The sequence below is a fragment of the Aegilops tauschii genome, chromosome 3, assembly GCF_002575655.3.
Source record: "Aegilops tauschii subsp. strangulata cultivar AL8/78 chromosome 3, Aet v6.0, whole genome shotgun sequence".
NCBI classification, from domain to species: domain Eukaryota; kingdom Viridiplantae; phylum Streptophyta; class Magnoliopsida; order Poales; family Poaceae; genus Aegilops; species Aegilops tauschii.
The window spans coordinates 243,388,421-243,460,509 of NC_053037.3; the positions used below are offsets into that span (position 1 = coordinate 243,388,421).

At 46.7% G+C, this 72,089-nt stretch overlaps 3 long non-coding RNA genes across 52 annotated transcripts; 2 read left to right on the forward strand and 1 right to left on the reverse strand.

Annotated features, from left to right (window-relative positions):
* The first annotated feature begins 36,514 nt into the window (after positions 1–36,514).
* Positions 36,515–48,605, forward strand: LOC109738757 (uncharacterized). 50 transcript variants are annotated; one of them, XR_006672082.2, is made up of 16 exons: positions 36,515–37,031; positions 37,161–37,265; positions 37,339–37,385; positions 37,517–37,638; positions 37,957–38,033; positions 38,135–38,289; positions 38,379–38,469; positions 39,102–39,252; positions 39,377–39,488; positions 45,256–45,322; positions 45,395–45,444; positions 45,522–45,582; positions 46,376–46,534; positions 46,618–46,759; positions 47,382–47,466; positions 48,250–48,605. It is a non-coding gene; the product is annotated as an uncharacterized lncRNA (long non-coding RNA). The 50 variants fall into 50 exon arrangements; XR_012204843.1 differs by having other exon boundaries at positions 36,516–37,031; positions 39,096–39,252; XR_012204832.1 differs by having other exon boundaries at positions 36,516–37,031; positions 38,135–38,213; positions 39,357–39,488; positions 45,253–45,322.
* Positions 39,811–42,564, reverse strand: LOC109738759 (uncharacterized). The gene is made up of 5 exons (XR_012204847.1): positions 41,746–42,564; positions 41,535–41,654; positions 40,972–41,088; positions 40,333–40,605; positions 39,811–40,189 (listed from the first exon to the last, which is right to left on the reverse strand). It is a non-coding gene; the product is annotated as an uncharacterized lncRNA (long non-coding RNA).
* A 1,118-nt stretch (positions 48,606–49,723) lies between the features above and the next one.
* LOC141020974 (uncharacterized) lies at positions 49,724–52,340 on the forward strand. The gene is made up of 2 exons (XR_012180969.1): positions 49,724–50,602; positions 52,024–52,340. It is a non-coding gene; the product is annotated as an uncharacterized lncRNA (long non-coding RNA).
* Positions 52,341–72,089: the final 19,749 nt, after the last annotated feature.

A 72,089-nucleotide genomic window follows, 5' to 3' on the forward strand; every position in this document is an offset into this window, starting at 1 on the left:
CCGGTTCTGTAACCGGCACTAAAGGGTGGGGACTAAAGGTCCCCCCTTTAGTACCGGTTAAGCACGAACCGCCACTAAAGGGCCACCACGTGGCACGAGCCAGCGCCGGGGGCGGGGAGACCTTTATTACCGGTTGGTAACACCAACCGGTACTAAAAGGTTGGGGGTTTTGGGTTCATGATTTATTTTTCCTTTAATTTTGTGTTTTCCATTTAATTCTTTTTCATTTGCTAGTATTTTACGATACTACATATTGTACACGTTATGCATATATATAAATAGAATTTCTCGTAGAACCGATCATATTAATATATACATATATATATATCAATCATCGAATGTCTCGCACCACCATTGACACATACACATGTATATATATATATACAATTTGGTATATACAATTTCTCCTACATGAAGGCATTACTGTGGTAGCGGGTGATGGTATTCTCCTTTGGGATCTATGACCTGGTCGAGCAAAAATCCAGCTATTTCCTCTTGAATTGCTCGTACGCGATCCGTTGGTAGAAGCTTATCCCGCACCTCATTGAACTTTTAAGAAGGAGATCAATATGCATGTATTAGTCGTTGTGTGATTAGATATCGATAATGATGTAAAAATTGTGAATAGTGTTCTAGCAAACGTACCCATAGCTCTCTAGCATCTTTGGTCCTTTCGGATGCCATCATGCGAATGTTCTCGCAAACGTAGTATGCACATAAATCTGTCCCCGGCGCCTGCTTCATGGCCTTTATGAGAATAGAATTCAATCAGATAATAATTAATCAAGCATGATAATTAATGGTATCAAAACTATAATTAAAGAGATGGTAGCTAGCCAGTACTACTTAATTACTTACCCTGTGTCAAAACCAATACAGATTTTGTTTCCATTCGCCTGAAACCGTTTTGATGAACTTTTGCCAAGCCCTGCCCGCCGGCAAAGAAAATGAATAAAGGAGTTATTAATTAGTTGATATCAGGAAATGACGAACTAAAAAGAGGCCGACATATAGTTCAATAATGATTGAAATTACCTGTTGACTCTCCCCTTCCGGATTGAGTAGTCAGTAGGTTCTTTTAGTGAGTCCAGTACTTCAACTGTTGCTTCTTCAACTTGAATGACTAACAAGATCCAGTGGTACCTGCATGTGCATATGTTTGCATGTATAAATTAAGCGGGCATGTGCATAACACTCATCAACTACCTTAAACCCTATACACTTATTAACATCTAGCTAGTAAGCAAAAACAAAATTTGTAGTACAAGACAGTGTGACTCACTGGAAGTTGTAAGGAAGTAGTATATCTCAATTTCTATTGAGGCGCTTCAGGAACTTTAGCATGCTTTTCTCTACTTCTTGTCGATACCATTGATATGTCCATGTCTCTTCATTAATGGTATTTGGGTCAATGAACCCAATGCCATAGCGTTCAGCTTTTTTCATTTCATACATCTTCATCCTGCATAATACCATAGGAAAGAATATAGTGAGGATAATTACATGTAATGATCAACGAGAGCACTATAGCTAGCTTGAGACTTAAATTACAGAAAGAAATCACTTACAGACAATAGCAACTTACGATAGATTTGTCGAGTGCGTCTTGATTGAATAACTGAAACAGTTCTGTATACTCAACACACAGAGCTGTCTCATGGAAGTAATGCTCTTGCTTGACTTTCACCATGAGGGACTCTCGATTGGTAGTCTTGGTAATTTCCATGTACCATTGATGCAATTCATACATTCTCGTTGAGAGCTTCTTGACCTCCTCAGGCTTGACCAAAGGTTCGCCGCGACATATTTCCGTTTTATGTCCTCCTCTCTAATCGTATCCATGGGCTCGCGCTCTAGGAGTTGACCAACAGTGATACCGAGCTCTTCAGCCTGCCTTCTATGCTCGTCGGTTATTACCAGCTGATCGGCGCCGGTACTCGCATGTGTTGGTACAATGAGCGGGGGGATCGATTGCACCACCTGTTCTCCCAGCTGGGGAACGGTTTTCCCGCTTTTTCGGCAGCTGCTTGGCTCGAGCTCGAGCTCGACTCCTTTTGTTGTTGTGCTCGATGTTCTTTTTTGATTTGGCGCTCATAGTCTGAGTCATCAGGCTTGGGAGCTGGTTTTTTAGCCATACGAATAAAGTGGTCAACGATATCCTCAAGCACTTTCTCCTTTGGCGGCGGTGGCGGTTTCGGTCCAAAATGGGCATCCAATTGGGCCTTCACTGCGGCTTCGTTTTGCTCGTCGGTCATGTCGTAAGGCCTCATCAGAAGAGGCGCGAGGCTTGGACCATATTGAAATCGCTTGCCTCCGCATGTACCTCCTATACCTCGACTTGTACCGCTACGCACCATAGCTGCAGCGGCTCTCTTCAACGTTGCTGAGGCGGCGGAGACGGCTGACGTGGCTGACTTGGAGGAGGAGGAGTGGGCTGACGTGGTGCCGGACTTGGAGCAGGAGGAGTGGCCTAACGCGGTGCCGGACTTGGAGAAGGAGGAGTGGCCTGACGCGTTGGCGGACTTGAAGGAGCAGGACTCTGCTGAGGCGGTGGCTGATGACTTGGAGGAGCGCGAGTCTGCTGACTTCAACGAGGAGTCGGCTCACGCGGTGTCGGTGGCCTTCGAAAGATGATGCAATCCTTTCTCCATAGGATGATACGATGTATGGCCTCTCCTAGTGTGTGCTCCTCGTCACCTCCAGGAATGTCAAGCTCTAGCCCCGAATATTGGTACACCACTTCATCAACCACGACACGAGCAAAGCCAGCTGGTCGGGTTGCAATGGAAGGTTGCTTCGGGGGGATTTGTATAAGCAACGGCGTCCGCCACCTTCATGGATATGTTCTTCATTTTGAAGTGTAGCTCACAATTAGTGCTCTCCATGATGTCATCCACAGGGTATCTATCCAGCAATGCCTCGCCCGGGGCGGAACCCACGCTGCTTCTCGGCATGGATGGGACGGTGCTATCCAATGTTGGATCATCCGCTAGCCGCTGCCGCTGCTGAGACCCCCTTTCTTGGCTAAGTGAGTCGATCTGCTGTTGCTGCCTCTCCAATTGGAGTGCCAACTCCACGTGCGCTGATTCTAGGCTTTTAAGGTGTTCTGCTTCGTGCTTCCTCTGCTCCTCCTCTAGCTTCCTCTTCTTCTCCTCCTCCATCTTCCTTCTCGCACGGCTTCTGTAGTCGGCGTTCCAGTCTACAAACCCCCTCATACCACGGAACAACGCCTTTGCCTCGTGTTCTTCCTGGGTGTTCATGATTTCCCAGGGCACGCGTAAGCTCGTCGTTCTCTCTGTTGGGCGTGAACACCCCCGTTCGAGCCTCTTCTATTGCAACAAGTAACTTCTCTTCGGCTCCTTTAAGACTTGCCTTCTTCGAAACCTTACCTGTCTTCGGGTCCAACGCCGCCCCCCATGCGCATAGAACCAAGTCCTGCACCTGGGGGGCCAGCTCAATGTAACTGGAATGACCGCTGCATCCACCATCTCTTGCTCAGACTTATCCCACTTAGGCATTGCCACCGCGTAGCCACCTGGCCCCAGCTTATGGAACTGCTCCTTTTTTGCGGCATTGGCCTTATTTATTCTCGACCATTCCTTAGATAATTCCCATTCCTTGAATTTCACGAAAGCGGGGCAGTGATCTCTTTGCTTCTCCAGTGTTCCCGTGAATTCTGGAGTCTTCTTTCCTCCTGCGACGTACTTGTTCCATATAGTTTTCTTGTGGTTGTTGAATGCAATTGCCATCTTCCTAAGAGCAGCGGCCTTCACTTTCTACACATCTGCATCTGTGAAATGATCTGGTAGGGTGAAATGTTCCACGAGAGATTCCCAAAGCAAATCTTTTGCTCTGTCGTCGACCCAAGTAAGATCTGGATGTTCCTTTGCTGACTTTTTCCATTCTTGCGTGGAGATCGGGAGTTGGTCCTTCACAAGAACTCCGCACTGAAGAACGAACTTGTTCGCATTCTTCTTAGCCGTGATTGGTTCGCCATCAGTTTTGATGGCATCGATGTTGTACTTTACGCCCTCCTTCAACTTTTTGGTCGGGCCTCGCACTATCCTGCTGCCTGTAGAAGATTTGCTCGATCCAGAGGGCTGAAAGAAGAAAGATCGATTCGTTAATATATCTTCAAATCATTTAAAACATTTGATGATCACCAGATGCCTGCTTATATAAATATACCTCGCCGGTCTCTGTTATTTCAAGATCAACATTTTCTTCGTCATCATAATCATAGTTCTGGACTTCATCAATTCATTCGTCACGATCGAATATCATATCACCCTCCCCGGTATTGTTCAGATATTGGGAGCCATCATCTTCTTCATTCTGATCATCTAGCCGGCGAGGGAGCGTATGATCTCGAACAGGGCCTCTTCTCCTTCTCTGCTGGTATTGTCCGCCATAGCTTTTATTTAACTAATCCAGAAGAAATATAAAACAATTAAGTATTCAAATTACAATGCATGCATGCAATCAATAAGGAAAAACTGAATCATAGTACATAATATGCATCATCGAATATAATCTCGAATACATCATCCCGAATATTATCGAATAATACATATAATCTCGAATACATCGTCTCGAATAATATATATAATCTCAAATACATCGTCTCGAATATTATATATCGAATACATCACTAGCTAGCTAGCTAATAAAGATCGAATACTACAGAATAATCTAGTTCACTCGCGGTTCCTGAGGCGCGAGCGGTGGATACCCAAAGAGAAGGAACCATCACAGGATCATAGCGCGAGTGAGATCCCTAAAGAGCCTGCCAGGTATTGGAGAACCTGACGTCCATGGCAGCCATGTAGCGACGGACATGCTCGTCCTCCTCCCTGACACGGCGACGTACCACCTCCGACGGGGCCGACTCCCTACGCACCGAAAGTGGCCCATGCGAACGCCACCAAAGGAGCTCAGGGTCGACAACGGGACCCGGGGCCGGGTTCTTCACCAAGCGGCGCGCCCCTGAAGGTAGCACCTCCCAGTGCCAGCCCGACGGAGCCAGTCCCGGACATGGGTCCTCTGAAGCAGGACGTCATCGCGAACGGGTCGACGGCGAGGATGCGAGCCGGGCATCATCGAGAACAAATACTATATGCAAACGTAACATTTTTTATATGATTGGATTGTGATTTCTTATATACAAATTTAAAAAATGGTATCGTTGCATATGTCAAAATTCTATATGCAAATATAACATTTTGACAAAAGTATAAAAAACTAATTCATCTAACATTAATTAATATATCTAATTCATCGAGCTAAAAGTATAAAAAAATAATTCATCTAACATTAATATATCTAGCTAATTCATCTAACATTTGACATTAATCTAATTAATTAATTCATCTAAAACCTTTGACATTTGACATTAATCTAATCTAATTAATTAATTCATCTAAACCTTTGTATAAAAAACAGAAAAAACAGAAAAACTAAAAACAGAAAAAACATCTAAGTGCGTGTGTGTGCGGGCTTGGGGGCGGCCGGCCATGGCGGCTTGGGTTCTCACAGTGGGGCGACGGGCCGGGGCGTGGCGATGGGGGTGGCGACGGCGACGGGGCGGCGGCGAGACGGCGACGAGGGCCGGGGCGTCGATGGGGACGGGGGCGGCGGCAGCGGCGACGGAGACGACGATGGGCAACAGCGCGGGACGGGGCGGCGGCGATGGCGCGCGGCAGGGGTGGCGACGGGGACGGCGACGGGCAACAGCGCGGGACGGGGCGGCGGCGATGTCAAAGCAGAGAGGAGAAGTGTGATGAAACTGCAAATTTTCGTAAGTGCTATATATATAGGATGGGCCTTTAGTACCGGTTGGAGCCACCAACCGGTACTAAAGGTCAAATTTGGCCAGGACAAGCGGCGGGAAGCGACCCCCTTTAGTACCGGGTCGTGGCTGCAACCGGTACTAAAGGCCCCCCCTTTAGTACCAGTTGGAGCCACGACCCGGTACTAAAGGTGTGCGCTGGCGCTGGTGTGGTGCGGCAAGTTTAGTCCCACCTCGCTAGTTGAGGAGCGCCAAGACCAGTTTATAAGCCCCGGCGCGGGCACTGCATTGAGCTCCTCTCGAATGCAGGCCTTCTGGGCCTACCTCTCCTACTCTGCCCTGTGGGGCCTACTGGGCTTGCGGGCCTGCATCCTGGCCCAACTACAGGTTGTGCTTCTAGTCGTATGCAGGCCGCTGTGGCCCAGTAGGCGGGCTTTTTTTTTAGTTTTTCTCTTCTTTGCTTTATTTAATTTCTTTTATTTATTTCTGAGTTGTTTTTTGCTGTATTTAGAGTTTCTTTATGAATATTTTTGCTTTAGGTACAATAAATTACACACTTTTTGTTAGTGCCGGTAGTTTTCAAATTTGAATAGTTTAAATTTGAATTATTTGAAATTTGTGTGAATCACTAGTTTGTGAATAACTTAACTTTAAAAATAGATTTTTCAGTGATTCTTTTTTCTTATGTTTAATATTAGTGTGTTTTATCATTATATTCAATTTGGTAATACTTAGGTTATTTAAAAAATGAAATGCCTTTGTAACAGATGAGTTTTCATCCGAAACCCTGATACTTCGAAAGATATCGTCCATTTCGTACACGAAGTGCATACAGTTTTTGCCGTAACCCTCTCTACTTTTTTGCACATGCTATGTGGGTGAAATGATGATACCATGCCAACTTTCAACCTTTTCAGAGTTCATTAGTGGTGTTTTTCAATTTCAGGGTCATTTAGCTCAAAAAATCAGTAAATGCATGAAAAATAGCAAATGATGTCAGAAAGGGTTGAAAATTGATGACGTGGCTTTGAATGGTGCATACTGAACGCACAAAAAGTCTGGAGTTGAAATAAGTTCAAAAAAATGAAATGCCTTTGTAAGAGATGAGTTTTCGTCCGAAACCCTGATACTTCGAAAGAGATTTTCCATTTTGTACACGAAGTGCATCCAGTTTTTGCCGTAATCCTCTCTACTTTTTTGCACATGCTATGTGGTGAAATGATGATACCATGCCAACTTTCAACCTTTTCAGAGTTCATTTGTAGTGCTTTTAAATTTCAGGGTCATTTAGCTCAAAAAATTCAGTAAATGCATGAAAAATAGCAAATGATGTCCGAAAGGGTTGAAAATTGATGACGTGGCTTTGAATGGTGCATACTGAAAAATAAGTTTAAAAAATGAAATGCCTTTGTAACAGATGAGTTTTCGTCTGAAACCCTGATACTTCGAAAGAGATTGTCCATTTTGTACACGAAGTGCATCCATTTTGTACAAGTTTGTCCGAAGCACAAAATTACACGTTTCAAGTGCCAAAACACATAAGCACCCTAACTATTACAAACATATACAAGTCCGAAAACTCACTAGAGAAGAAAGTGATGACAGTGAAGCCGATCACATCCCAGAGTGGGATCTTTGGGTGTGAAACTTTTTCTTCGCGTGTGTCCCTTTGCGCCATAACCATGGACAATCTTCATCATTTAACTGGATGCTCGGGTCAATATTCATTCTGATTGGAGCAATTTCATCAAACTTTTCATAATCTTCTGATATGCCTGTCTTGTCATCCACTCCCACAATGTTTCTTTTCCCTGAAAGAACTATGTGGCGCTTTGGCTCATCATATGATGTATTCGCTTCCTTATCTTTTCTTTTTCTCGTCTTGGTAGACATGTCCTTCACATAGAAAACCTGCGCCACATCATTGGCTAGGACGAATGGTTCGTCTGCGTACGCAAGATTGTTGAGATCCACTGTTGTCATTCCGTAATGCGGGTCTTCCGTTACCCCGCCTCGTGTCATATTGACCCATTTGCACCGAAACAAAGGGACCTTCAAACCACGTCCATAGACAAGTTCCCATATGTCCTCTATGTAACCATAATATGTGTCATTTCCCGTCTTGGTTGCTGCATCAAAGCGGACACCACTGTTTTGGTTGGTGCTCTTCTTATCTTGGGCGATCGTGTAAAATGTATTCCCATTTATCTCGTACCATTTGAAAGTCATTATATTGGAAGATGGTAACTTGGACAGCAAGTACAGGTCCTCTTCAATAGCGGCGTCATGCATGGCACGTGTCTGCAACCAACCGGCGAAAGTCCCCGTTTGTTCACGTGTAATCCAGTTGTCAGACTGCTCCGGGTGTTTGGAGCATAGAACATTCTTGTGTTCCTCCATATACGGAGCCACCAAGGTGGAATTCTGTAGAACTGTGTAGTGTGCTTGAGTGAGAGAATGCCCGTCCATACATATTATTTGATCCGCTCCTAGCGTGCCTTTTCCACCTAGTGTGCCCTTATGCCGCGATTCAGGAACACCAATCGGCTTAAGGTCAGGAATAAAGTCAATACAAAACTCAATGACCTCCTCATTTTCATGGCCCTTGGAGATGCTTCCTTCTGGCCTAGCACGGTTATGAACATATTTCTTTAAGACTCCCATGAACCTCTCAAAGGGGAACATATTGTGTAGAAATACAGGACCCAAAACGTTAATCTCTTCGCATAGGTGAACTAGGGCATGCGTCGTGATGTTGAAGAAGGATGGTGGGAACACCAACTTGAAACTGACAATACATTGCACCAAATCATTCTCTAACCTTGGTATGATTTCTGGATCGATTAAGTTCTGAGAGATTGCATTGAGGAATGCACATAGCTTCACAATGGCTAATCGAACATTTTCCGGTAGAAGCCCCCTCAATGCAACCGGAAGCAGTTGCGTCATAATCAGTCATGAGACTTTAGGTTCTGGAACTTTTTCTCTGCCATATTTATTATTCCCTTTATATTCGACGAGAAGCCAGATGGTACCTTCATACTGAGCAGGCATTCAAAGAAGATTTCCTTCTCTTCTTTGGTAAGAGCGTAGCTAGCATGACCCTGATGTATGCCGTCTTTTCCGTGCATACGTTGCTAGTCCTCCCGTGCCTTCGGTGTATCTTTTGTCTTCCCATACACACCCAAGAAGCCAAGCAGGGTCACGCAAAGATTCTTCATCACGTCCATCACGTCGATTGCAGAGCGGACCTCTAGGTCTTTCCAATAGGGCAGGTCCCAAAAATATAGATTTCTTCTTCCACATGGGTGCGCGTCCGTCAGCGTCATTCGGAACAGGTTGTCCGCTAAGACCCTTTCCAAAGATTACCTTCAAATCCTTGACCATATCATGTACATCAGCACCAGTACGGTGGCGAGGCTTCGTCCGGTGAATCGCCTCACCTTTGAAATGCTTGCCTTTCTTTCTTACGGGATGCCTGCTCCGAAGAAATCGACGATGTCCCAGGTACACATTTGTGATGCCCGGGTAATTAAGCTACAGTAATCCCCTCCTAATGTTGCCATGTCATCGCACTTAATTTGCTAAACCTCACTTTGATCCAAACCCAATTCAAATTCAAAGTTCAAATAAAGTCAAATTATTATTTCTTCAAACGGTAAAACAAAAATGTTCGGGCGGTTGCAAATATTCACTAGGTAATTAACATGTAGGAACCAACATTAAATGGATTTTTTTAATTTCCCCTAGAAATAATTAAAGTGGTCAAGCAGCACCTATTATGCCCTTTAAAATATGAACTTATTTTCCAACAATTCCAAATAAACCCAAACCTTTTGGACAACACCCAAAATATCAATATTTAATTATATGAGGAGTTTCAATGTTAACTAAAATCGTTTAGTACCTAAACTAAGTATAGAACAGTAGCTACATAAATAAACCAGTAAAATTAATGGAAAAGTACGAGTAAAAAAAGAAACCTAATCTACCGGGCCCCTTGGCCCATCTAGCAAAACGGCCCAGGCTAACCCCCACTTGCCTCCAACCTCTCGCTACAGGAGACGGAGGGGGGGCCGTGGCAGCCATCCATGGCGCCTTGGCCGCGGTGGCGGCCATCGGCGACCCCTGCCCCGCCTACAAGGCCCCACCGACGCCCCCGAAACCCTAGCCCCCTCGCAATCCTTCCCCCGTTCCCCCCTCGCGCCCCTCGCTTTCTCTTCCCCGCCCACCCGAGCTCATCGTCGTTGCCGCCCCGTCACCGCCGCGACCACCGAGCTCCGCGCCCCCCGGCGAACATTACCACTGGCTCCGCTGCGTTCCTCCACGTCGTCTCCATCGACCACGAACACGGGTTCGTTTGGAGATGCACCAGACCACCGGATTTGTCGTCGTCTTCCCCGTCTGCCGCCGCACAACCTCGTCATCGATTCGTCGTCCCCAAGGCATCCCCGAGCCCACTGACTTGCCCTACAGCCCCGATGCGAGCTCCTCTCTTGATCCCCGCCTTTTCCCCGCGCTCGTACTCGTCGCTAGCCCCGATTTCGTTCGCTAGCCGCTGCCCTCTGTTGCCACCGCCGTGCCCGAGCTCGTCCATGGCCGCGCCATGATGCGCACGTCCTGCTCACGGCCGCGAGCCCGTCGTCCCGGTGTTGAGCTGCGCCCCGCGCACGCGTTGCCGCGCCATGTGCCTCACGCCATGCTCGCGCTAGTACGACCGCACTCACCTCCCGCCTCTGTTCTTTCCCCTGCGTACGTCCTGCCACTTCCGCCGTCGCCCGCCTCTGCTTGCTAGTCGCCACGGCCGTGGCCCACCCTCCCCGCGCGCCGCTTCCTAGCCGCACCCAGGTGCGCGACCGCTGCCTGCCCTGCGCCAACGCCGCTCACGGCCGCGTCTCCGTGCGCGCTCGCGTGCGCATGGCCTCGCCCGAGCCGTTGTTACTCCCTGCATCTATTTGCTGCTGCTCCTCTTACCTGCTGCCGCTCCGGCTTGCCGTCGCTGGCTGCGTGCTGCTCCTGCTGCTTGCCGCGTACTGCTCCTGCGCTACTCCTACTACTTGCTGCTCGCGAGCCGCGGCTGCTCCTCACTACTATTGCAATTAGCTGCTGCTCAATTACCGTTGACTGCTGCTGCTACTAAACATGGCGATGGCCATGACTGAATGTGTTGTATGCGTGTGTGCTTGTGGCCGGCTGGGCACTATCCAATACGGCCGGCCCTTGTTTAATTAGACTATATTAGTTAGTGCTAATTTAGTTTAATGCGGTAGAAAATAACATGTGATCCACCCTGGTTAATTATCTCAAATTCATTTGACTTAATAAAATAGAGTCCATGACAACTAGGCCCCCACTAGCACTGTTCACGAGTTGACCAGTCAAGTATTGACTGGGTCAACTCAGACCCTAGCCCCACCTGTAAGCCTTTGGGTCTAGCTGTCCATGGTTACAAAATCTATTTGTTGCATTTTATTCTCGAAATTGATAATAAATAAAAAATGTCTAAAACTTAGGAAATTCATATAAAATAATCCATAACTCGGATGAAATTAATTTATACTATATGAAAGTTGCTCAGAAAGACGAGACAAATCCTAATACGCAGTCTGTTCGTTCGCCACACGTCCCTAGCATAGCGAACATGCAACTTTCCCCCTCCGGTCCGTCTGCCGAAAACGCGGAACACCGAGAATACTTTCCCGGATGTTTCCCCCCCTTCATCGGTAACACCTCCTACTGCATTTGGTCACCTCTAGCACCGCGTATTGCCATGTTACGCTTTGTGATGCTTTGATTGCTCTATTATTTATTGTGTTCCCCTCCGTTACTTCTTTCCGGTAGACCCCGAGGCTGCCGGCGACCCCCAGTTCGACTACAGTGTTGACGACCCGTCCTTCTTGCCAGAGCAGCAAGGCAAGCCCCCCCTTGATCACCAGATATCGCCTATTCCTTCTCTCTATTGCTTGCATTAGAGTAGTGTAGCATGTTACTGCTTGGGTTAATCCTATTCTGCTGCATAGGCTATCATTGTTGCTACAATTGTTACCCTTACCTGCAATCCTAAATGCTTAGTATAGGATGCTAGTATTCCATCAGTGGCCCTACATTCTTGTCCGTCTGCCATGCTATACTATCGGGTCGTGATCACTCGGGAGGTGATCACGGGTATATACTTACATACATACTATATATGATACATGCTGGTGACTAAAGTTGGGTCGGCTCGTAGAGTACCCGCAAGTGATTCCGGTGTGGGGGCTGAAAGGACAGGTGGCTCCATCCCGGTAGAGGTGGGCTTGGTTCCCGACAGCCCCCGTCTGTTACTTTGTGGCGGAGCGGCAGGGCAGGTTGAGACCACCTAGGTGAGAGGTGGGCCTGGCCCTGGTCGGCGTCCGCGGTTACTTTAAAATAACATGCTTAACGAGATCTTGGTATTTGATCCGAGTCTGGCCACTGGCCTATACGCACTAACCAACTACGCGGGAACAGTTATGGGCACTCAACGTCGTGGTATCAGCCGAAGCCTTTTTGACGTCAGTGACTGAGCGGCGCGCGCCGGATTGGGCCGTAAGCCTATGCTTGTATTAAGGGGGCTAGGTCTGCTTTCGGCCGCGTTCGCAACATGCAGGTGAGCAACGGGCGGTGGGCCGAGACCCTTGCGCGCATAGGATTTAGACCGGCGTGCTGACCTCTCTATTGTGCCTAGGTGGGGCTGCGACGTGTTGATCTTCCGAGGCCGGGCATGACCAGGAAAGTGTGTCCGGCTAGAGGGATCGAGCGTGTTGGGTAATGTGGTGCACCCCTGCAGGGAAGTTTATCTATTCGAATAGCCGTGTCCCTCGGTAAAAGGATGACCCGGAGTTGTACCTTGACCTTATGACAACTAGAACCGGATACTTAATAGAACACAGCCTTCCAAGTGCCAGATATAACCTGGTGATCGCTCTCACACGGGGCGACGAGGGGAGGATCGCCGGGTAGGATTATGCTATGCGATGATACTTGGTGAACTTACCATCTACTCTCTTCTACATGCTACAAGATGGAGGCTGCCAAAAGCGTAGTCTTCGTCAGGACTAGCTATCCCCCTCTTATTCTGGCATTCTGCAGTTCAGTCCACCGATATTGCCCCTTTACACTGATACCCATGCATATGTAGTTTAGATCCTTGCTTGCGAGTACTTTGGATGAGTACTCACGGTTGCTTTTCTCCCTCTTTCCCCCCTTTCCATTCTTCTCGGTTGTCACGACCAGATGCTGGAGCCCTGGAGCCAGACGCCACCGTCGACGACGACTCCTACTACATCGGAGGTGCCTACTACTACGTGCAGGCCGCTGGCGACGACCAGGAGTAGTTTAGGAGGATCCCAGGCAGGAGGCCTGCGGCTCTTTCGATCTGTATCCCAGTTTGTGCTAGCCATCTTATGGCACCTTGTTTAACTTATGTCTGTACTCAGATATTATTGCTTCCGCTGACTTGTCTATGATCGAGCACTCGTATTTGAGCCCTCAAGGCCCCTGGCTTGTATTATGATGCTTGTATGACTTATTTTATTTTTAGAGTTGTGTTGTGATATCTTCCTGTGAGTCCCTGATCTTGATCATACACGTTTGCATGTATGATTAGTGTACGATTGAATCGGGGGCGTCACAAGTTGGTATCAGAGACGACTGCCTGTAGGAATCCCCCTTCCAAACTCCTTGGCCGAAGTTGAGTCTAGTCATTGAAAAAGTTTTTACTAACATGGCCGTGCGGCTTACGGGCCCACGTCGCCATTGGGTGGTATTAGGCTCTTTTATTCCTCGACCTATACTTTGGAATTCTGATCTCTCTTCTATTCGGGTTAAATGATTTTACTAGCTCTGCCTCTAGGTTCTCGTAACTACCTTCTCCCGGAGAGCCCCTCACTCCAGATGATTACTTGGTGCACTAGAAGATTCCAAAGATACTCTCCGATGTTCTCTCAAGACTTTGTGCCCGCTGCTTTTGCTATTCCGACTACCGATAAATCCTGATGGATAACTACTTACGCTTGTCAATCATACCTTAGCTCCCAATTGTCCATTTTATTACTTGATACCCTGAAAAATTCTCCGATATGCCGAGAATCCTTTGAGCCTACTGCTTTGCAGCTCTTTTCCACATTAATAGCCACACGAAAAATTCCCCGCACTTACCGGGGATCCGTCCATCCCCAGTTGTTCAGGTGTTTCACAAAATTCTTTGAAGTACTATCCGATCTTTCGAGAATTCTCTGGAGCCTATGGCTCTTGAAATTCTTGTCTGCCTGCATTATGGTTAATTGCAAATGCCTAGCAATATTCATTGACGTTCTTTTCCTTTATCATCTTGGGTCCCTTGATTCAATATGTTGCAAATGTTTGCAATCCTTAATCAGATCCTGGAGTTCATCCTTTCGGCTCATATGTCATTTTAAACATGAGCTGGATCTCGACCAATCAAATTTCCATCGATTGTACCCCTAAGTCTATTCAACTTATCCACCCGTAATCAGAGCGTTTGCTTCTGATCCCTTGAATCGGAAATCATAATTCCGTTACATTTGAGAGTGGAATTAGTCAGTTGTTTCTATAATCCAGTGCCTTTACATTGTTTCTTCCTCCGGTTGTGTGCCGATGCTCACATCAGCTCCATTATGGACCGTCAGATCCTTTGTTGAATTATCATCCGACATTGTCCTTTGTATACAAAAACCTCAAGAAGTTCTTTCCCTGATACATAATGCCATTGGTAAATCCTATTCTCCGATTTGGCCAACCATGCTCTGCTTTCGAGCTGGTGATAATTACTCTCAAAGCTTGTGGTATATGTTTCTAAGATGCCCCGATGGGTTGAACCTATGCCTTCCTTAATCCGTGTGAATCTGAAAGATATCACAGGTCTTACTCCTCTGGTAATTCACCAGGTAGGTTTTGACACTGAAATCATTTTTATTTAGAGCAGTGAATGAATGGTCATGCATTGGAGAAGTGGGAGTCGACCTTGAACTTGTGTTCATGCCCATGGAAACGATGTAGATCTTATCATTAAAGCTTCTCTTAAATTAATTATTCCCTTGGTTAAGTTCATATTATATATGGGATCTGGTCTTTTGCAATCGTGGTTCCGGCCATATTGATATTCTTTGATTCCTTTTCTTGGACAAGTTGAAGTACTTGTCTTCTGTAGATCATTGCACCTGTCCAACCTTTACTTTGACCTGTCGTCGAGTGCTACACTCTGGTATCTCGAGAATATCATGGAACTGCATAACTTCTTATGGGTTCTTCATCAACTGTTATCTCGCACCGATTCCAATTTTCCTGGGCTCTCGGTTGTCGTCAACCGAGAACACCGATATGTGAACCGATTCCGCATTCCGGTTTGATAACCCTAAGTAATTTTCATTGCTTATGAGTTTAATAATCCTTCAAGTCATTCCTAGCCTGATCGGTTATATCATTATCGTGCTAAATTTTAACTATGCCACCTGGTCCTTCTTCCAGGAGCACAACTTTCGACGGTGAGCTAAGCTTACATCGATCTTCCTCGTCATATCATTTCACCTTGAACTGCAAGCTTGATTTCGAGTTTTTATCGTACCCGTGGTTCCGATAACTTTCGCTTCACCCTACCTTTTGCTTGATGTCGTCGATGATCGATTATATCCTCATGAAACCCCTCGACAAATGTGTCGTGATCATCATCAACATTCTCAGCTCTTAAAGGATATCGACCGAATTCGTGTTGAGAAATACCATCCTTGCCCCTTGATGATTTGTGTTATCATCAACAACATTATTGCCTTCCCTCCAACACAAACTTGTTCATGTTATGGAGCTCCTTGCTATCCAGCTTATTTTATGTTCTACCTTGGAGTATTACCATCTTTTATGTCAAGAAGGTTGTGAGAATTGCTCCACCTCTTAAGAATTATTGATATCGTGATACTTCTCACAATCACCATTCTTTCTTGGTCCCCGTGTTGATTCTAACCGGGATACCAACAGTGAACGGTGCCGCTTGGATTCTGTACTTCTAACAACCCTATTGCTTTGAAGTTAATGGTCGACAGTTCATCCTTAGACTATCGGTTATTGGATCACCATTCCAACAATTGGGCTATGTATGCCCATATTTCGAGCGCACCTATCAAGCAATGCTTAGTCAGTATGTTTTCCTCGAGCATACCTCATTATATCATTGATCTGACAAATGTTATCTCCTGGTTCACATAATTGTGTGTAAGGGCATTTTTATCCCTTAGTTGGTTTTGGTGATTGATGACAATGCTTTTGCGGACTAATCATGTGCATCGGATATTTTAGATATATTGACTAGGCACAAGATGATTGGGTTCCCCTCGAAGGCTATAGAAGACGGTGTTTCTCTTCGGTTCTTTTCGGTGGTATTGAGTCGTAGGGAAGCCGTACTATTAAGAGGGGGTCCGCGTTGGAAAGGTTGGGTGGATTCATCACGTACACATCTTCCTTTGCACCTCCTCTCCTCTAGCCTTTGGAGCATCCTATGTTTTCCTTGTCTATGCAAATATTGCTCTTGTTTGCCGAACTAGGGGGTGCGGTAGTACTGCTAGTCAGAGCGGTAGTACCGCAGGACCTTGCGGTAGTACCGCAAGGACCTACGGTAGTACCGCTTCTAGTAAGCGGTAGTACCGTGGTCCCTGCTTAGTTCCGCAAGTACGCGGCAGTAAGGGGCGGATGTAATTTTTTACATCCGCGCCTCGCGCGGTAGTACCGCGGTTGGCTTACAGTACTACCGCGTCGGGTTTTTGCATCGACTCCAACTCTGCAGAAGTAGCCACGGATGTAAATTTTTATATCCGTGCCTTCCCATCCCTGGACAGCCCCTGCCTTGTGGTAGTACCGCAAGGGGGAGCGGTAGTACCGCGCCAGCAGTACTACTGCCCTCTGCCTTAGTGCATGTGTGGCTGTTCTGGTCTCTGCTGCGTGGGCGGTAGTACCGCGGGGCTCTGCGGTAGTACTGCATGCCCCTGCGGTAGTACCGCGCCTCAGGTGCGGTAGTACCGCGCTGCGCAGGCTGAGTTGCTGGATAACGGTTGGATTTGTTCTTCCACTATATAAGGGGTGTCTTCCTCCTCTAGTTGACTACCTCTTCCACCTCCAAGCTCCATTGTTGCTCCAAGCTCCATTTTTGCCCGATCTCCTTCCCTAGCCAATCAAACTTGTTGATTCTCTAGGGATTGGTTGAGAAGGCTCCAATCTACACTTCCACCAAGAGATATTTGAATCCCCCCACTAATCCCTTGTGGATCTTGTTACTCTTGGGTGTTTGAGCACCCTAGACGGTTGAGGTCACCGCGGAGCCATAGTCCATTGTGGTGAAGCTTCGTGGTATCGTTGGGAGCCTCCAATTAAGTTGTGGAGATTGCCCCAACCTTGTTTGTAAAGGTTCGGTCGCAGCCTCCAAGGGCACCAATAGTGGAATCACGACATCTCGCATTGTGTGAGGGCGTGAGGAGAATACGGTGGCCCTAGTGGCTTCTTGGGGAGCATTGTGCCTCCACACCGCTCCAATGGAGACGTATTTCCTCTCAAAGGGAAGGAACTTCGGTAACACATCCTCGTCTCACCGGCTCCACTCTTGGTAATCTCGTGCTTTTACTTGTGCAAGCTTATTTGTGCTTTATCTCTTGCTTGCGTGTATGCTTATTGTTGTTGCATCATATAGGTTGCTCACCTAGTTGTATATCTAGACAACCTACTTTGATGCAAAGTTTAAATTGGTAAAGAAAAGCTAAAAATTGTTAGTTGCCTATTCACCCCCCCCTCTAGTCAACTATATCGATCCTTTCAATTGGTATCAGAGCCTCGTCTCTTCATTAAGGACTTTACCGTCCGAAGAGTATGGTTGACATCGTAGACGGTGTGGAGGAGCACTCCGGTGTGAATCCGGTCTCATCTACGGGAGATGGGGAACCGCGGTCTCTCGTGAGGAATTCAATGTGGCGTTGGACACATTGAAAACCTCCATGACGACCGAGGTCGAAAGCATGTTTAATAAATTCTTAGAAGGGCTTAAACTTTCCACCGCACCGTTGAAAGTGGGTGATCCCGCTAACAAGGTGACGGATGCTACCTCCGACAAGGGGGAAGCTACTAGCGAGAAGGCTCCTTCTTCTAGTGGTAAAAATGGCACCGGCATCTTTGCCCATGTGGAACCTCCACTTGTCTATGGTGGACCGCTTCCTTCCACTCATTTGAATCATGCCGGCCCGGCCCCTAAGATTGATAAGAATGTAGAATTTGATTCTTGGGTCTATCGTTTTAAGCGTCATTTAAATCATGTGAACACTAACCTTTGGAGAATCATTGAAGAAGGTTTCTATCCGCATGACCAAAGCAACTTCACTCCTAGAGAAGTCGTGGACCATCAATTGAATGAGAATGCTCTCTTCATCATCCAAGAAGCAATCCCACCCGAAGATCTTCCTCATCTCCGGCCCTACACCATTGCCAAAGATGCTTGGCAACAAGTGATTTCCCTCTATCGGGAAGCGCAAGCATTCAACGCTCCAACTATGAAGTGGTGCAAGATGAAGCCGATGAGTTTGCAATGAAAGAAGATGAAGAACCTCGTGAGCTTTATCGGAGAGTAATTAAACTCGCGGTCTCTCTCCGAGATCATGGAAGTAAGGACACGGATGACAATTGGATCAAGCGCAAATTCCTCAAGGCAATGATGCCCTACCACAAAGCCATGTCCTCCGTCATTCGTCAAAGGCTGGACTTCCACACCTTGTCCTCAAGTGAAGTGTTGGATGAGTTCGTTGCTATGAGCATCTTGGACAAGACCGCCGACAATGCGGTTCTTCACTCTCAAAGAGTAAAGAAGCCCAACCTTGCGCTAAAGGCCAAGGTGAGTATGGAGGAAGAAGATGAAGAGGAAGAAGAGGAGAGCAACCTCGAAGATACGAAGTATGCCTATCATGAACACATGGCTCTTGCTTCAAGCCAATTTTGGAGCAAGAAGAACTCAAGGCCAAACTTCAACAAGAACAATTCAAGTGGCGCAAAGGGCAAGCAACGAGTGAGGACTTGCTTCAATTGTGGCAATGTGAGCCACTTTGTTGCGGAGTGCCCTTACGAGAAGAGGAAAGACAATGGTGGCAAGCTCATCCGAAAGGACAAGGCCAAGTCGTTCCCCAACAAGAGCAACTTCACCAAGAAGACTCCTCCCAAGGCATTGGTGGTACAAGAAGAGTACAATGAGGATGATGACGATGATGAAGATGGTGAGTCGGTTGCCATGGCCTCCGTTGCCATTGCAATGACTCCACGGATGTCTCTCTTCGTCTCACCCAATGAGAACATCACCGCCAAGTGCCTCATGGCTAAAGCCACCAACAAGGTAACCCCCAACATCAAAACTACCATCATTAATCATCCTTCTTCGACGGATAGCATTGATGAATATGAGGGGACAAATGTGGAGGAGAATGAGTTTGAGACCTTTATGGGTAAATTCAAGGGTAAATCCAAGAAGCACTTCATTGCTCTCTTGGAACAACTTGGTGAAGCCAATGACATGATCGAGGCTCACGAAGATACCATCTCTAAGATGGAGGGGCATAGTCGTGACTATGTCGATGAGATTTCGGATCTTTCCAATGCTCTTGACGAAGAGTGTGGTCTTCGTTTGGCTCTTGAGGAGTCACACAACGATGATCATGCTAAGTTAAAGAAAGATCTTGATCATGCTCTTGTTGTGTCTCATGTGCTAAACTCCGAGAAGGCAAAGCTTGGGGTTGATCTTGCTAGACTCAAAGAGGAGTTTGACATTCTCGACAAGGCTCACAAAGTCTTGAAGGGTGTTCATGCTAGCCTCAAGGAGTCTCATGATCAACTCCAAGTGAAGCTAACTAAGGAGAAAGCCACCTTTCCTCATATGGTGTTAATTGATAATGCAAATGCTACTAACCCTTGCTGTGAGCATGTGCATCTTGTTGAGGAGAATGCTAAGTTGAAGGAGCAACTTGAGAAAGGCCTTGTGTCATGCATACAAGGTGAGAAGAACCTCAATGACCTTTTGAGCAATCAAAAGGAAGTTGTGGCCAAGGAGGGGATTGGGTTCGCACCCAATCCCAAGAACAAGAAGAAGAATGACAAGACCAAACGACCTCCTCCTCTCAAGCAAACTTTTGTGAAGGAGGAGAGGGTGCTTCCAAGGAGAAGAAGAACAATGCGAAGGGTGGCGGTGTCAAGAAGGGCAATGCCACCCCTTCCAACAAAGTCGGCGACTTTAATCCTTCTTATGTGTTATGCCGTGCTAGTGATGGGCATGTTTATGCCAAATTTTTTGGTTCTCCTCATGAGTATATTGAATGGTCTATTTGGGTTCCTAAGACCCTTGTTACTAACATCAAAGGACCCATTACAAAATGGGTACCTAAAACCAAGCATTGTTCTCTTGTAGGTGTTTGCTTCCAGTGGGGGATCATGGTTGCTCGATAGTGGAGCTACAAATCATATGACCGGAAGCAAGGACTTGGTGGTGGACGTGCACAAGATTCCATCTATGCCCACCAATGTCGAGTGGGGTGATGCCTCGTCTTCTAAGGTATTGGGACTCGGAAAAGTTGTCATTTCTCATGATCTCACGATCGAGAAGGTCATGCTTGTTGAGTCCCTTGCATACAATTTACTTTCCGTTCGTCAACTCGCAGTCATGGGCTTTGCCACTTTCTTTGATATTGATACCGTGGCCCTCTTGTGGAGCAAGACTCTTAAAGTAGCCTTTGTTGGGCATGTCGAGAACGGTCTCTATGTGATTAACTTTTCGGAGCGACCCACTAAGACCGCGACATGCCTAATGGCTAAAGTTGACGTGCGATGGCTTTGGCATCGCCGTTTAGCCCATGTCAATATGAGATCTTTGAAAAGTCTTCTCAAGGGGGACCATGTCCGTGGACTAACGAATGTTAGTTTTGCTAAAGATCGTGCTTGCAGTGCTTGCATCGAAGGAAAGCTTCATGAGAAGGCTCACCCTCCCACGACTCTCATTTACTCGAAGAGGCCTTTGGAGATCCTTCATTTGGATCTCGTTGGGCCTCCATCTTTTGATAGTCTTGGGGGTAGGAAGTACTGCTTGGTGATTGTGGATGACTACTCAAGATACACTTGGGTGTATTTCTTCAAGAGGAAGAGCGAGACCCAACAAACCGTCATTGACTTTGCAAATGAAGCCCAACATCAACACAATGCAAAGATCTTGACAATAAGAAGTGACAACGGCACCGAGTTCAAGAACTACACCTTGGATGAGTTTCTTAGTGATGAGGGGATCAAGCATCAATATTCCGCACCTTACACCCCTCAACAAAACAGTGTTGCGGAGAGGAAGAACCGGACGTTGATGGATGCGGCAAGGACCATGATGGCGGAGTTCAAGTCTCCATACAAGTTTTGGGCCGAAGCCATCAACACCGCGTGTCATGCATCCAATCGGCTCTACCTCCGCAAGGGCTTGAACAAGACTCCATATGAGATACTCACCGGTAACAAGCCCAACCTCAAGTATTTTCAGGTGTTCGGGTGTAAGTGCTTCATTCTCAAGAAAGGTGTTCGGTTGTCTAAATTTGAGGCTAGAGCTTATGAGGGCATATTTGTTGGTTATGCTACAAACTCTCATGCTTACCGTGTCCTCAATAAATCCACGGGACTTATTGAGGAGACGTGTAACATGGAGTTTGATGAGAATAACGGCTCCCAAGTGGAGCAAAGTGGCACTTGTGATGTAGGTGATGAAATTCCTCCTCAAGCCATAAGAATAATGGGTGTTGGTTTTATCCTACCCATTGAGGAACCCCTTGTGGCCGAAGGAGAAGGACAATGCTCCACTCAAGTGGAGCCATCACCAACCCAAGGCCCACACGCTTCCGAAGAACAAAGTGAAGGCCCTCAACCTCATGAACAAGACCAAGGGCAAGATCATGCTCAAGACGGTGTTGACACACCAAGTGATGCCCAAGGTCAAGTTCTCTCCTCCGAGCAAGTTCAAGATCAAGAACAAGCTCAAGACGGCGCTCAAGATGATCAAGTGACCGCTCCTCAACTCACCACCGAGGAGGAATTGGAGCGTCGTGCCGCCAAGATTGCATCCAAGCTCTCCACCAAGGGTCATCTCATGAAGAATGTGCTTGGAAGCATTCAAAAGGGGGTAAGCACTCGTAGACAATTGGCAAACTATTGTGAACATCATGCGTTTGTCTCTTGTGTTGAACCCCAAAAGGTATATGAAGCACTCAAAGATCCGGATTGGCTTAATGCCATGCATGAAGAACTCAACAACTTCGAGTACAACAAGGTGTGGAGATTAGTGCCAAGGCCAATGGGGAACCACAATGTCATTGGAACCAAGTGGATATTCAAGAACAAGCAAGATGCTCATGGGACCATCATCCGCAACAAGGCACGATTGGTGGCACAAGGCTACTCCCAAGTCGAGGGTATCGACTACGGTGAAACCTTTGCTCCCGTTGCTCGCCTTGAATCTATTCGTTTGTTGATTGCTTATGCTTCTCATCACAACTTTAAGTTGCAACAAATGGATGTGAAGAGTGCTTTTCTTAATGGTCCTATTAATGAGTTCGTTTATGTCAAGCAACCCCCCGGGTTCGAGGATCCCTACTTTCCCGATCATGTGTATCAACTCGATAAGGCACTCTATGGCCTTAAACAAGACCCACGTGCGTGGTATGACCACCTTACCGAGTTGTTACAAGATCGTGGGTTTGAAGTTGGGCTAATCGACCCCACTCTTTTTACTAAGAAGGTCAAAGGGGAGTTGTTTGTATCCCAACTATATGTTGATGACATTATCTTTGGTTCTCCTAACAAAGCTTTCAATGAGGAATTTGCCGCACTCATGACCTCAAAGTTCAAGATGTCTTCCATGGGAGAGTTGAAGTTCTTTCTCGGTTTCAGAGTAAAGCAAAGTAGAGAAGGAACCTTCATCAACCAAGCCAAATACACTCAAGACATGCTCAAGAGATTCAAGCTAAGTGATGTCAAGCCGGCGTCCACTCCAATGCCCACCAAGTGCCAACTTGACATCGATCCCAATGGTAAAGCGGTGGATCAAAAGGTATATCGCTCCATGATTGGTTCCTTACTTTACCTTTGTGCATCTAGACCGGATATCATGTTGAGTGTGAGAATTTGTGCACGGTTTCAAGCCGCACCTAAGGAAAGCCACTTTGTGGTGGTCAAGCGAATCTTTAGCTATTTGGCTCATACCCCAAACTTTGGCTTATGGTACCCAAGAGGAGCAAACTTCAAGCTTGTAGGATATTCGGACTCCAATTGGGCGGGAGACAAAGTGGATAGGAAGTCCACTTCCGGAGGGTGCCAATTCCTTGGTTGCTCTTTGATAAGTTGGTCTTCGAAAAAGCAAAGTTGTGTGTCTCTCTCGTCCATCGAAGCGGAGTATGTGGCGGCCGGGAGTTGTTGTGCACAACTCATATGGATGAGGCAAACTTTAAAGGATTACAGTGTCATTTGTGACAAAGTGCCTCTTTGGTGTGATAATGAAAGTGCCATCAAGATTTCTCTCAACCCCGTGCAACACTTCAAGATGAAGCATATTGAGATTCGGTATCACTTCATCCGAGATCACATTAGGCGAGGGGAGATCGAGCTCAACTACGTCAACACCCATGATAACCTTGCAGATATTTTTACGAAGCCTTTGGATGAAGCAAGATTTCGCGAGTTAAGGCATGAGCTAAATATCATTGATTCGAGCAATGTTGCTTGAACCCTTGCACACCCCACCACACTCAACTTGTTGTCTAATCTAGGTGTAGGCATGGACATAGGGGAGTGTTGTTCTCTCAATGAACTCTCCCTCCCCCATTATGCATAAAGTGATCAACTCTTTCACATTAGCCATTTTTGATGGTACTCGTGCTTCAAAGACGAGTTTTGGTCATGGGCCCAAGGATAATTCTTCGCGGTGCCATACCAATTGACTCAAACATAGGTGGCTCCGGCCACCGCCCTCTCCTTGGAGAGTTTGTGTCTCGTTTTTGGTCTGTGTTGTCTCTTGCCTCTCTTCCTTTGTGCCGAGCTTGTGCTTGTGGTGTCTAGTGTGTTAGCTCTTTGGTGTGGTCTCTCGCTTGAAGGTTCCGTGCTTCGGTGTCCTCTCTTTTGGTTGAAACTATCTTTCTTGAGCTCACGGTACTACCGCGGCCTGCCACGATACTACCGCAAGGGGGGGGCGCGGTACTTCCGCACCCAGCGCGGCAGTAATTTTTTACTGCCGCCTGGAAGAGCGGTACTACGGCCTCGGTGCGGTACTTCCGTGTAACACCCCGCATGTAACTTGCCATATTTGTAACTCCGACTCTTGCCATTTCCGGCTTTGTGATATGTTATTCCCTCCGTGGTCGGGTTTTTGTCTTTCGTTTTGCATTTTGTCATGTCTTGCATTTCATATCATGTCATCATGCGCATTGCATTCGCATACGTGTTCGTCTCATGCATCCGAGCATTTTTCCCGTTGTCCGTTTTGCAATCCGGCGCTCCTATCTCCTCCGGTGCACCCCTCTTGTTTTTCTTTCGTGTGCGTGTGTCAAACTTTCTCGGAATGGACCAAGGCTTGTCAAGTGGCCTTAATATACCACCCGGACACTACCGGTCAAGTTTCGTTCCATTTGGAGGTCGTTTGGTACTCCAACGGTTAACCGGGCATCCGCAAAGTCCATTTGAGTGTCCAGCAAAACCCCCCATCAAAATCAGACCAAAACCCACCAAACTCTCTTCCATGCTCTAGGTCGTTCGATCACGATCGTGTGGGCGAAAACCGCACCTCATTTGGAGCCTCCTAGCTCCCTCTACCTATAAATATGTGGGCATCCCGAAATAACATTCGCAGACCAAACCCTAGCCCGCTCCCTCTCCGCCGCCGGACGTGTCCGGTCCGCGCCGGACACATCTCCACCGACGGCCGCGACGAATCGCGCGCCGCCACGTCATCAGCCCCGCCGCCGCCACCGCGCCGGCCCGCAGGCCCGCCGCGGGCCCTCCCGGGCCCGAGCCTCCTCGCCCTCCGCCGCTCGCCGCCGGCCGGCCGCCGTGCTCCGCCGCCGTGCGCCGCGTGGCCCGCCGCCGCCGGCGCTGCCTCGCCCCGCCACCCGTGCCGCGCCCCTACTCCGGTGGCCGGAGTCCGCCGCCCTCCGGCCTCGCCTCCTCCTCCGCCGCCTCTCGCTCTCGCCGGCGTCCTCCTCCCGCTCTCCGGCCTCCTCTCTGACGGGCAGCGCCACCGCTCGAGAGCCAGGGTTCGATCCGATCTGGAAGTTACTGTACGCGTTGACTTCTCCCGTGCCAGTTTTTCCTCCAAGTCCTCATACTTTTGCAGCATATTGCCATGTTCGATAGTGCATAACTTCTTGCATATAGCTCCGATTCGCGCGTGTAATATGTCAAATTGTTCGTCTCGTGATGCTCTACATTTTGTTCAATTGCACCATGTTCATTAGAGGTCATCTTGATGCCCAAATCTCTGTTGGAAGAGGGCTAGTTGCTGTTATTCTCTGGTTCTTATCAGAACTTGGAGATTTGTCATTTTTGTATCATTTAATCTGTGCATCTTATGAGCATGAGCTCTACATGTGTTTTGAAGTATGCCATGCCATCTTTCCAGTGGTGTAGTACATGTATTTTTGTGATCTCTGTGGTGACTAGCACAAGTATGCAAAGTAGGCTCCGTAATATTTCTGATTTCAGGGACTTAGTGATTTCTCGTCTTTGTCTGCTGTAATTTTGTTGCCATGTAAACTTGATGCTACAGAGAGATCCATGCATATTTTTTGGAGATGTTCAGTAAGGATGTTTTGTAGCTATAGTTATAATTGATCCATTCCTGCAATTGTTTGCAATTATGGAGTGCCATAGCATGACTCAATCTTGCTCTACTTTTGCTATAAAATATTTCTGGCAGATTCTTAACATGATATGCAATTTTGCCAAGCTTATTGTAGTTGATCCATACATGCTATGCAATTTTTCTTGCCATGGTTAGCTTCATAAACATGCCTTCTTGCTGTAGGTATGCTTGGTTTGTCATGCATTTCTCTGTAGTGAGTGCATCAAGCTCACAAAGAGGCCTACATATTATTATTTCTGCCATGCTCTGTTTTCTGCTAAGTCTGAAACCTGATAACGAAACTTGCTATATTTACATGCTTGCCATCATATCTTCTGGTTCTTTTTGGCTTACAGTCAGTAAGGGACTTTTGTTATATGCATTTAGTAAAATACTGCCATGCCTTGTTTTGCCATGTTAAGTTTCTGTAGCATGTTCATTTCGTGCTCTGAACATTGCTACCTGATGCTGTTTCAGGCATGTCCAGTAATTTCACCAAGTCTGTGAACCTGATATCTTTTGCACTTTTGCCATGCATGTTTGAGCATGTTATGTTGTGATCTAGCCGTAGCTCAGTGTTCATCTTTTGTCATGCATCTCTTGTAGATTGCTGCCATATGCTTTGTTGCTATGTTGGGGTGCTGTAGCATTGTTACTTGTTGCATTTTAAGTGCTATCATGCTGTTAATCGCAGATTCGTGTCATTCTTATTTTGCTTGCCATTTGCAAACCGTGCATCCGATTCCGGTGATCTTTATATCGATTTCGACCGAAATCATCTCATCTTTCCAGTGGCATGCTTGGTTTGCCAAGTTACTGCCATGTTCATCATTTTCCTTCCGGAGCACGCATACGCATCGCATATCATATCTCGCATATCATACATGTTTTGCATCATGTTGCTTGTGCATTCCTCGTGATTGATTGTGGTTCCGTTACTTGTGTTCTTGATTTGGGTAGAGCCGGGAGACGAGTTCGTGAACGAGGAATCTATTGAGTACGCTTACGAGGATCAAGCTTTCGACAACTCTGAGAACCTTGCAGGCAAGATGACCACCTCTCGAAATCACTTCTATCTTTGCTATGCTAGTTGTTCGCTCTATTGCCATGCTCCGCTACCTATCATATATCATGCCTCCCATTTTGCCATGTCAGCCTCTAACCATCCTTTCCTAGCAAACCGTTGTTTGGCTAAGTTACCGCTTTTGCTCAGCCCCTCTTATAGCGTTGCTAGTTGCAGGTGAAGTTGAAGTTTGTTCCATGTCGGAACATGGATATGTTGGGATATCACAATATCTCTTATTTAATTAATGCATCTATATATTTGGTAAAGGGTGGAAGGCTCGGCCTTATGCCTGGTGTTTTGTTCCACTCTTGCCGCCCTAGCTACTGTTATACCGGGATTATGTTCCTTGAGTTTGCGTTCCTTACGCGGTCGGGTGATTTATGGGACCCCCTTGACAGTTCGCCTTGATTAAAACTCCTCCAGCAAGGCCCAACTTTGGTTTTACCATTTGCCGCCTAAGCCTTTTCCCCCGGGTTTTCGCGAGCCCGAGGGTCATCTTTATTTTAAACCCCCGGGCCAGTGCTCCTCTGAGTATTGGTCCAAACTGTCAGTCGCCGGTGGCCACCAGGGGCAACTCTGGGCTGGCCTATCGGAAGCTTGGACAATCTGGTGTGCCCTGAGAACGAGATATGTGCAGCTCTTATCGGGATTTGTCGGCACATTCGGGCGGCTTTGCTGGTCTTGTTTTACCATTGTCGAGATGTCTTGTAAACCGGGATTCCGAGACTGATCGGGTCTTTCCGGGAGAAGGTTTATCCTTCGTTGACCGTGAGAGCTTATGATGGGCTAAGTTGGGACACCCCTGCAGGGTATTATCTTTCGAAAGACGTGCCCGCGGTTATGAGGCAGATGGGAATTTGTTAATGTCCGGTTATAGAGAACTTGTCACTTGACCCAATTAAAATACATCAACTGCGTGTGTAGCCGTGATGGTCTCTTCTCGGCGGAGTCCGGGAAGTGAACACAGTCTGAGTTATGTATGACGTAAGTAGGTGTTCAGGATCACTTCTTGGTCATTGCTAGATGACGACCGTTCCGTTGCTTCTCTTCTCGCTCTCTTTTGCGTAAGTTAGCCACCATATATGCTTTTGCCGCTGCAGCTCCACCTTATTACACCATCCTTTCCTATAAGCTTAAATAGTCTTGATCTCGCGGGTGTGAGATTGCTGAGTCCTCGTGACTCACAGATTCTACCAAAACAGTTGCAGGTGCCGACGATGCCAGTGCAGATGATGGCGTCGATCTCAAGTGGGAGTTCGACGAGGAACGTGGTCGTTACTATGTGTCTTTTCCTGATGATCAGTAGTGGAGCCCAGTTGGGACGATCGGGGATCTAGCATTTGGGGTTGTCTTATTTTCATCTGGATTTTGACCGTGGTCGGTCTATATGATTGTATTTTGGATGATGTATGATGTTATTTATGTATTGTGTGAAGTGGCGATTGTAAGCCAACTCTTTATCCCATTCTTGTTCATTACATGGGATTGTGTGAAGATGACCCTTCTTGCGACAAAACCACTATGCGGTTATGCCTCTAAGTCGTGCCTCGACACGTGGGAGATATAGCCGCATCGTGGGCGTTACATTCCGCCCGGGCGGTACTACTGCAATGACGTGCGGTACTACCGCGTAAGGAGCACACGGTACTTCCGCACCCAGCGTGGCAGTAATATTTTACTGCCGCCTGGAAGAGCGGTACTACGGCCTAGGTGTGGTACTTCCGCCCAGGGCGGTACTACCGCAATGACGTGCGGTACTACCGCGTGAGGAGCACACGATACTACCGCACCCAGCGCGGCAGTAATTTTTTACTGTCGCCTGGGGGAGCGGTACTATAGTCACGGTGCGGTACTTCCGCCCGGGGCGGTAGTACCGCGATGACTTGCGGTACTACCGTGCGGTCGAGGGTGTGTGGGGGTTAAACACGGGCAGGGGGAGTTCTAACTCCCCCATACCCATTCGTCTCTCTCCCCACTCCGTCTCTCTCTCTCTCTCAAGAACGGCGTCGGAGGTCCTCGCCGGATCTCCGTCTCCGGCCGCTCTCCTCGGATTCCGACCGGTGGGATCGTTCCCCACCACTCCCTCTTGCCATGGAACAAGGTTTCTCCCCAATCCCTCCCTTTTTCTTGTTCGTCTTTTTGTTTTTAGGTTTTGGGGAGATGCAAGTTGTTCTTGAGATTTTAGGCCAAATCTATGCAAGAGTAGGATGTAGGAGAGTAGTTTTGTGTAGTGATGGTACTTGCTATAGTTGTCCCGTGATGGATTTGATCGACCGTAGTACCGTGTGTTGACACGTTTGTGCTCAGATCTCCATGGCTGTTTCAGATCTGCACCGTGCGGTACTACCGCTCCTCAGGTGCGGTACTACCGCACGTCCGGTACTACCGCCCTGCTGGTGCGGTACTACCGCCCTGCTGGTGCGGTACTACCGCTCCTTGGAGCGGTACTACCGCACGTGGCGCAACACACGTTAGTACCGTTGTCTCAAATCCCTCTTGTGGAACTTCTCACGTGCCATGTCTATTTGTTTATCCTGCTTTGTTGTGGTCTTTACATTGATCTTTATCGCGTTTCATGCATGTTTGTTTTGTGGTGTGTGTTTAGGTGGTGGCTCAGGTGCTCCGGCTCGCCGCTCCAATCCAAGCCGTGATGCGTGATCCAAGCATATGCGCAACATAGAGGAAGCAGAGGGCTCCAATGCCCCCAACGCAGAACCAAGACCACTGCCACCAAAGAGAAGGAACCCGCCAAGGGTATGGATGAGATACCGCTTGCTGAGTTCATCTCTCCGAGGAAGATCAATCCGTATGGAAACCCTCGTGCTAACTTTCGAGGGAATGATCTATTCTGGACCAAGCAGCAGAATCTCATTTATCTGGATGTCATCAAGGCCAAGCAAAATACCCATGTGGAGGTGAAGTGGATCAACATGCATCACATGCGCAAAGAGGCGCACCGGGAATACTTTGGTGAGGCTTTGGACCTAGTGTAGCAATTTGGCATTGAGCATATCATCTCATTCCACAAAGATTATGATCCTGAGATCCTTGCTCAGTTCTTTGCCTCAGTGCATTTTCATCCCAATGAGGAAAGGACCATGACTTGGATGACCAATGGCCGGCAGCTGACTGCTACTTGGAAGGAATCCATGACCTTGCTTGGGGTTCCGGGTGAGGGGCACGCCACACCCCAAGGTGTTCGCCCTCATGCCAATCCCGAGTCTGCCAACAAGAACAAGCTCATGCCCTACTATGTGGAGAAGAGGCTCTCCAATGGCAAGTCATCTTGGGTACTCAACTCCTTTCTTGACATCATGCACCGGATCTTCCGCAACACTCTCTTCCCACGCATTGGGGACAAGTACAAGGTGCATGCCTATCTGGTGGATATGATGCTCCTGTGTGAAGATGCTCGCAACTCTCAGACACTGCCAGTTGATGTCTCACATATCATGTGGCATGAGCTTCGGTTTGCGGTCTACAACCGCAAGGTCCCCATCTATGGACCTTATTTGTTTCAGTTGATCTCGGCTACTTGGGAGCGGGTCTACCCTCAGGATGAGTTTGAGGCCCCTGGTTGGATCCGGCATGAGCCCATCAACCTCCATATCAAGCCTCAGTGGGCCAACACTACCTCTCGTGCTGATACTGCGGCTGCCATGGACGTGGATGCAGATGAGGATGAGGAGGAGGCAGCAGACGAGGACAGCTCTGAGGGTTACATCCCTCCCACCTCTGAGCCTTCTTGGGCTAAACGACTGAAGAACAAGATGAAGATGCTGTTCTGTATGCAAGCAAAGGGGCAGTACCAGACCCATGTGGCTTCCAAGGAGACTCGCCGCCGCGACAAGCGGATTTTCAGGACCTTTGGCGAGAACATATCTAGCGGGTCAGAGGTGAACATCACCCCAGAGGCAGAATGGCTGCACAAGCAGGGTTATCGGTGGACCGAGTCTGAGGAGGAGTCCGTCCCAGCTGCAGAGTCTGGCGAGGAGCGTGCAAGTGACTACTCTGCTTGAGCCACCACTATTGTTGTAGGTGTCCTCTCTGCCTTTTTGGCGTCTCCATGCCAAAGGGGGGGAGAGTGTAGGATTTGCGAGTTGTGTTGTGTTTGGGTCAGTTGAACTTCGTTTATTTCGTTTGCTTTGGTTTGTGCTCGTGAGACCTTCTATCATATGGTGTAAGACATATGCACTCTATCGTACCGTAGTGAGCTTATTCTATCTTGTGCTTATTACATTATGCCCCTGTCTATCTTGCTTAGCTTTAGCCTTATTGCAAGATTTGCCATGTCTATAAAATATAGGGGGAGTGTTGATCCTAGTATGTGTGCCGTGCAGTCCAAAGCACTCATCGAGATAGCACACATCTAGGGGGAGCCCGTCTATATTTTAGAGACTTGGGGTTTGCCCTTACTCTTTGCGTTATACCCTCGTGCAAATCCCGTGTTGTCATCAATCCACCAAAAAGGAGGAGATTGTAAGGGCATTTTTATCCCTTAGTTGGTTTTGGTGATTGATGACAATGCTTTTGCGGACTAATCATGTGCATCGGATATTTTAGATATATTGACTAGGCACAAGATGATTGGGTTCCCCTCGAAGGCTATAGAAGACGGTGTTTCTCTTTGGTTCTTTTCGGTGGTATTGAGTCGTAGGGAAGCCGTACTATTAAGAGGGGGTCCGCGTTGGAAAGGTTGGGTGGATTCATCACATACACATCTTCCTTTGCACCTCCTTTCCTCTAGCCTTTGGAGCATCCTATGTTTCCCTTGTCTATGCAAATATTGCTCTTGTTTGCCGAACTAGGGGGTGCGGTAGTACTGCTCGTCAGAGCGGTAGTACCGCAGGACCTTGCGGTAGTACCGCCCGCTGGTGCGGTAGTACCGCAAGGACCCACGGTAGTACCGCTTCTAGTAAGCGGTAGTACCGTGGTCCCTGCTTAGTTCCGCAAGTACGCGGCAGTAAGGGCGGATGTAATTTTTTACATCCGCGCCTCGCGCGGTAGTACCGCGGCTGGCTTACGGTACTACCGCGTCGGGTTTTTGCATCGACTCCAACTCTGCGGAAGTAGCCACAGATGTAAATTTTTATATCCGTGCCTTCCCATCCCTGGACAGCCCCTGCCTTGCGGTAGTACCGCAAGGGGGAGCGGTAGTACCGCGCCAGCAGTACTACCGCCCTCTGCCTTAGTGCATGTGTGGCTGTTCTGGTCTCTGCTGCGTGGGCGGTAGTACCGCGGGGCTCTGCGGTAGTACTGCGTGCCCCTGTGGTAGTACCGCGCCTCAGGTGCGGTAGTATCGCGTGCCCTGCGGTAGTACCGCGCCTCAGGTGCGGTAGTACCGCGTGCCCTGCGGTAGTACCGCGCCTCAGGTGCGGTAGTACCGCGCTGCGCAGGCTGAGTTGGTGGATAACGGTTGGATTTGTTCTTCCACTATATAAGGGGTGTCTTCCTCCTCTAGTTGACTACCTCTTCCACCTCCAAGCTCCATTTTCGCCCGATCTCCTTCCCTAGCCAATCAAACTTGTTGATTCTCTAGGGATTGGTTGAGAAGGCCCCAATCTACACTTCCACCAAGAGATATTTGAATCCCCCACTAATCCCGACTCGACTGCTAGAATCCTATGACTTCACGACCCTACGGAAGCATGTTGATCCAAATCCCATTATGAATCCATACCAGGTAGAATCCATGTTGAGTCGCGATCCAAATCATAGAATCCTATACAAAATTGTACAATCCCGACTATGATATGGACTACGTCCGATTCTACTAATTTATCTAAGCCGTTTGTTTAGTTATAGCAGAATAGTATGCCATCATCCAAACCCATTTTCATATACCCCATGGACCTTTATTCCCCTCCCAAGCCCAAACGCTCAACCGCCAACACCTTTGATCTAGCTCACAGAAACCCTAGATCGAAACTGAGGATCAAGCTTGTCGACAGATGGAATTGGTGTGAAAAGGAGGATGCTTAAGACTGATCGGAGAAGGAGAGCAAGACCTTTCAAGGTTTAGCACTCCAAGTCAGATAGACAAGTGATCGACTATTCACACAAAAGAACCTAAGTAAATTTCCTGCATTGAAGGCTTAAATGTTCTATATATTTCCCTCCCATATATGTTCAATACATGTGAGCTAGATGGTAGGTTAGCCATAAAAAAAGTGGAATACAACTAGCATTGATGTGTACATTCTTTGCTCCATATTTAGTGTCAAAACTCTATACAACCCATATAAATTTCATGTGTGCATACGAAATATCCTATTTGAGTAAATCTAGTAGAATCCTCGATTCCACGACTCGATTCTGTCTAAGGAAAACCGATCCGACTCCGAATCCCGACTTTGACTACCTTGATCGAGAACCGACTCTCCTGTACACCCCCTGTTCCCAAAGTTATTCCTCGTGTGTGGCCTCGTATGTAATTCACGAGCCATTGTCCGAGAGATCATCAATTCTGGTATCAGACACAATACTTATTCCCGTTGCTTTGAACCCCTTTCACGCCCTGTATCAGGCATCAAATGATTTCCCGCCCGCTCGAAACTTCCCATGATACCTCCTTACTTCGCTCTCGATATTTCCTTAAGTTTCAATTCGGGAGCTACTTTCCGCCACCTTCCCCGTTGTTTCGGCCTTGTAGAGGTCCGTTCTACCGGAATAACCACCCTTTGTTCTTTCGTAAGTACGATGGAGTTCCCGAAGAAAAGATGCCGACTATATCATGATGACCTGAAGCAGAGAAATGAAGACATCAACGTAAGGGATCGACCTCTTCGAGAAGAGCAACCAAGACTGAGAAGACTCGTTAGAATTTTGTAATCCGAACTTTCCCCCTTACTCCACCTCCTAAATCTCGGGACGAGATTTCTTGTAGTGGAGGAGAATTGTGACGCCCGGGTAATTAAGCTACAGTAATCCCCTCCTAATGTTGCCATGTCATCGCAGTTAATTTGCTAAACCTCACTTTGATCCAGACCCAATTCAATTCAAAGTTAAAATAAAGTCAAATTATTATTTCTTCAAACGGTAAAACAAAAATGTTCGGGCGGTTGCAAATATTCACTAGGTAATTAACATGTAGGAACCAACATTAAATGGATTTTTTAATTTCCCCTATAAATAATTAAAGTGGTCAAGCAGCACCTATTATGCCCTTTAAAATATGAACTTATTTTCCAACAATTCCAAATAACCCCAAACCTTTTGGACAACACCCAAAATATCAGTATTTAATTATATGAGGCGTTTCAATGTTAACTAAAATTGTTTAGTACCTAAACTAAGTACAGAACATTAGCTACATAAATAAAGCACTAAAGTAAATGGAAAAGTACGAGTAAAAAGAAAGAAATCTAATCTACTGGGCCCCTTGGCCCATCTAGCAAAACGGCCCAGGCTAACCCCCACTTGCCTTCCACCTCTCGCTACAGGAGACGGGAGGGGGGGCGTGGCCATCCGTGACGCCTTCGCCGTGGTGGCGGCCATCGGCGACCCCTGCCCCGCCTACAAGGCCCCGCCGACGCCCCCGAAACCCTAGCCCCCTCGCAATCCTTCCCCCGTTCCCCCTCGCGCCCCTCGCGCTCTCTCCCGCGCCCACCCGAGCTCATCGTCGTTGCCGCCCCGTCACCGCCGCGGCCACCGAGCTCCGCGCCCCCCGGCGAACATTACCACTGGCTCCGTTGCGTTCCTCCACGTCGTCTCCGTCGAAAATGAACACGGGTTCGTCTGGAGATGCACCAGGCCACCGGATTGGTCGTCGTCTTCCCCGTCGGCCGCCGCACAACCTCGTCATCGATTCGTCGTCCCCAAGGCATCCCCGAGCCCACTGACTTGCCCTAAAGCCCCGATGCGAGCTCCTCTCTTGATCCCCGCCTTTTCCCCGTGCTCGTACTCGTCGCTAGCCCCGATTTCGTTCGCTAGCCGCTGCCCTCTGTTGCCACCGCCGTCCCCGAGCTCGTCCATGGCCGCGCCATGATGCGCACGTCCTGCTCACGGCCGCGAGCCCGTCGTCCCGGTGTTGAGCTGCGCCCCGCGCACGCGTAGCCGCGCCCTGTGCCTCACGCCGTGCCCGCGCTAGTACGACCACACTCGCCTCCCGCCTCTGTTCTTTCCCCTGCGCACGTCCCGCCACTTCTGCCGTCGCCCGCCTCTGCCTGCTGGTCGCCACGGCCGCGGCCCACCCTCCCCGCGCGCCGCTTCCTAGCCGCACCCAGGTGCGCGACCGCTGCCTGCCCTGCGCCAACGCCGCTCGTGGGCGCATATCCGTGTGCGTTCGCGTTCGCGTGGCCTCGCCCGAGCCGCTGCTGCTCCCTGCATCTATTTGCTGCTGCTCCTCTTACCTGTTGCCGCTCCGGCTTGCCGTCGCTGGCTGCGTGCTGCTCCTGCTGCTTGCCGCGTACTGCTGCTGCGCTACTCCTGCTACTTGCTGCTCGCGAGCCGCCGCTGCTCCTCACTACTATTGCTATTAGCTGCTGCTCAATTGCCGTTGACTGCTGCTGCTACTGAACATGGCGATGGCCATGACTGAATGTGTTGTATGCGTGTGTGCTTGTGGCCGGCTGGGCACTATCGAATACTGCCGGCCCTTGTTTAATTAGACTAGATTAGTTAGTGCTAATTTAGTTTAATGCGGTAGAAAATAACATGTGATCCATCCCGGTTGATTATCTCAAATTAATTTGACTTAATAAAATAGAGTCCATGACAACTGGGCCCCCACTCGCACTGTTCACGAGTTGACCAGTCAAGTTTTGACTGGGTCAATTTAGACCCTGGTCCCACCTATAGGCCTTTGGGTCTAGCTGTCCATGGTTACAAAATCTATTTGTTGCATTTTACTCTCGAAATTAATAATAAATAAATAAATGTCTAAAACTTAGGAAATTCATATAAAATAATCCGTAACTCGGATGAAATTATATATATGAAAGTTGCTCAGAAAGACGAGACGAATCCGAATACGCAGTCTGTTCGTTCGCCACACGCCCCTAGCATAGCGAACATGCAACTTTCCCCCTCCGGTCCGTCTGTCCGAAAACGCGGAACACCGAGAATACTTTCCGGATGTTTCCCCCCTTCGTCGGTAACACCTCCTACTGCGTTAGGTCACCTCTAGCACCGCGTATTGCCATGTTACACTTTGTGATGCTTTGATTGCTCTGTTATTTATTGCGTTCCCCCTCCGTTACTTCTTTCCGGTAGACCCCGAGGCTGCCGGCGACCCCCAGTTCGACTACGGTGTTGACGACCCGTCCTTCTTGCCAGAGCAGCCAGGCAAGCCCCCCCTGATCACCAGATATCGCCTATTCCTTCTCTCTATTGCTTGCATTAGAGTAGAGTAGCATGTTACTGCTTCGGTTAATCCTATTTTGATGCATAGGCTATCATTGTTGCTACAGTTGTTACCCTTACCTGCAATCCTAAATGCTTAGTATAGGATGCTAGTATTCCATCAGTGGCCCTACATTCTTGTCCATCTGCCATGCTATACTATCGGGCCGTGATCACTCGGGAGGTGATCACGGGTATATACTTATACATACATTTAAAACAATAATGAGGCTGGCCAACTCGCATCCACGGAGCTCCCCCGATTGGGGCTTCATTGGCCGTCCGATCTGCCTTCTAGCGCGCCTGAGCCATTGGATCTTCACAGCAGTAAAATTTGATTTTCACCTTGCAGCCATTTTCACTGGCCAATGACGAGTGGGCTCGTCTTGGGCGTTCATTGGCTGGGTCAGCCGTGCCCGCGTGTAGGAAATTTTTGGCCAATCCGCTCCGCGTGTTCCGCAGCCAATCCCATCCTCCCCTCAGTCCCGTACAAGTCGCCGCACAAACCCTAGCCCCCATTCCCCTCGATCCCCAGTCTCTCTGCCTGCTCCAGTCACCACGTCCTCCGCGATGGAGCCTCGCCGCCGCGTGCGTCTCCCTTCTCCACCATGCTGCCCTTCCACCTCGCCTTCCTTCTCTTCTTTGTCTATGCGGCCGTCGGTGGCGGCTGGTTCCAAATCGGGCGCGGATTAGCCGAGCCCGGTGGTGAGGTGAAGGAGCAGGGTGGGCGGCCCATCGCGATGGGATGGGGCTAGGGAAGAGGGAGGAGGCCGAAGGGTGAAGGAGCAGGCCGGCCCTCACGGTCACAGAGGCACCGCCGCTGTCCAGGGTCGTTCGCCGTCACCGGCCTCACTCGCCTCGTCTCCTATCTCTTCACCACTGCATCCATGTGAATTTTTGAAGAATGGTGCTCCGATTTGGTCCCCATGGTAGTATCTTCCCTGAGTCTTCCTTCTTTGTTTTCTAACTTTATGCTTTGATCTGTTGTATTGACATAAATTGTGAGGTCTACTGTTACACCATGGTATGTGTAGTGCTAACGGTTTCCTGCTGGGCAGCTGCAGGCCTGCAACATTTATAGAGGAGGATTGCAGGTGTCGATACAATGGAGCAATTTCTGGCTTTGTAGTTGGAGCATAGCCTCGATTATGCATGATTTTGGGGTAAGTTCTGGGTGGTCCTATCTCGGATCAGTTCCTTTGCTTTCCTGCTAACCTTCTTTTCCTTCTTCATCAGGTTTTGCTCTCTCCCTGTGTGCTACACATTTCTGCTCTCCCCAGTAGGTACAGTTAGTATGAAATGGGAGTAATACATCCTGGACCCAGCTCACCATTATTAGAATTTGGTTGCTACTTCCTGCTGATCAGTTACAAAGTATTAATTAAGTAATTTGTTATGTACAATTTGTCAAAAGCAATTGGATGTTAATCTGCTATGGGCAGTGGCGGTGCATCAAGGTGCAAGGCAGCAGCGACATGTTCATAGTATGCTAAAGGATGAACCCCTACTTTTTCTGATGCTAGCTCGTTGCTGCAGGTGAGCTGCCACCTTCTCCCCCATATGTTAGCATTGTGCTTTGCAAACTGAATATTTTAGCATATTGTTTCAACCAAACATGATGTGATATTTTAGACTAACTAAATAACCTCTAGAATTTTGATCCTGATTAGTATATAGACATTGGCCATTGGCCATAATTGTTACAAAAAAAAGTGATGTGATATGCATATGCATTTGCAACTCTTGAGCTTTTAGAAAAAGAGTTGATATGTGACCCTCCCATTGCTACTGTAATATAGAAGTACGTCAAAAAACTCATGCTGGGTGCCAACTGATGTATCTCATTGCTTACAGATATACCAGCATGCTTACATCTCCCAAGATATCCTCTTGGTCAAGGCAATTGCACATGATGAAGCCACTCATTTTAGGTCAGTCCATGGCATATGTGTCTACTTCCTTTAGATGATTCTTCTATGCGACGGTTGAAAAATATAAGGTTTGCCGTGTGATATTGCTTTCTTTGGTGTAGTGGTATACCACACTCTGAGCAATAGGACCAAAAACAGGAAGATAAATTTTCACAATTCGATACTTCATATTTTCCAGAAGTACGGCCACCTTCTGCACAGTGCCCTTGCATTGGTGTTCTTATCAAATAAGTTTCTTTCCGTAGAATTTGTTCAGGTCTTGTCTCGCTCACACCTCAAAATGCGAGTTTGGGACTGTGGTGCTGGCATAACTGATATCCCCCTTGATCTTTGTTAAATTTGTAGGATATGCATTGTGCTTAAACATGAGTGCTCGCTCGCCGAACGTTGGCCCTCGGATGAATTCGACGCTTGAATTGAGCTGACGAGCCCCATGGTTGGTTTCTCCTCCTACCTTCAGATCCACTCTTGCTCATTCTCCTTCTGTGCCCATATTTGGTTTCTCCTTTAACTCCAAATCCACTCTTGCTCATTCTCCTCTTGACACATGTGCATTGTCACCTCAGTTCTAGGCAGTGATTACTCGAAAGCATGATCACGTTTGAGTGCATTTTCATACTTTCTGAAGCATTTTAATTTTATGGATATGGGCATTCAGTTGAGAACTGAGAACAATTGTGTTGCACTTCTTCAGATGATAATTTTAACGATTATAGTTAGTTAGTTACAATTACTAGAAGTAGCAAAGGTCTGGGTTAGATTAGAGCTTGAGTTGGGAGCTATGCCTTTTTACATTCCAGATTATGCAAAGAGATTGCCATGTTTTTTTCTGTTTTGGTTTAGTATATTCCCTTATATGTCCAGTTCGTTTTCCGCAGAACAAAATATAAATGTTCATGTTGTAATGGATGGATATGAATTGATGCCATCGTCATGTCATGTAAATTAATTGCAGAGCAGATCTATATTTTTGTTGGCACTAAAAGTGAAAACGAATTTGGGACCAAAACTTTTCAAATAGCTCTGAATATAAATTGTGACCTTGTGCTGTCTGGGGTGGAGCTGCAGGGGGTGAGAGGCGGATAACAATACGAGAAGGAGCATGCCATCGAGGAGTGCAAGCAGCGGCACTCCTCCGCAATGGGGTATGGCTGCAGGGGAGGGGACGCGGCCAACGACAGGAAGAAGGAGCAGGTCGTCAAAGACTACAAGCAGCAGGGTAAGATGTGCATATTTTCAAATGATCTTGACTGTTTTGCAACATGTATTGCATTTCCAGGGATGATCCTTGTGCTTATTTATTATTTTCTATGTTCTCTGAAGATTATTTTTGGCCCATACAGTTTCCTTTGACTGGAAGTCTGAAACTGAAGATAGGGCATATTGTTTTGGTTCTGAGTGGTCGAAGATATTGTGGCTTGATGTCCCTAGAGCAGTCGGACCCTTCCAAGATAGGTGAGCCTGATTTCTTCTGAACTCTTGCACCACAGTACATGAAAAGGAATATGTCTGCCTATCAGCACCATTTCTTGAGGAGGATTGTTGTTTCCCCTTTATTTTGTCACACCTTTCATGTGCTGGAGTTTTTCTAGGTAACTTTACATACTAGGCATCAGTGCACTTTTAGATAGTACATTAGCCCCGATGGTGCTATCTTTAATATCTACTAGTGGTTGGGGCGCGCCCATGGCGCGCCGCCTGAGCAGAAGCTCGGCGGTGCCAGGTAGGACACGCCCCTTCCACTCTCCTATTTTGTACCAAGTGTGCTCAGTTCATGTATAATAGTACAAGTATCATATAAACAATTGTAGCCAGTGACGGCTGACACAATAGTATAAGTAGTTATTCAGTGACTTCTAACTACCTCAGATCCATTAATCAGGACACAAGTAGGGAAATATCAACAAAGAACAATCGGTAGCATAGTTTTATAACACAAAAAAGCTACACTTGTGAAAAGAGAGCACATAGCAAATCAAAATCAGATGCCCGTATGACCTTGTCCATCAGGCTCAGGTCAAAAAGCTCGATCAACACGGGGGTGGGCGTCCTCATGTTGGCAGTACCATTGGATGTGTGGCGCTGGTTGGACATCGGCAAGGAGCCTTGGGGATGAGCCAGAACATGGCATGGACGGTGGCGTCAGTCCCGCCACCCTCGGGCCGCGACCGCGCATCATGAGAGAGCTGTTGTTCTCATGTTGGCAGTACCATTGGATGTGTGGCGCTGGTTGGACATCGGCAAGGAGCCTTGGGGATGAGCCAGAACATGGCATGGACGGTGGCGTCAGTCCCGCCACCCTCGGGCCGCGACCGCGCATCATGAGAGAGCTGTTGTTCTCAGGGAGAGGACCAAGGTACTGCCTCTGGATTCTTGTGTGAGCGTCACCGACAGACATGGCGGTGGCGGTGGCGGTTCTCGCATCCGAGTCTCCAGTGGTGAGGCCGGAGAGGTGGAAGGGTCCAAAGAGGCTTCCATCATTTGAATTGCCCAACGGGAAAAGTCATTCAAGGCACAGTATGTCCAAATCAACCCAATCATTGCAATAATCAAGTTCAATGTGGGAATATACCTGCAGTTTTATAGAAGAATGAAACAGCCAAATACAAATGACCAAAAATCTCAAATTATCCATATGTATGTTCTTGAAACACATGACCTGAACAAGAAATTTAAGCCCACCTCACACGGAGTAACATGTAGTGGAGTAACCAATCTATATTCACAAGTACTGGGCAGCAAAGAGCAAACTGTATTAACATTATTCCAAAAGCTATTATTGGTGGATACACCTAAAATCTCACCAGGCATCATTTTTTTAGTTTATGAACATAAATTAAACACCTCACATTAATCTTGCCAAGCAAAGAGCAAATTCAAAGCATAAGTGGGGAGGCAAGGTAATAGAGAGACAAAGAGACAGTGCAGAAGCTAAAACATGTGTAAGGGTAGGAGCACCATCATCGAGCCCATCCTCAGCTAGCGGGAGGGGATATACCCAGCCACTGCAGCATGATCGCGGTCGCCATGCTTGCTTGCATGGTACCTCCAGCACCTGCCATATGTATAAAGATTAATTCAGCTATAAACATGTCAGAACTCCTGATGTGGTTAGATATATGTAGATAAGACTGTTGGGTTGAACAAACTAATTAATATGTAGAGAAGACTGAACACACAATGACCTCTTGACCGCTTGAGAGCATGAGCTGACATAGATCAATTCAGTAAGAGTTGACTACATAGCAATCTGGCCGGGTTAATTTAGAGAGGGATTATCAGTTATTATTATGAAATATACAGAGTAGACAATATCAGGAAATTAAGATCAACCTTCGGAACAAAAAGTTGAGGAAGGTGGTGGTAAAATATGGTACAATATAATTCTAGAAGCAGTACGCACATATTTCTTCAAGAAAATTTTACAGAAAAGAACAATTCTGAATATAAACCTAGAACCACTACCCTAAATGAGAACTATCTGAAAAAGATATTAAATACCTATTTTTGTCGGTATGAAATTTCAGCTCCTTTGTGTTGGCCAGCCAATAGCTTTGGTTACAGAAATGGCCAAAGGAATAAGTTGGGATTTCTCATCTATTTGCATTTTCACTTTTTTTCCTACATAGGTCACAATATACAATGTTCAGTTTATACCCATGCATTGATGAAATATTTAAGGAAATGAAATATTGAAGAAAATGGTACATACTTCATCCCAGAATTTTCCTTGTGCCGGTCCTGGATACACAGGAGCCTTCAGGCAAAGAAGAGTGAATCTGCACGAAGCAGTCCATCCTGAGTAGGGAGAGGCCGTATCGTTTAAGCAGCACGAGCGAGTTTGCAAGGTCATGAGGCTTGCAGCGCAGGCAGGAGCTCCCCGACAGCGGCAGGCGTGGCGTCTATAACTTGCAAACATTTGTCATGTCTAAACAAAAACCTAAATCAAACATGTGGGCGAAGAAATTTAAGTAGCTCAGAATGCTAATGAGGGGATAAAGCCTAATTTGAGATGAAATTGATTAGGAGAAGAGAAGGAATGTGCAGATTGTGTAGTTCTACAAATGTGAACAAATTAGAAGCTACTTTAGGAAAATATGATGAAATAATATACTTCCATATTGCTATACAAAAGCAAATTCAAACTCTGATAGACTATCAACTTGAAAAGAATTAATCATGGCCAGCTCTAGTTTCAAAACATAGAAAGTATGGTTTATTGTTCTCCCAAATTTACTTTGGAGAACGTCCAACCAAACTCAACAAGAAAGTACTATTGGAGAAGTAAGATGGCTGGAAGGTTCTATTTCAAACAACTGCCTGCAAAGCACTCTAGCGAAAAACACTAACAGGCAATGGAAATGACCCAAAATGAACTAAAGATTACAAAATTGTCTAAAGAAAAGTTAGTCCTGCAATACCACATAAGATTCACTTAAGAATAGTTGATAAGCTAAACACACATCACATATGTAGGGGATATAAACCAACATGTAATAAGGAAAGTATGAATCTTGACTATGTAAAGTATGTATTATTATTGATACCTTCAGTAGACCATTCACAATATCTAAGAAGAAAATTCAAAATGCACCACTTCATCAGTCTAGAGTTTGAATCCTCCAATAGAATAAAATTAAATAAACATGTAGCAAGTGTATCCAACCTCAGCCATCAGAGTAGAGCATGGACCTGCATTAATAATCATATAATCTACACCAAGAAATAATCTTGATTAAGAGAACATGCCAGCTATTTTCAAATTATTCATTTCTTTCAACAAAGTCAACTAACACAACCTACAAATATGTAGAAGCATTAATTCATCAAATAAGTAGTACGAAAATTTGCAATACATCATAATGTAACCGATATCCAATGAAGCAGTACCAAAGTTTTGCTTAGGGATTTCCAATCAAGCACTTCATTCCAAATTCTCAGTAGAACTTTTTAAGATAATATATCAACCAAGCAACCTCCTTTGGCTAAGTTCCAGCATACAAAAGCAACAACGACTGTGTCTAATTGAACTCCCATGAAAGAAACAGAATACACTAAGAAGTTACAGAAGGGGGGACCATATTTTACTTGCCAGCAAACAAATATTGTTTTCTAGCTTCTCATTTATACCAAAGGGAAAACTTTTAGAAAACATAACTGCGAAATTTGAAGATGCTCCAGAGTTAATACGAGCCAATAATTAATTAATTATCCATGACCCAATTACCCATATCTAATATTACCACTTCATTGGTAAAGGCCCATAAATGACTATATCATTATGCAAATGAGAAAGTAAATACCAATACTACTAAAGCATAGTGGTATGTAAGGAAAAAATATATAGTATGCCTACTTTCTTATAAAAGCACCATATCAGTACTTATCCAACGAATTTCTCAAATTTCTTGTTTCTGATTTGAAACTGATCGAGCAAATTGTCCCATTCTTCGCGTCATCATAGCACGGGAGGCCAATTTTGCTTTCGTCAAGGCACTGCAAAGACATAGGTTGGGATAAATGTTATTCTTATTGGAACTGAATATGTACAATCTTGCGACATCCCTAAATATCAAATGGATGCAACTTAGCAGCATCTATTTCTTTTTCAATCAGTTTTGGGTGCTTTTTTAGACAACCAGTAAATCTCTAGGCGACAGAAATATTTTGTGTACTATTGGCTTCTGCATACCTTTTCGACAGAGAAATTGCAACAGTGTAGTGTGATTTTTGGGTCAACAAATATATTTCCCTTTACACATCTGAGATAAACCATGGCTCTTGCCATGAAATTTCTCACCCCGTCAACTATTAAAATCATGAAATGGAGAACCTGCGACTGCATGACTGGAAAGACATAAGCGATATATAAAAATTAAGCTCAATGAATGTGAAGTTTGGAACTCCAAGACACATACGAGAAATCCGCAACCAATTATTCAGAAGCTTCATATCATGCTACGTGAGATACCCAACAGAAGGAAACTACATATCAGAATTATGATATTATTCGATAAATCTACACATACAAAAAGATTTCACATTATATAGATCATTAGAAGTGTTTTTTATTCAGTACTTTGTGTCACCAACTTATCTTTATTGTTCTCTGTCAGGAAACAAGATTCACCTTGTACCACAGATGCATATTAGATAGATATGTAGCCTGCTATTTCAATACAATGTTTAGTGGATCTATAGTACAAATACTTATTGTCCCAGCATCAGGTTTAATTCTTATTTCATCTCCCCACCATCAGCCAACACAAAAGGGCCAGCAATCAAATACATCAATCGGCTAACCTGCAGGACAGTAAGAGAAACTTCATAAACATCCAATCCTATAACTGACAAAATCTACACACAAACGAATTCACATCAGCCTCTCAATTTCATCTCTTGCAATATATGAAACACGAATCCTGTCACTACAGAGCGTAGCAATCCAGAACAACCTCCTAAATGTTCCAGATCCAAAATCCAAACAGATGCCAGATCGACGCAGGCAGAGTGGAACCGTCGAACCAGGCAACCAAAACAGAGCCTTGATTGGACCCAACGGCAAGCAAGCAACGAAACGAACCTGAGATAGCAATGGAGGTGATGGAACTCATCGAAGCTAAAGCTGTTGTCGCGGCCGTCCACCTCCTTCTGCTGCAGCTCCGACTCCACCTCCACGGCGCCCGCATCGGAGCCGCAGCCGCAACCACCCTTTGTGTGTGCACCGGCTTGCCCACCTCGTCGAGGCACAGAAGAATAAGAGAGGGAAGTAGGAGAAGACGATGGGTTGGATGCCGCCAGAGGAGGAGGCGGAGCCGCGGAGGAGAGCCGAAAGGAGAGGTTGCGTGCGGGGATGAGGCGGCGATCGCGCTAACCCTAGCCGCCACTCAGGGAAGAGAAAATGGGAGATGGGGAAAATGAGGGGATCGATGGCTGGACGCGTTTTTAACCTTTTCCCCTTCGTCACAGTAAAAGACACGTGGCATAGCCTTTCGTGCGCCGTTTGCGCGACGATGAAAGGGTTTAATTTTTCCGCTTTTCAAATTTTCTACTACGCTATTTATCATGTTCAGGGATTATGACTTTACACATGTAATGCTGATTTGAAAACTTCCCTTGATTTGTTCCTCAAATGTTCTGAGAGAGTGTTGCGTATTAGGAAACCCCTTGGATAGTTAAGGTGTTGTGTCAGCTGACTAATATAAAGTTATATTTCCAGCAGAAGATCTTTGGGATTGACGTTCTGATGAGAAAGTAGCATACGGATGGATGGACATGAACTATTCAGTGTAGGTTCAAACAATTCATTCATTCATTGCAGGTTCAGCATGTCTCATTATGTCTTTTTGCTTCATATTCAGGGTCGAACTGCGCTATATTTCTTTCATTGAGGCGAGGGTGATTCCAGTAGGTGAGGTGCATTTTAGACATCCGGATGTCTTGCTATGTTCAGGTGGTACCATGTCTAAATTAAGATTTCCCTTGCAGATTTTGCTTGGCGTACTCGCCTTTTTTATTGAAGTTGGGTGTCCGTCTTCTCTGCGGCAAGGTGAGCTTATCCCATTTACTTTGTTCAATCCAGAGTCAAGATTCATATCCCCTTCACTGTCATTTCATTTGTGAGAATTTATTCCATTGATCCATGTTGTCGGCATCCTGACAATTTATCTTTTTCTGCTGATCACAATTGCTTCTGAACACACCGGCCCATCTCATTGAGGAAATTCCCCTGCTCTGCTTAATTAAAATTAATGGAAATATGTTTCTACCAAAACTAATTACAATTTATTCTTTTTAGTTTCTACTGATTTTCACTATGAAATATTGGGGCCCGAGTAGTTCAGTTCAATTCCCGGTGGATATGGCACACACATGTATCATCGCTATTATCGTAATTGATATCAACACCTTGACTGAATCGCATAGAGTAGACTGCCCTGATAATTCTTGCACAGCTAAGCTATCTGTAACATAGAATAGACTGTGAGCATGCCCTGGGGACCTGTCTAAATAATTCCTGTACACATGGACGCTGGGTATGTTTGTAATCGCCCAAGAAATTAGCAGCTGGAGATTATTTGTTGAAAAATCTAACGGTGTTTCCTTACCATCAGCTGCTATTTCAGTAGTTCTAAAATGTTCTGCAAGATAATGTATAATGAATACGTAGCTATGTTCATGTATGTATAGCTTTGCATAATAATGTTTTGTATGGCAAAGGTTCATATGGTTTGAAGGGAAATTAGTAGCTGCACCTTGGTGCCTGCAAATAATTTGTTTTACAGTGTCCCTTGATGGTTCTCCACTTCAGACACTAAAGATACCGATGGTGCTTTGTTTAGGATCTGGGGAGTCAGATTGTGGATTACATGTAGTGGGGAAGTAGAGAGGGGGACGAGGAAGAGGACACCATCGGTGGCGTGCTATATCTCACTAGGCGACAATGTCGAGAGGGTGCCTGGCATCAAGAACCCGACATGCTTTTCCGAGTGTTCGTTGAGGTGAGCCACCTGGGCCGGTCTATGGGTTGAGGTGGTTTGGTAATCCTGGGTTGTTCCTCTTTTTCCTGCGTTTTTTTTTTCAGGAAATGACTTTATTTATTGGAAAATGGCAATATCGTTTACAAGTATACATGAAACAAACTATTTTTCCTACACCTCTTTGTTCTATGTGATGGTGCTCTTGGTTGAGTGTGCTGACGAAAGAGATTCCATGCTACAGGCTAGGTAGCTTCTCAGTAACTCTTCTTGATTTACTTGCAATGTTATACTTTGCAAAATTGTTCCTTGCAATCCTAAAATGGTTTCTCAAAACATGGGAAAATTTACATTCTAAAAATTGTAGGCACACTGAGTGAAGCATATATATAAATTCTATTATAACAGAGGTCAGGTATATATATGCAAATTGTTATAATATGATTTTATTAGAATAGAGGTCAGGTACTGCCATGACGTAAGGAGGGTGTGACACCAAGTTTTATATATATTGTGATTTCAGTTTTCATCAATGTCGCTATTATTATTATTATTATTATTATTATTATCTCTTTGTAGCTTCATATAAAATCAGTACTGACATGGTCATTTTACAGTGTAAAAATGGTAGGTGGTAGAATCATAACCTGTGACTGAGTGCCTTAAGAAGTTCTTTTCATTATTGTTAATTAATATAATGTTTAGGGCCACTTTGTATGCGTCGTCGAAAAATATGAGTAAAATCAGTGAATATTTTGCATTGCCTTGGTGTTTGGTGTGTCTATTGCATAATCCTTTTCTTTTTTGCTTCTCTTTCCAAGCAAGGACCAGGCTGGGAACATATGTTTATAATGAAGTTCTTTCATTGCAGATCTATGCTGTCGCGGCAACACAGGCCAATACACATTCAGGAAATATGTCACCAACTTCCCCAAGGTCCCGCATCGTCTACTCAGGTTAATTCTCGGTCTACAGCCTCCAAAACCTGCAGTTCTATTTTAAAAAATGCTTAAGCGCCCATTGCTCTAAGCGTCAGCCTGTCGCTTCGCTTATGCTTCATGCTTTCCTGAACATTGATTTCTATCAAACTTGTTTTTTAAGTTTTCATGCTGATTACTGATTGTGGGAGCTGAATTGTGCTCCGGTGGAAGTGTTAAGAGTGTTGCATTTTTTTAAGCATAATCTATATCCATTCCTATTGGGAACATACCCATGTAGGTTTTTGTAAGAATCTTGTAGGAGCATGCTACTAGGACTTATTTAGATTGGCTATTCTAGACATTGGCATGAGAATGGTCTGCATCCTATATATGGTCTTAGTGCGTCTAAAAAAAGCGCGTGTTAAATAACTGTCAGCACAACGGTTTCTAACCAATAGAAAGTTACTCCCGTTGGTATATATGAGGCAATGTCTAATATTGTTTTAGAATAATGGTTTTATTAATTGGATGATTATCACTTTCATGGTGTGCCTACTTTTCAGATATGTAAAATCCAGTACTCTCATGTAATGTGCCTTCAATATCTATTCAACAGTTGAATAGCAACATCAAATCATTCTCTCGAACTTATTATATCATGCTCTCTAACTTCTTGACATTTAATTTCAATTAAACAAATCTTGTTCATAGCGAAAAATATATTTTATAGAAAAATAGCCCTTTATTCTGTTTATTATCTCTAGCTGCTTCTACTGTAGTCCTTGCTTAATACTGATGTTTGTCTTGTGATTGATTCAGGATATTCTTTGCCCCAAGCCCTACAGAATAATGCCCAGTCTAATTTCAGCAGTGGGCATGACAGCCTCAAACTTCTCTCTTCAATATTGAAGAAGCGGCTTACTCAGATCAATGGGCATGCACTTAGAAAAATAGCTAAAGAGTACGAGATATTCCTAGAGTAAATAAAGGGCATGCTGTGCTCATAAGTTAGACAGAAGCAAAATGTTATTTATTATGCTCCTATTGTATCCTCGGGCATTTTCTTCCACCTACCAATACCCCAGTATTGAATATCTACTTTCCCACCGTCGTACAGAAACTGATGTTAGTATTTGTGCATACTCTTTGTCTTAAGTGGGCTTTCTTTTGAAAAAGCATGCCTTTATATTTACCCAAATAACATAACAAATTATGCATCCCTAAGTATATATTTTAAGAGATGAGTCTTAATTTTTCATATAAATGGGTTACAAATTGTATGGATTCAAATTGGACTGTCATTTGGTGCAACTAAATCTATGCATGCAGAGAAATCCGAGGTAATTGGAAGGGAGAAATCTCACCAGTTTCACGGTCGCAGACTTTCACTAGGTAGCATATGGGCCTTTCAGATACCTGTGCCTCCATATGTGCCAGAAGTTATTCTTTTCATGCACATGCAAAATAAAAGTTTAATAGAAACACTGCTAAAAGACCCTCCTTAGCAGGTTTATAGATGTCGTAAAAATATATTTTTTTCATACATTAAACTTGAAATTCTTAGCGTGTGCATTTCCCAAACAAATGGGTACTAGAAAAAATAAACGTGTTTACAACACGGGATGATTTAAACTTGGGCTTTCTGCTACAAAAATAGAATGTGCATATGCATCCAGTTGTGAACAACAAACACCATTTTTTTTCTGCTAAGGAAAATTATATTTATTGCTACGTGTGCTTGACCACAGCTAAACCAACTAAACATAGATTTAAATTTAAATAGGGCTTTCGCCTACCAAACTAAGATGCATATTTACATCGTTTTGTCCCTACTAAAGGAAACTAACTAATGCCTTTTTTTTATCGCAAGCATTTTGACATCCACAACTAAACCACAATTTTGCATCGCCGAGTTGTGGTTTGTATGCTTAAAAATACCTTTTTAACTGAGCTTGAAAATTCTTATGTGTAGTGAAATTGTATCTAACACTTTGTAAAGAACAAATGAAACACTTTTCAAATAACTCTTAGTCTAAATCGACACCTTGTGCCATTTGACATGATAATCATAAGTGGTTGCTAAAGAGTTTGAATTGGTAAAGTAGTTGCATCCGCTGTTTCAAGTCTGGACTATTCCTCCATGCTAAAACCTAATTTAATTTTCAAAACACTTAGTGTTTGAAATGGAAATTGTGCTATATGGCGTAATGGGCCATTTGTGTTACCATGCATGCCGAGAAATCCAAAATAATAGGAAAGGAAAAATATCACCAGTTGAGTACGCTTCTCCCGCCCAAAGGAGGAATCGAGGAAGAAAAGAAATACACATGCACGATGGATGCAGGCGCTGCTGCTTTGTGACGCCCGGATAATTAAGCTATAGTAATCCCTTGATAATGACGCCATGTCATCATTTTCACTGTTACTAAATCCCCCTTTGATTCAAACCAATTCAAAATTCAATTTCAAACAAAACAAATAAAGTTCTCAAATGTCAAAAATAAAATGTTCAAAGCGTGGCAAATAATCCTTGGATATTTTTCATGTTGAAACAACATTTTTATAATGTGTTTAGATGCTCTAAAAAGAATAAAATAGGGCTAGCTGTTTAATTTATAAAACTAAAACAAAATGCAAAAAGAAAAATAAAGACCCCCCTACTGGGCCTTAGGCCGAAGTGGTCGGCCCAATTAGCCAGCCCAGATGGCCCAGCCCCCACTCCCGGTCGTCTCCCTCCCCATTGTTCCAACGACCGGGGCGCCCGCGTTCGCCCCCGACCACCTCGCCGCCCCGCGTCGCTACAGGCCCCGTTGGGGATAAGGACGTCGACGCCGCGCCCCCTTGATCCCCTCTCCCACTTCCCCCTGCCTCCCCACTCTCCCACTCCACCCTCCTCTCCCTCCTGCTCCACCTCCCTCTCCAGATCCCTTGCCGTCGCCGCAGCACCACCGCGGCCACCACCATCCCCGGGCGACCCCGACGTGTCTCGCCTCATCGCCATGCCCAGGAGGAGCACGCCGTCGTCCTCTTCATCCATGCAGAGCGCCATCACCTAGGATGCCATGGAGCCATCGCCTCGTTCTTCTTCCCCGTCGGCCGTCGCGCACCTCGCCGTCGATTCACCTTGCTCCGGCCCGTCCCCGGCTTCCCCGACGCGCCCACGAGCTTCGCGGTGAGGCCCTCGACCGATTCCCCTGCTTATCCCCTTCGATCTGTCATCGTAAATCGTCGCCCGCTACCTCCAGTGACCGCGCCCGGAGTTACCTCCTGTGTGCGCGCTCCCGCGCCTATGGCTGCGTCCGGCCATGCGCGCCGCACCCAGGGCACGCCCACCTGCACCCACCTCCGCCCGCGCCCGCACATGGCCTCTCTGCTGCCTGCCGCTGTGTCGCTCGCCCCGCCCACGACGCTGCCGATGCTCATCACCGGTCTGTCAGCACTAATCTTGACGACTGCGTCGAGCGGCAAGCTGGCCGAGTCGCCTTCGTGCATGAGCGGCGTCCGGGCCGTTGTGTAGCTACATGCATGTTTGTTTTGCTGGGTCAAGCGGCTCTTGTGGAGATGCAGCACAAGCATAGGACGTGTGCATGCGTGTAGTTGGTGGAGAGCAAAAGAAGGATCAAGCCGTTGTGTGACTTGGCCGGCGTGCGTGCGTGCTGTTAGTGGGTGTTTGGTGTGTGTGCACCAGGGTATAAGAACCCCCTCTTGTATTGCTTGTAATGGCGCCGGTATGAGCCAAGTGAAATACTAGAGAGAAAAAGGCGGGCGTTCCTAATCCACTACGATTTGGATATTTGATCCGAGGGGCCTCTGGCCTGATAGCACTAACCATCACGTGGGCATAGTATGGGCGTTCTGCGTCATATACATCAGCCGAAGCTTGAAAGACGTCATCGACTGAGCGGCGCGCGCCGGGTTGGACTGGTAAGCACCTGCCTTTTTGAAGGAGGTAGCTAGGTCTGCTCACCGGCCGCGTACGCAACGTACAGGAGTTCTCGGGGAGATGGCCCATGACCCCTGGGGGCATAGGTTTAGTCCGGCGTGCTAACCTCTCTATTAAGCCTAGGTCGGGTTGCGGCGTATTGTTTGGCCGAGGCCGGGCATGACCCAGGAAAGTGTGTCCGACCGGAGTTAACCGAGCGTGGTGGGTAAGTTGGTGCACCCCTACAGGGAAGAAAACATCTATCGATAGCCTGTCCTACGGTAACGGACACTTGGCGTTGTATCCCGATCGATACAACTAGAACTGGATACTTGAGATGAGAAATGGATAGTATGGCTCTGGTATTGCTTTCTCGCAGGGAGTCGAGAAATGATCTCTGGCCGAGGTTGATAACACTACTACTACTTTACTTTATGCTACTCTTATCTCTTCTGATGCTGCCTGATGCTTGGAGCTGCTTGAAGATGCTAGTCTTCGATAGGCTAGGCTTTCCCCTTCTCTTCTGGCATTCTGCAGTCCAGTCCACAGATACAACCATTTCATTGATACCGATGCATATGTAGTGTAGATCCTTGGTTGCGAGTACTTTGGATGAGTACTCATGGTTGCTTTGCTCCCCCTTTTCCATTCTTCTCGGATGTCGCAACCAGATGGTGGAGCCCAGAATCCAGACGCCACCTTCGACGACGACTGCTACTACACTGAGGGTGCCTACTACTACGTGGAGGCCGCCGACGACCAGGAGTAGTTAGGAGGCTCCCAGGCAGGAGGCCTTGCCTTTTCGATCATTGTTGCTTTTGTGCTAGCCTTCATAAGGCAAACTTATCTAACTCATGTCTGTACTCAGATATTGTTGCTTCCGCTGACTCTTGTGTATTCGAGCTTATGTATTCGAGCCCTCGAGGCCCCTGGCTTGTAATATAAAGCTTGTATTATTTTAATTTGTGTCTAGAGTTGTGTTGTGATATCTTCCCGTGAGTCCTAGATCTTGATCGTACACATTTGCGTGTATGATTAGTGTACGATTGAATCGAGGGCGTCACATGCTTCATATTCTACTCCGGACGGGCCGCACAAAGAATTGTTCCTGGACCGAGCTAGGTATCCGGACGGCCCACACAAAGAATTGTTCCTGGACTAGGCTAGGTAGCATATGAGCCTTTCAAATATCCATGCCTCCATATGCACAACACAGAGAGGGTTTTTCTTTTCGTGCACATGGAAAATAAAAGTTTAGTGCAAACACTGCTAAGAAAATGCATCCTTAATTGGTCTATATATATTATGCAAACTTGATTTTTTTTCAGACTTAGATTTCTCATCATGGTAACTATATTTTCAACTAAAAAAATGCATCCTTAGCTGGTCTATGCATGTTATAGAAATAAGATTTGTTTTTGCAAACTCAGATTTCTCAGCGTCATAAACATATTATCAATATAGTATGACTTAACACATAGGCTTTCTACTACCAACATCAAATATGTTCTTGCAAAATGAAACTATTTTCATTGACAACATGTCTTTAGCGGGTCTCTGTGCCATTTGGCGCAATGGGTCAACTAGTACTATATATGATACATGGTGGTGACTAAAGTCGGGTCGGCTCGTAGAGTACCCGCAAGTGATTTCGATGTGGGGGCTGAAAGGACAGGTGGCTCCATCCCGGTAGAGGTGGGCCTCGGTTCTCGACAGCCCCCGACTGTTACTTTGTGGCGAAGCGACAGGGCAGGATGAGACCACCTAGGTGAGATGTGGGCCCGGCCCTGGTCGGCGTCCGCGGTTACTTTAAAATAACACGCTTAACGAGATCTTGGTATTTGATCTGAGTCTGGCCACTGGCCTATACGCACTAACCAACTACGCGGGAACAGTTATGGGCACTCGACATCGTGGTATCAGCCGAAGCCTTCTTGACGTCAGTGACTGAGCGGCGCGCTCCCGATTGGACCGTAAGCCTGCACTTGTATTAAGGGGGCTAGGTCTGCTTTCGGCCGCGTTCGCAACATGCAGGTGAGCAACGGGCGATGGGCCCAGACCCTTGCACGCATAGGATTTAGACCGGCGTGCTGACCTCTCTATTGTGCCTAGGTGGGGCTGTGACGTGTTGATCTTCCGAGGCCGGGCATGACCCAGGAAAGTGTGTCCGGCCAGAGGATCGAGTGTGTTAGGTAATGTGGTGCACCCCTGCAGGGAAGTTTATCTATTCGAATAGCCGTGTCCCTCGGTAAAAGGACGACCCGGAGTTGTACCTTGACCTTATGACAACTAGAACCGGATACTTAATAAAACACAGCCTTCCAAGTGCCAGATATAACCCGGTGATCGCTCTCACACAGGGCGACGAGGGGAGGATCGCCGGGTAGGATTATGCTATGCGATGATACTTGGTGAACTTACCATCTACTCTCTTCTACATGCTGCAAGATGGAGGCTACCAGAAGCGTAGTCTTCGTCAGGACTAGCTATCCCCCTCTTATTCTGGCATTCTGCAGTTCAGTCCACCGATATTGCCCCTTTACACTGATACCCATGCATATGTAGTATAGATCCTTGCTTGCGAGTACTTTGGATGAGTACTCATGGTTGCTTTTCTCCCTCTTTTCCCCCTTTCCATTCTTCTCGGTTGTCGCAACCAGATGCTGGAGTTCTGGAGCCAGACGCCACTGTCGACGACGACTCCTACTACACCGGAGGTGCCTACTACTACGTGCAGGCCGCTGGCGACGACCAGGAGTAGTTTAGGAGGATCCCAGGCAGGAGTCCTACGCCTCTTTCGATCTGTATCTCAGTTTGTGCTAGCCATCTTACGGCACCTTGTTTAACTTATGTCTGTACTCAGATATTATTGCTTCCGCTGACTCGTCTATGATCGAGCACTTGTATTCGAGCCCTCGAGGCCCCTGGCATGTATTATGATGCTTGTATGACTTATTTTATTTTTAGAGTTGTGGTGTGATATCTTCCCGTGAGTCCCTGATCTTGATCGTACACGTTTGCATGTATGATTAGTGTATGATTGAATCGGGGGCGTCACAACATTCTTCTTACAATTATTCAAATATATACTGTTGGTATCATCCAAACAGTGCATGCATGCGCGGTATCCCTTGTTTATCTGTCCTGAAAGGTTACTGAGAGCCGGCCAATCATTGATGGTCACGAACAGCAACGCCTTTAGGTCAAACTCTTCCTGTCTGTGCTCATCCCACGCACGTACACCTTTTTCATTCCACAACTGTAAGAGTTCTTCAACTAATGGCCTTAGGTACACATCAATGTCGTTGCCGGGTTGCTTAGGGCCTTGGATGAGCAATGGCATCATAATGAACTTCCGCTTCATGCACAACCAAGGAGGAAGGTTATACACACATAGAGTCACAGGCCAGGTGCTATGGTTGCTACTCTGCTCCCCAAAAGGATTAATGACATCTGCGCTTAGACCAAACCATACGTTCCTTGCATCACCTGCAAAGTCCTCCCTGTACTTTCTCTCGATTTTTCTCCACTGTGACCCGTTAGCGAGTACTCTCAACTTCCCGTCTTTCTTATGGTCTTCTCTGTGCCATCGCATCGCCTTGGCATGCTCTTTGTTTTGGAACAAACGTTTCAACCGTGGTATTATAGGAGCATACCACATCACCTGGGCAGGAATCTTCTTCCTGGAGCGCTCGCCCTAGACATCACCAGGGTCATCGTGGCTGATCTTATAGCGCAATGCACCGCATACCGGGCACACGTTCAAATCCTCGTACTCACCGCAGTAGAGGATGCAGTCATTAGGGCATGCATGTATCGTCTGCACCTCTTACCCTAGAGGGCAGACAACCTTCTTTGCTTCGTACGTACTCTCGGGCAATTCGTTGTCCTTTGGAAGCATCTTCTTTAACATTACGAGCAACTTTCCAAATCCCTTGTCAGATACACCATTCTCTGCCTTCCATTGCAAGAATTCCAGCGTGGTGCCCAACTTTTTCTTGTCAGCTTCGCAATTTGGGTACAACAATTTCTTGTGATCCTCTAACATGCGCTGCAACTTCTTCTTCTCCTTTTCACTTGCGCAGTTTCTCTTTGCATCGGCAATGGACCGACCTAGATCATCAGCGGGCTCATCTGATGCCTCTTCTTCAGCTTCTTCCCACATTGCCGGCTCAGCTTCTTCCCGCATTGCCGGCTCAGCTTCTTCCCCCATTGTGGTACCATCGTATTCAGGGAACCCATGGCCAGGATAGATGTCGTCATCCTCTTCTTCTTCATTGTCTTCCATCATAACCCCTCTTTCTCCGTGCTTGGTCCAAACATTATAGTGGGGCATGAAACCAGACTCAAACAGGTGGACGTGAATGGTTTTTAACTTAGAGTAATTCTGACCATTCTTACAGCCAGCACATGGACAAGGCATAAAACCATCCGCCCGCTTGTTTGCCTCAGCCGCAAGCAGAAAAGTATGCACGTCATCAACGAACTGGGGAGAGCATTGGTCATCGTACATCCATTGCCGGCTCATCTTCATTACACAACACCGAAAAGACCAAATTAATACAAGTTCATACAACACTTATTCTCATAAAACAAACATCCAAATAAGTCTCTAGCTAAAGCATTTAAATGCAACAACAAATGCGATCAAGATCGCAACTAAGGTAACAATTGATCCAACAGCATAATGATACCAAGCCTCACTATCATTGCCATATTTTCTAATCTTTCTAATCTTCAAGCGCATTTTCTCCATCTTGATCTTGTGATCATCGACGACATCGGCAACATGCAACTCCAATTCCATCTTCTCCCCCTCAATTCTTTTCAATTTTTCTTGCAAATACTCGTTTTCTCTTTCAACTAAATTCAACCTCTTGACAATAGGGTCGGTTGGAATTTCCCGTTCACATACCTCCTAGATAAAAATATCTATGTCAACTTGATGGGCATAATTTGTCATAAACATGAAATGCAACAAATAGGTATAAAAGAGAATATACCACATCCGAATCATAATCCGGACGAGGGCCGACGGGGACGGATATCAAAACCATGGCACCATGTATAACAAACAACGTACGGGTAAGATAATTATACGAGTAACTATATATCTAAATCACACAAACATGATTTTTTATATAAAAAAGATAAGAACAAGAGGCTCACCACAAGGTGGTGCCGGTGACGGGACGGTGCGGGCGATCGACGGTGGTTACGATGGAGACGGGAAAGCACTAAGTAAACCACACCTACTAGTAAGGTACACGTGCATTGCACGCATGAGATTTGGCAACCAAATTATGAATAAATACCACACTATAGTCATATATGCATGATGTAGATGTTCGTTTAATTCTTATAGTTCATTTCATTCAAAATTAATCAGTTTTTATAAAAAAATAATCAATTTTATGATCCAGGAATTGTGCGATGTAAAGTATAAAGTAAAAACAAATAATGGCAATTCAACTAGAAAAAAAAAGTTTGGACAATTATGATACGGAAGATTCTAGAACAAACAAGAAGTACTTGTGTTTTGAGGTTTGTGCATTATGCTTAAGTTCAACCATGGAGTCTTCTAGATTGTACATGTGACAGAATCTGGTGGAATGTAGATGATATCCAACGGCCAGTAGTGCTCGGATTTGCCATCTCTGCACCGTCGGATTGGCTTCATCCAACGACCATCTTTCAAAGTTATTCACACACTATATAGGGGTATAGACATATGCAAACTAAGAGTTAATTTTGACCTCTTATTGCATATAAATAAAATACTACCACATATAATTCCTCCCAAAATAAAACCCACAAATAACTATACTTATAGAGCATTGCAAGAGCTAATCTAGCAATGAGAGATGAAAGGACAAAGTTGCTAACCTTCGTGATCACTTGGATGGATGGGGTGCCTTCAAATCTTCACAAATTTTTGGCAAAAATGGAGTGTGAGCTCGAGAGGAAGAGGAAGAAAACAGAGGAGAGGGGAAAGGGGAAGAACAGAGCGCTCGGGCTCGACGAAGGGGTTTATATAGGATGACCTTTAGTACCGGTTGGTTATACGAACCGGGACTAAAGGTGCATCTCTAGTCCCAGTTCATATAACCAACCGGTATTAAAGGTTCTGGTGGGGCCACAGCCTGACACAAGCCTGCCACCACCTCATTACTACCGGTTCGTGGCACGAACCGGTACGAACGGTTCACCACGAATTGGTATTAATGTTTGCCGCCTGCCTAGCCGTTGGAACCGGCACTAATGGTCACATTAGTGCCGGTTCACATTAGTGCCGGTTCAGCTACAAACTGGGACTAATGTGCTTCACATTAGGCCCTTTTTCTACTAGTGATGATTTGAATATTTTGTGTGATGAAGATGGAGCATAGCCAGACTATATGATTTTGTAGGGAAAACGTATGCGCGTGGGCGCAACGGATTTCGCTCCCGTGCGCTCATCCCTTGCTTGTTCTTTCGGACTACCAGTGCCGGAAGGTCAAGGAAGTTGGTGAACTGATGACAGGGAAGCCGGCGACCGAAGCCCCGTTGAACGGCGGCCGTAACTATAATGGTCCAAGCTTTCTTTGGCCATGTTATTTTGAGAAGGCATAATTATTTTGTTAGTATGCTTGAAGTATTGTTGTTTTTATGTCAATATTAAACTTTTGTTTTGAATCATACGCATATGAACATTCATGCCACAATAAAGAGAATTACAAGGATAAATATGTTAGGTAGCATCCACATCAAAAATTCTGTTTTTATCATTTACCTATTCGAGGACGAGTAGGAATTAAGCTTGGGGATGCTTGATACGTCTCCAACGTATCTATAATTTTTTATTGTTCCATGCCATTATATTATCTGTTTTGGATGTTTTATATGCATTAATATGCTATTTTATATGATTTTTGGGACTGACCTATTAACATAGAGCCGAGTGCTAGTTCTTGTTTTTTCCTTGTTTTAGAGTTTCGCGGAAAAGGAATACCAAACGGAGTCCAAATGGAATGAAACGTTCGCGATGATTTTTCTTGGACCAGAAGACATCCAGAGGGCTTGGAGTGCATGTCAGGAAAGCCACGAGGCGGCCACAAGGTCGGGAGGCGCGCCCCCCACCCTTGTGGGCCCCTCGTGACTGAACCAACCTATTTCTTCCGCCTATATATTCTCAAATATCCCAAAACCTTCCAGGGGAGCCACGAAACCACTTTTCCACCGACGCAACCTTCTGTACCCGTGAGATCCCACCTAGGGGCCTTTTCCGGCGTCCTGCCGGAGGGGGATTCGATCATGGAGGGCTTCTACATCAACACCATTGCTTCTCCGATGAAGTGTGAGTAGTTTACCACAGACCTACGGGTCCATAGCTAGTAGCTAGATGGCTTCTTCTCTCTTTGATTCTCAATACAAAGTTCTCATCGATGTTCTTGGAGATCTATTCGATGTAATACTCTTTTGCGGTGTGTTTGCCGAGATCCGATGAATTGTGGATTTATGATCAGCTTATCTATGAATATTATTTGAATCTCCTCTGAATTCTTATATGCATGATTTGATATCTTTGCAAGTCTCTTAGAACTATCGATTTGGTTTGCCCAACTAGATTGGTTTTTCTTGCAATGGGAGAAGTGCTTAGCTTTGGGTTCAATCTTGCGGTGCTCGATCCTAGTGACAGAAGGGGAACCGACACGTATTGTATTGTTGCCATCGAGGATAACAAGATGGGGTTTCATCATATTGCTTGAGTTTATCCCGCTACATCATGTCATCTTACTTAATGCGTTACTTTGTTCTTATGAACTTAATACTCTAGATGCACGCAGGAGTCGGTCGATGTGTGCAGTAATTGTAGTAGATGCAGGCAGGAGTCGGTCTACTTGATACGGATGTGATGCCTATATTCATGATCATTGCCTTAGATATCGTCACAACTTTGCGCTTTTCTATCAATTGCTCGGCAGAATTTGTTCACACACCATAATATTTTCTATCTTGCGAGAAGCCTCTAGTGAAACCTATGGCCCCCGGGTCTATTTTCCGTCATATAAGTTTCCGATCTACAATTTTAGTTTCCTATTTACTTTCTTTGCAATCTTTTACTTTCCATTCCATAAACCAAAAATACCAAAAATATTACTTTACCGTTTATCCATCTATATCAGATCTCACTTTGCAAATAACTGTGAAGGGATTGACAACCCCTTTATCGCGTTGGGTGCAAGTTGGTGTTTGTTTGTGTAGATATTCGATGGCTTGTGCGTTGTCTCCTACTGGATTGATACCTTGGTTCTCAAAAGCTGAGGGAAATACTTACTCTACTTTGCTCCATCACCCTTTCCTCTTCAAGGTAAAAACCAATGCAAGCTCAAGAGGTAGCAGGGATCCTCGCCCAGGCAAAGCTAGCAGATGTAGATATCAGTAGGTGTACCGGCTGCCGGTGGGTGTAGGTGACTACTTCTGAAAGACTTCGTCTCAATCTTCGGGTTGAGTCTAGTGGGTAAAGTGTGCAAACCTCTACAGAGTGTAAATAATGATCATGATTAGCTGTGTCCCCGGTTATGGACAAATTCAAGCAGCTAGACCATTACAGTTGTTGGATGATCTTGACAGATGATACTTTTAAAAAAATGAGTGGGAAACTTAATAATTGGGATAGGTTGGTATTGGATTGCCCAATTCAACCATATGTGTTTAACTGTATCAAGACATAATTAAAATTTGGCTATTATATTATGTAGTTATCAGGGAAAAATTGGCTTTTCTGCAAAACAACCGCCACATTATCCTCTTGATATACCTTGCATATAGTTGTAGGTCTGTTATATCAATCCTTGTGTGACTTGCCAATACATTAAAAGTATTGACCCTTCCTGGCTACAACGTTTCATGTTGCAGATTTTATACGACGAGTGAGTGATACGGTGTAGGGTTACTGAGGGAGTCCTGGATTAGGGGGTCCTCGGGCATTCGGATTATGGTACGTGAGTCAGACTGATGGGCTGTAAAGATACAAGACCGAAGACTATCTCCCGTGTCCGAATGGGACTCTCCATGGCGTGGAAGGCAAGCTTGGCATCAGAATATGAAGATTCCTTTCTCTGTAACCGACTTTGTACAACCCTAGTCCCCTCCGTGTCTATATAAACCGGAGGGCTTAGTCCGTAGAGACAGAGAATAATAATCATAGTCACATAGGCTAGACTTCTAGGGTTTTTGCCATTACGATCTCGAGGTAGATCAACTCTTGTAATACTCATATTCATCAAGATCAATCAAGCAGGAAGTAGGGTATTACCTCCATAGAGAGGGCCCGAACCTGGGTAAACGTCGTGTCCCCAGTCGCCTGTTACCATCGACCTCAGACGCACAGTTCGGGACCCCCTACCCGAGATTCGCCGGTTTTGACACCGACATTGGTGCTTTCATTGAGAGTTCCGCTGTGCCGTCGTCAAGAGGTTCGATGGCCCCGTGAATCATCTACAACAACGCTGTTCAGGGAGAATCCTTCTTCCCCGGACAGATCTTCGTATTCGGTGCCTTCGCACTGCGGGCCAACTCGCTTGGCCATCTAGAGCAGATCGATAGCTACGCCCTTGGCCATCAGGTCAGGTTCGGAAGCTTGAACTATGTCGCGGACATCCGCGGAGACTTGATATTCGACGGATTCGAGACCGCGGCAGTAGTCGCTCCCTGTCACCACGATGAGCATGACTCAAATATGTCATCGAATCATATCCAGGAGATAGCGCCTGCAACTGCTCCGGCTCTAGATCCGGAGCAGATCACGCCATCCAAGGACGGGAGGCTCAACCCTGCCACGGAGGCCGCAGACTCAGTGGCGTTGGAGCCGCACACAGACCCAATCTCAAGTAAGATCTGTGTTACCGGAACCTCGGACACGTCTCCGGCTACAAGTTCCGAAGCATGCGTATCCGCGCACGACGAGCTTGATCGGGCGTCGATCGCCGAATTCAGCTTCGCGGACATCTTTCAGCACTCGCCTTTAGGCGACGTGCTAAACTCATTAAAAACACTCTCCTTAGCGGGGGACTCACAGCCGAATTATATCTGGTTCGAACTGGAGGCTGATGACGGAGAATTTCGCTTCCCACCCCCCGCCCACTTAATAGCCATTGTCGAAGACTTAACTGACATGCTCGATTACGGCTCTGAAGACATCGACGGTATGGACGACGATGCTGGAGAGGAGCAGGCCAAAAACCCGCTGTTCATCGGACGATGGACAGCCACCTCCTCATACGACATATACATGGTGGATGCACCAAAAGAGAATAGCGGCGATGACAAGGAAAATCCAGTTGAGGATAAACCTCCTGAGATACAACCAAAGCGCCGGCGTTAGCGGCGCCGCTCTAAATCACGCCGCAGCAAAGACAACAGCACCAGCACAGGAGAAGATAACACTCCAGATGGTGCCGAAGACAATGAAGATCCTGTTGAGGCAACTTACGAACAAGATGAACAGGAAGACGGGCAAGTTAGCCCTGATGAACAGGCCACACACGAAGACTCGGACGATAGTAATTATCTTCCGCTCTCCGAGGATGAGGTGAGCCTCAGCACCGAGGATTTTATCGTGCCGGAGGAACCTCTCGAGCAGGAGCGCTTTAAGCGCCGGCTAATAGCCACTGCAAGGAGCCTGAAAAAGAAGCAGCGGCAACTTCAAGCTGATCAAGATTTGCTCAATGATAGATGGACTGATGTCCTGGCAGCCGAGGAATACGGCCTCAAGCGTCCAGCCAAAAGTTACCCGAAGCGCAAATTGCTACCTCAGTTTGAGGACGAGGTGTTGGAGCCCGTACCATCATCGCGCAATGCGGCTGACCGACCACCACGTGGTCGGGATAAAGCGGCGACTTACGCCAAACACCAGCCCGCCCCACCTCACCGTAAAGGCAGGGACAAAATAGCTCGAGGACATACATATGACCTCCGGCAGCACTTGGACAGTAGAGCACGTCAGAATAGATCGATCTACGGATCACGGGGATGTGCCCCGGCACACGATAACAACTATCTAGCCAGACGCAATAATCATACTCACGCCCGAGCCGAGAACCGCAGACGGATTCCATCCGAGCTACGTCGTGACGTGGCCCGATACAGAGGCGCCGCACACCCCCTTTGCTTCACTGATGAGGTAATGGATCACGAATTCCCAGAAGGGTTTAAACCCGTAAACATCGAATCATATGATGGGACAACAGACCCCGCGATATGGATCGAGGATTTTCTTTTCCATATTCATATGGCCCGCGGTGATGATCTCCACGCCATCAAATACCTCCCACTAAAACTCAAAGGACCGGCTCGGTACTGTTGAACAGTCTGCCCGAAAACTCCATTGGCAGCTGGGAAGACTTGGAAGAAGCCTTCCTTGACAACTTCCAAGGAACATATGTCCGACCTCCGGATGCTGATGACTTAAGTCATATAGTCCAACAGCCCGGAGAGTCAGCCAGGAAATTCTGGACTAGGTTCTTAACTAAAAAGAACCAGATCGTCGACTGTCTGGATGCCAAAGCCCTTGCGGCCTTTAAGTATAGCATCCGCGATGAATGGCTCGCCCGACATCTCGGGCAGGAAAAGCCGAAGTCCATGGTAGCCCTTACGGCACTTATGACCCGCTTCTGTGCGGGCGAAGATAGTTGGCTAGCCCATTGCAATAATAATGCAAGCGAATATGGCACCTCCGAAGCCAAGGATAGCAACGGCAAGCCCCGATGCAACAGACATAAGCGTCGAAACAATGGCAACAATATCGATGACATAGCAGGCAACACCGGATTCAGTGGCTCCATGTCTAGTCAGCGGAAGAAGCCATACAATAGATACAATTCGGGCTCATCCAGTTTGGACCGCATACTCGATCGCCCATGCCAGATACATGGCACTCCTGACAAACTAGCCAATCACACCAACAAAGACTGTTGGGTTTTTAAACAGGCCGACAAGTTAAATGCCGAGAACAAGGAGAAGGGGTCACAAAGCGAGGACGATGACGAGAAGCCCCGGCCACCGAACACAGCGGGACAGAAGAAGCCCCCCCCCCCAAGTCAAAACGGTGAACATGATATATGCTACCCACATCCCCAAGAGGGAACGCAAGCGCGCGCTCAGGGACGTCTATGCGATGGAGCCAGTCGCCCAAAAGTTCAACCCATGGTCTTTATGTCCGATCACTTTTAATCGCAGGGACCATCCGACCAGCATCCGTCATGGCGGTTCAGCCGCACTGGTCCTTGACCCAATCATTGATGGATTCCACCTCACGAGAGTCCTCATGGACGGTGGTAGCAGCCTGAACCTGCTCTATCAGGATACAGCACGCAAAATGGGCATTAATCCCTAGAGAATTAAGCCCACAAAGACTACCTTTAAAGGAGTCATACCAGGTGTAGAGGCCCGCTGTACGGGCTCAATCACCCTAGAGGTAGTCTTCGGATCCCCGGACAACTTCCGAAGCGAAGAGCTGATCTTCGATATCGTCCCGTTTCGCAGCGGCTATCACGCACTGCTCGGACGAACTGCATTCGCACGCTTCAACGCGGTGCCACACTATGCTTATCTTAAGCTCAAGATGCCTGGTCCACGCGGCGTCATAACCATCAATGGAAACACGGAACGCTCCCTCCGTACCGAGGAGCACACTGCGGCGTTAGCAGCAGAAGTACAGAGCGGCCTTCTCAAGCAGAACCTTAATTCGTCGGCCGAGCTCCCGAACACTGTCAAACGAGTCCGGACTACTCTGTAGCAGGACAGCCCAGCTCGTCAAGAGCTCGACTAGCAATTTGGCCTCCGTCCCAGTCCCAACCAAGTAGCGGCATCCGTACCGTGCCTACATAACTACGCACTCAAAATACCATGGGCATAGATGGAGGCATAACTAGCTTGTGATCCATAATACGGCTCGACCGCTCCTGTACACACATACTTTCAATTTTTCTTTTTTATCCCTTTTAGGTCTTTTTTCTGCAGGTTTCTTCTGATGACCTGATCATCGGTCCTCTAGGCAGGATGGATACACCAAGATGGCAAGAAGCACTGGCGTACAAGGGAATTCTTAGATGGTCTCTTTAACGATCACTCTACCTGCTTTCAGGACCTGCACGCAACTCTCCCTTGGTTGCGGCATGTTAAATAGCCCGGTTGCTTATTGCACCACTTGTACAAATACGCTTTGACGTATTAATCAAACTATAATGGAAACAGTTTGCGGCCCAACTTCTGCGGCACTAGCTTACTACCCCTTTTTTCCTTTTTCTTTGATAATCTTCTCAAAGTTGCGACCGTACACTTTGGTACGCTTTAATCTGCCATGGGCTTCATTGTGACACATAATACGACAACAAAGTCCGAACACTTTTTACAACATAGTTCGGCACCCCGAATTTAGCATTATATGCATTGGTTCCGAATCATGTCTTTGGTCAATAGTTGGGTTGTCCGACTCCTGTGCTTACTACCTTACATTCCGCTATATCGGCTAAGGTAGTAAAGGGAGAACTACTGCGATTGTGTCCTGGTTTATCCGGATGAGCACCTTAGTAGAGAAAGCCGAAAACTGACTGTCATGATGCGGCGAGAGCCGGTCAGTTCTTCGGAGGTTTCAAATCTTTAGCAATTTTTTCTGCATTATGCGATGAATCGGATCTTACCCGATCAGGTGTTTACAGTACCCTAGTTCGGATACTAGGGGCTGCGCCTAAATGTTTCATTGTAGAACTCCTATGGCTAAGTGAGGGTAATAAAGCCACATAGTCTGATTGCCTGGTTCGTTGCGCTAAACACCTCCTTCAAAGACCAAACAAATTGGATCAAGAGTGTTTAGATTCCACCCCGAACACCCCCGTACTACCTACGTGGGGGCTAAAGCCGACGACTGGCCAACTCTCAAAATTTCATAAACACGGCCGCACAGGAGGTATAATATTAAACAGGCATTATATTACATAGCCGAACTTGTTTCTATAATACAGGGCGACACAATGTAACTGTATTCATTCAGAGATTACATCTTTTGTACATTGCTCCGCCACAATGCGGGATCCCTCCAGGACATCGCTAAAATACCGCTCGGGCGTGCGGTGCTCCTTGCCTGTGGCGGGTCCGTCGGTCGCGACCGTGACGGCATTCATCTTCGCCCACTGCATCTTGACACGGGCGAAGGCCATCCGCGCACCTTCAGTACAAAACGGCCGCTTGATGGCGGCAAGCTGAGGGCAGTCATCGACTAGCCGCTTCACAAGACCGAAGTAGCTGCTGGATATGGCTTCGGCAGGCCACAGCCATTAAGTCCTTCATGGCCAGTTCGACCACCCTATGCAGTTCGACCAGCTGCTTTAGCTGATCGCTCAAGGGCATCGGTTGTTCTGGCGCAAGGTATTGCGACCAGAACTGCTTCTCCGTTGAGCTCCCCTCTTCGGCTCGGAAGAATTTGGCAGTGTCGGAAACGCTGCGCGGCAGATCCGCAAACACCCCTGGAGAACTCCAAATCCGGGTCAGTAAGAGATACCTCTTCTTCACATACTTGCTTTGCATAATGAAATCCTTACCCACCGCAATCTTCTTGGCCTCTTGGATTTCCTGGAGGGCGCCTTGGGCTTTGGTCCGGGCCTCTTGTGCGCTTTGGCGAGGCTTCTCAAGTTCGGACTCTTGGTCCGCATGCTGGCGCTCCAAGGACTCGTATTTCTTCAAGGCGCCCTGGAGCTCCTGCTGGACCTCCCCAACCCTGGCCTCATGCTTTTTCCAGGCGGCTTGTTCCTTCGCCACCCTCTCTTCGGCCTCGGCCAGCGCCTTCCTGAGGGTTTCAACCTCAGTGGCCGCTCCTACAAATATCATAGCACTATGGTGAGTAAACACCATTTATTCTTTCTGAACATACAACAAGCCAATGCATACCTTGCTTCTCCTCTAGCTGTTTCCTTGCCTGGCCGAGCTCCTCCTCGGCCCGCTCCAGACTCTGCTTTAGTCCGGAGACCTCAGCAGCATGAGAGGTTGCGGCCAGCAATGACGCCTGCTTATTCACATAAGACATATTTAGTTAGTTTCCTGCAAAAATTACTTGATCCTCTATCCGGATTTTCTTTTCGAACACCAGACAGGGTCTTAGGGGCTACTGTATATACTATGTATTTCTCTTTTGCGTCACTTACCTCAAAGCCTATTAGCAGGCTGGTGCAGGCTTCGGCCAGTCCGCTCTTGACGAACTGAACCCTCTCAACCACCGTACCCATAAGGATACGGTGTTCCTCCACAATGGAAGCACCTCATAGCGCTTCCAGCAGATTATCTGGTGCCTCTGGATGGACAGAGGTCACCGGCAGTATAGGCACACCTCCTCCCTTCGGAGGAGGCTGCTCGCTCAACTCCGGAGCCGTGTAGGTCTCCGGGACGGTATCCGGCTGGGGGCCGAATTGGATATGGCCCCCATCGCCAGTCTCCATGGGGGCTGCTACCTCTTGAGCACTGCGTTGGTTTTTCCTTGAAGAGGAAAGGATGATGCAGCAAAGTAGCGTAAGTATTTCCCTCAGTTTTTGAGAACCAAGGTATCCATCCAGTAAGAGGCTATGCGCGAGTCCCTCGTACCTACACAAAACAAATAACTACTCGCAACCAATGTGATAAGGGGTTGTCAATCCCTTCACGGTCACTTACGAGAGTGAGATCTGATAGATATGATAGGATAATATTTTTGGTATTTTTGTGATAAAGATGCAAAGTAAAATAAAAGTGATGCGGAGCATCCTATGGACATCACCATGTCAAGAGTCCGTTTGGCGAGTGACACGTGCGACATCTACTTCACATACACAAAGGTGAATCATCCCCTTTACACGTGCTCACTTGACCCCTTCGAGGATGGTATACTACTTGACACTTATCTCGTGTGCATGCATAGGTATTGTCGGAGCTTCATGGATGTTGAGGAGGAGTGCAAGTGCCAAGGAACAACTACACCATCCGCGAGGGAAGCCTGGAAGCGACGACGGAAGAAGACGGAGCTGCTGAAGCTATAGCGGCCGGACATCCGGGCCAGAGGCCGGACATCTGGCGCCTGTGCAGCTGCCAAGGAGCTGCACCAACAGACGGCCAACAGCATCAGCGGCCAGACATCCGGCGCCTCGCCAAAGCCCGGACATCCGGCCCTTCCCCCGGAAATCCGGCATCGACGATAGAACGCACCCGAAGTTTGGCCACTTCAGCCCGGACATCCGGCCCGAGCCCCGGACATCCGGCGCCTTGCGAAGCCCCGGACATCTGGCCCCCAGCCCGGACATCCGACGCCTGCCTGCGCGCAGAGTCGGGCCAGAGGCCCATGTATCCCTTTCCCACTTACCCCTTCGTGGCTTAGACTATATATACTACTCCCCCTCCTCCTAGTTAGGGTTAGCAAAGTGATAGCTCATTTGATAGAGAGCTTTGCTCCTTGTACCACTCTACTCTTGAGAGAGAGAGAGAGAGAGACTACTACTCCTTATGGAGGCCAAGACCTCCATCTAGGAGAAGATCCCGCGGGATATATCATCAAGACCCCCTCTTGGGCGGCCCCCCTTCAAGACCTCCTCATGGAGATGAACCTTACCTTGTATCTTTCCCTTTGTTGTTCATGTACCTTGTGGATCTTGTGTGTTTGATTGTCTAGTGGATGTGTGACTGGACTTGTTCTTGAGTGTTCGCCCTTGTGGTTTCTCTCCGTTCTTCCCCGTGTTCATTGTGTTCTTCGAGGGAACCCACTCCAATCGCGAAAGATCGGCCTACACCGGGTTAGCCCCGTATCATATGGTATCATGAGCCACGTTGATCACGTATTTGGAGTCCCTCCCACCGTTTTCTAGCCTTCTTTTGCTTGATTTCATCCTAAATTCGAAAATCCCCACCTAAAATAGCCCCCAATTTTTTTTGTGATTTGTTGGTTTGATGATGTTTTGTTGATTTTGATCCATGGATTTGCTTGGTTTCAAGTGGATCTAGCTTTCCCCCATCGTTTCCCCACTTTCCATCCACGAAATCCGTCAAATTTTGCCCCCGAAATCATCCATTTCCGCCCCAAATCGAGTTTCGATGTCCAAATCCCGATCTGGAATCGTCGGGCCGGACATCCGGGCCATCGGGCCGGACATCTGGGCCCCAAGCCGGACATCCGGCTCCTGGAGCACCAAATCTGCACGGTTCTGGACACTGACCCCCGGAAATCCGGACCCAACCCTGGATGTCCGACCCCTATACATTTCAACCTCCCGTGTTTCACCGTTTTGACCGTAACTTTCACATCCGGAGTCCGATTTTCGCGTTCTTTAGCTCGTTGAGTAGCTATTGACATCCCCCATCCATCTAGATAGGTTTCATCACAATTTGACTCCATCTAAATTTTGGCATTTTGGCATCTTTGCCTAGGGCTTCCACCATAACTTCCGCAAAACCACCATAGCCTTCCGCAACCTAACCCATTTCGTTCCTTATAGCATTAGTGGTTGTTTGAGTTGTGATTTGAGTCTCCTAAGGTGTTTAGGCTACTTAGGGATGGTTGCTTCTTCATCAACCACCACCATAACTACCGTGTATAGTCCAACACCTTACCCTCGACTTCCGCATTGCGTACTCCTAAACCCATCATTGCGCACTCAAATCCCATTGAGCTTCCGCAAAACCACCACCGCATTCCCGCTACCACCATTTGACTTTTGTCCTTGAGATTTTGAGTTGTGGTTTTTCCGTTTCCTAAGGTGTTTCGGCTAATTAGGAACGGGTTGACATCAACAACACCGCCTCTCATCATCGACACGGACGGTAACCTCGACGACACCATTGTATATTCCCCTTGCAATTGCATTGATAAGCCCTAGCCCATTTTGTGTCACTTGCCTATCGAGACTAGCCATTTGAGTATTGCCGGCAACATTACTTGTGCACATTAGTGATCTACACCTTCCATTTAATACATACCATATCATATTGGTATCATCATATCATCTCTTGTGTCACAAGATTGTTCCCGCATATACACAATTGCTATCTTGGTTTGTGCATTTCGCATAGTGGCTATCCAAAAAAAAGAATAAGCTTTTAAGCAAAGAAAAAGAGTGAACAAAGAGCTTGTAAGCAATAGGCATAGCATCACAATATATCATATGGTATCATACTTGATCATCTTGGATCATCGTGTGAGAAACACCGGGAACCATACATACATAGCATACTTGGGATAGAAAGTTTATCCATTTTGCATCTTATAGGTTGTGCACAAGTGTCGTATCCGCCTATAGAGCAATCGTGCTAGCGTCTCTCTTGAGTTGTGCAACATGAGCGTTTTCCATGGACTCCACATTTTGTGCTCATTCCTTGGTTGCACGACCCCATTTATCTATCCGTGTGTGTGTTCCGTGTGCCATTCATTGCTAGTGGTCTACTTGTTTCACTTGCGAATTTGTGAATCTCTTTCAACATTATTGACTCTTGCTAACATTTTGCATTAAATTTTTGTGCCACTATCCTCACCGAGCTACTCCATAAGCTTTAGTTTGTAGGTGTGAGTGAACAAGTCCGGTACCAATTCCAGTATTCTTTCATCTCACAGTGAGTGAAACGGGATACATCCTCAACTTTGGGAAAAGGTAACTTGGTATTGTTTATCTCATTTCCTACTCACCTCTACTCGAGTCTTGTGATGGATAGGCAAGGTATTTCACCCTCGGTCTACAACAACAACAACGAGTTCGATGCCACGAACAACTCCAACGACGCCCAGATGAATGCTCAAATGGAGGAGATCAAAGCCCTCATCAAGTCCTACAAGCGATCTTCCTCATCTTCGAGAAGACGCTCAAGAGCACATGCCTCCGAGCTACCATCTCCGGCAAGGTCACATCGGCATCGACACCATCACCACCACGAATGTGAAGGTCAAGAGCTCAACACCAAAAACCGCTCAATGACTTCACCATCTCCCTTGGCATCTTCGCCAAGCGACTTCAAGGCATCTTCGCCTTTGGACATACGGCATCTTCGCCCACAAGCACCTCAAGAGAAGCTCCCCAAGCTCAAGTCCGCGACCTCCACGAGCTACTACGACCTCGACACCGACCATGAGATTCCTTTCTATGGGACTCTAGAACCCGAGGAGTATCTCGAGTGGGAGCGTTTGATGGACGACTACCTCAAGCTACATCAAGTTCCTCCCGAAGATCAAGTGAAGTGCGCCACAAGAAACTTCCACGACTACGCCTCGACATGGTGGCCTCACACACCTTCGGTGAGCCACGGCATGAGTTGGCCCAAGACGAAGAGAGCTTTGCGGCGAGAGTTTGTGCCTCCAACCTACACGGAACAACTTCTACGCCAATTGGAGAACACCATCCAAGGATCCAAGTCCATTGATGCGTACTTCAAGGAGATGAAGAATGCCTTGCGACGAGCCGGCGTGGACGACCCCATGTCAATGAAGTTCCACTTCATGATGGGATTGAACAATGACATCTCCAAGACTACCTTCCTCGAGAACTACAAGTCCCTCGACGACAACTACATTGGTGCTCTCAAGGCGGAACAAGAACTCATGAAGGCCAAGGCTTCTCCACCCCAAGCACACTTCTCGAAGACCAAGCTCAAAGACGACGAGCATGAGGCTAGTACCACCAAGATGTCCAAGCCCGATGAGCTCCAAGACGATGCTCCCAAGTTCGACTTCACCGCCATCCCTCTTTGTGGCATTGATGATGCCGAGTCCTCCACGACTCTTTTTCAAGATGGTGCGGCGACGAGTACGACTATGGAGACCTTCAAGGACCAAGCTTTGGAGGCGAGCGACATGGTGACGAGCAAGGATGATGCTTCCATCTTAGGAGGCGAGAGTGATGATGTGCCATCTTCGGCCTTCATCCACGGTCACAACGATGAGATGGTTGAGCATGGGATTTTCCCTTCGACCACGGCGACGTATGATGACTTGAGTGACTTTTGCCACCATATTGAGAGTGAGAGTGACTTCACCACTAGCCCCATATATGACGAGTTGCCCCAATTCCCATGTGAGGAGAGCCACAACCCCCACCACTTGAGTGAGATGAGTGACTCCACCATATGTGACTTTGAGTGCACCTACCTTGAGGGAGTGAGTGAACCACCACATAGAGAGAGTGAGGCCACTTCGATTTCTAACGACTTAGCCTCTACCTCTATTGTGTCTTCTCATTTGGTACTAGGTCCCATATATGATGACGCGCCGATTCGCGACGACTATGTCCTTCCTTTGGACAAGAAGATGGCCATGGTGGAATATGATGCACCCCCCACATGGTTCCATCAAGATGAAGATGACCACCATTTGGTCTTTGCCACCTCACCTACACCACTTGAGTGGAATGAACAAGGTAACATAGTTGAAGGTGATGCTCTAGTCCCACTAGTGGACATTCTTGACATTGATTGGTTGCATGATGTTGATCAACCTATTACCATGCTTCATTCTAGTATGATTTCCCCATGCGATGATTTACCCATTTATGATGAGTTTGATGATTGTCATGTGGAGTCTATTGGTTGTGATGCCATGTTGCATAGGATTTCTTGTGACAATTCTTTAGGTCACATCATGTTTGACAATCCGCTTGACTTGTCATATGCTATGAATGAGATCAATCATATGTCATATTTGCAATCTCATCGTAGTGACTATGCATATGCCATTAAAATAAACCCAATTTGCACTTATGGC